At 38.0% G+C, this 72,089-nt stretch overlaps 2 pseudogenes; both read left to right on the top strand.

The window, feature by feature from the left end:
- The first annotated feature begins 7,165 nt into the window (after positions 1 to 7,165).
- On the top strand, positions 7,166 to 8,070 carry LOC101721475 (40S small subunit processome assembly factor 1 pseudogene; annotated as a pseudogene).
- A 23,783-nt stretch (positions 8,071 to 31,853) lies between these two features.
- Positions 31,854 to 57,219, top strand: LOC101721117 (transforming acidic coiled-coil-containing protein 3 pseudogene; annotated as a pseudogene).
- The last annotated feature ends 14,870 nt before the right edge of the window (positions 57,220 to 72,089 follow it).

Below are 72,089 nucleotides of genomic sequence, written 5' to 3'. Positions count from 1 at the left end.
TTTTTAGTTCACTTAAGAATATGGCCTCAATGTGCATCCATTTAGCTATAAATGACTCTAGTTTCTCCTTCTTTATGGCTGAGCAGTACTCCATTTTATAAAAAAACCCCACATCTTCTTTATCCACATTCCAGTTGATGGGCACTTGGGCTGTTTCCAAGCTTTAGCTATTACAAACTGTGCCGCTATAAACATGGGTGCATATATATCTCTGTGGTATGATTCTTTTAATTCTTTTGGGAAAATACCCAGCAAGGGAATAGCTGGGTCAAATGGAACCTCCAGCCCTAGCTCTTTGAGATATCTCCACACTGATTTCCATAGTGGTCACAGGAGACTGTAATCCCAATAACAATGGAGAAGCGTTCCTTTCTCTTCACATCCCGGCCAGCATTTGTTATTGGTTGATTTCTTGATAGCAGCCACTCTTTCTGGGGTGAGGTAGAATCTCAGGGTTGTTTTCATCTGGATCTCTCCAATGACCAGTGATGTTGAACATTTTTTCATATGTTTATTTGCTGCTTTTACTTTTTTGTCTGAGAAATGTCTGTTCATTTCAAATGCCCATTTTTGAATTGGATCTTTGAATTTGGGGGGGTCTGATTTTTTTCAGTTCTTTATATATTCTAGATAGTAGACTTTTGTCTGAGGTACAGCTGCTAAAAATGTTTTCCCACATTGTAGGTTGTCTGTTAGCTCTGTTGGTGGTTTCTCTTGCAGTGCAGAAGTTATTTAATAAGATGAAATCCCAGTTGTTGATTCTTTCTACGAGTTCCTGTGCTACTGAGGTTTTGTTCATAAAGTCTTTTCCTATGCCAATATCTTCAAGAGTTCTGCCTAACTTATCTTCCAGCAAGTTTAGTTTTTCCATCTTAATATTTAGATCTTTAATCCACTTCGATCTTAGTTTTGTGCATGGTGATAGATATGGGTCTAGTTTTAAGCTTTGACAGGTTGAAATCCAGTTTTTCCAACACTATTTATTAAATATGTTATCTTTCTTCCAATGAGGGTGGTTTGATCCTTCGTCAAAGATGAAGTGGCTGATTATGTCAAAGATGAAGCTGCTTCCGTGTCTTCTAATCTATTCCACTGATCCTCAGGTCTGTTTCTTTGCCACTATCATGCTGGGTTTTTATTCCCATTAAGTTTATTGGTACATTTTAGGTATAAAATACAGTTACATTCATCACTGGGACCTTGTACCATTACATGAGTATCTTGGTTCTTACTTTTTTCCCATTCCTCTGCCCTCCCTTCACCCCCTCCACCCTTCCCTATTTGCAAAGACCTTGTTTCCATTTTTTTCCTTTTCTCATATTTTTTCTTTTCCCTTTTTTCCTTTCCCCTATGCCTCCCACTTCCCCTGCTCCTTTAGACCTTTCTTCCTATTGCACAACATCAATTACACATTTTTAAAATTACACTATCAAGATCTAGGAGACATTACCACAGATTTTACAGAATTTAAAAGGATATAGAAAGCATATTTCAAAAATCTGTTTTGAAATAAATTTGACAACTTCTAAAGAGTACCTTGGAAGACACATTAATGAAACTAACACTGGAGGAAATATAAATTTTGAATAGCACCTATTAAAGAAAGTATATTCCTACTTGAAAACCTACCTATATGACAACAGCAGGCTCATATACACTTTAACTGGTAAATTACTTCAAACAATTAAAGCAGAAAAAAGAAGGAACACTTCTCCAGTCATTTTAGGAAATAAACATTGTACTAATCCTAAAACTGTATAAAGATAATAGAAGAAAAAAATATGAACATAGATAGAAATTTGTTTAACAAAACAAACTATTAAAAGTCAGATCTGGCAGGATGTAGAAAGTGATTTTGTCATAGGGATGGCAGTGTTGGTTCAGCATTGGAAGATCCACCCCCAGAAGTCATCATGTTACCAGAGGAAAGGAAAAAGCCATATGATCCTGTCACTAGTTACCATGCTGTTTTTATCACAGTAGCCTTGTAATATAGCTTCAAGTTGGGGATTGTGATACCCCCAGCCATGTCTCTGTTGCCTAGAATTGCTTTTGCTATTCTAAGTGTCTTCTGGTTATGAATGAATTTTTGCATTGTTTTCTCTAGTTCTGTGAAGTATATTGTTGGAATTTCAATCGGCATTGCATTAAATCTATATTGTAGGTTTGGAAGTATGCCCATTTTCACTATATTGGTTCTTCCTACCCAGGAACAAGGGAAGTCTTTCCATTTTCTTATATCCTCCTCGATCTCCTTTTTCAGGGTGCTGTAGTTTTCAGTGTAGAGGTCTTTTGGTTCCTTTGTTAGATTGATTCCTAGATATTTCATTTTTTTGGATGCTATTGTAAAAGGAATTGTTTCCCTAATTTTTCTCTCAGTGAGTCTGCTATTTGTGTATGAGAAGGCTTTTATTTTTTGAGTGTTGACCTTATATCCAGCTACTCTACTTAATCTGTCGATTAAGTCCAGAAGTCTTTTGGAAGAGTTTTTTGGATCTTCTATATAAAGTATCATATCATCAGCAAATAATAACAGTTTAACTTCTTCCTTTCCTATCTTTATTCCTTTTATTTCTTTCTCTTTTCTAATGGCTCTGGCTAATGTTTCCAGAACAATATTGAACAGGAGTGGTGATAGTGGGCATCATGTCTTGTTCCTGATTTTAGTGTGAAGGATTTCAGTTTTTGACCATTTAGTATGATGTTAGCTGCTGGTTTTTCATAGATAGCCTTAATCAGGTTGAGATAAAGACCTTCTAGTCCAATTTTCTGTAGGGTTTTTATCATGAATGGGTGTTGGATTTTGTCAAATGCCTTTTCTGCAACTATTGAGATGATCATATGTTTTTTGTCCTTGACTCTGTTAATATAGTACATTACATTTATTGATTTATGAATATTGAGACATCCTTGCATCCCTGGGATAAATCCGACTTGGTCAGGGTTTATGATCTTCTTGATGATTCTTTGTATTGTGTTTTCCAGTATCTTGTTGAGGATTTTTGCATCTGCGTTCATTAGTGAGATTGGCCTGCAGTTCTCCTTTTGGGTTGGGTCTTTCCCTAGTTTTGGAATCAAAGTAATACTTGCTTCCAGGAATGAATTTGGAAGCCTTGCTTCCCTTTCAATTTCCTTGATGAGTTCAAAGAGTAATAGCATTAGTTCTTCTTTAAATGTCTTGTAGAATTCAGCATTGAAGCCATCAGGACCTGGGCTTTTCTTTGTTGGTAAAAATTTTATTACATTTTCAGTTTCACTCATTGTAATTGGGGTGTTTAGAATTTCTATATCTTCTTCATTTAACTTTGGCAATTCATAGGTATCTAGGAATCTTTCCATTTCTTCTGTGCTTTCCATTTTATTAGAATATAGGTTCTCAAAGTAAGTACTGATGATCCTGTGGATTTCTGCTGGTTCTGTTGTGACTTCCCCTTTTTCATTCTTAATTGCATGGATTTGAGCCTTTTCTTTCCTTTTTTTGATAAGGTTGGCTAAAAGTTTATTCATTTTATTTATTCTTTCAAAAAACCAACTCTTTGATTCATTAATTTTTGTATGGTTCTCTTAGTCTCCATTGCATTGATTTCTGCTCTGATCTTTATACTTTCCTCTCTTGTGTGAGCTTTGGGTTTGTTATTCTCTTTTTTTTCTAGGAGTTTGAGGTTCTGCATTAGGTTATTTATCTGAGTTCTCTCTGTTTTCCTAATATGGGGGTTGACTGCAATGAATATCCCGTGTAGAACTGCTTTCATTCTGTCCCATAGGTTTCTGTATGTTGTACTGGCATTATCATTTACTTGTAGAAACTGTCTAATTTCTTCTTTAATTTCCTCTGTGACCCATTGGTTGTTCAGGAGGGTGTTATTCAATTTCCAGGTGTTTGTGGGATTTTTGCAGTTTCCCATGTTATTGTTCTCCAATTTTATTGCACTATGGTCTGATAATATACAGGGGGTAATTTCAGTTCGTTTACATTGACTTAGACATGTCCTGTGAGCTAGCACGTTTGTCTATTTTGGAGAATGACCCGTGTGCAGCTGAAAAGAATGTGTATTCTGATTTTGTGGGGTGGAACACTCTGTAAATATCTATTAAGTCCATTTGTTCAATAGCTTGGTTCAGTTCTAGAATTTTGTTGTTAATTTTGTGTCTAGATGATAAGTCGATTTGTGATAGTGGGGTATTGAGATCCCCTAGTACAACTGTATTAGTGCTTATTTAGTTTTTCATGTCCATTAATATTTGTTTTGTATAGTTGGAGGCATTAGTATTTGGTGCATATATATTTAGGATTGTCATCTCTTCCTCTTGGATTGTTCCCTTCACAAGGATGTAATGACCATCTTTGTCTCTCTTAATTAGTTTTGGTTTGAAATCTACTTTGTCTGCAAATAAAATTGCTACCCCTGCTTTTTTCTGGGTTCCTGTCATGTGGAGAGCCATTTTCCATCCTTTTACTTTCAGTCTATGAATTTCTTTTTGAGTTAGGTGTGTTTCTTATATACAGCATATTGCTGGATTTTGCTTCTTAATCCATTCTGTCAGTCTACTTCTTTTGATTGGTGAATTGAGGCCATTAACATTGATAGTCATAATTGATAGATATTGATTTATCCTTGTCATGATGTTTTACTGTTGTTGGCTCTTATTTCTTTTTTCCCCTTTCCCTTTAGTTTCTTACCTTGTCTGGTGGCTTCACTGTGTTGAGCCTCATGGAGTTGTGACCTTCGTTGTCTTTTTCTAGGATATTGCTTAGAATTGTTTGGAGTGCTGGTTTGGTGTTCATGAAATTTCTCAGGTGTTCTTTGTCATGGAAGTATCTAATTTCCCCATCTCGTTTGAAAGATAATTTTGCAGGATACAAGAGTATAGGTTTGAAGTTATTTTCTTTTCAGGCTTGAAATACTTCACTCCAGGGTCTCCGTGAATTGAGGGTTTCTGTTGAGAAGTCTGCCATGATTCTGATGGGCTGTCCTTTATAGGTAATTTGTTTCATTTCTCTAAGTGCCTGTAGGATTTTGTTCTTTGTTGGGTTTCTGGGATCTTGACTATTACATGTCTAGGTGTAGTTTTTTTTTTTTATCGTGGCTAGGTGGAGTTCTATATGCCTCACTTATCTGTATGTCCAATTCTCTACCTCTGTCTGGAAAGTTTTCTACTATTACTTCTGTGAACAGTTTTTTTTAATGTCAATTGTACTTTCTCCTGTTTTTTCGTGGATTCCTATCAGTCTTATGTTATTCTTCTTTGCATCGTCTAGCAGCTGCTGAATTGATTTCTCATGGTCCCTTACTTTTTTTTTTGGTATTAAATTCTTTTATTGGTACATTGTAAGTATACAACACAATTACATTTCTCATTGGGAATTGTACCTTTACATAATGCATCTTGGTTCTTATTTTTTCCCCATTCCTAGCCCTCCCTTCACGCCCACCTCCCTTCCCTATTTACAAAGACTTTATTTCCATTTTTTCCATTTCTCATCATTTTTCCTTTCCCTTCCTTCCTTTCCCCTGCCCCTAACACTACCCCTACCCCTTTGGACCTTTTCTTCCTATTTTACATTATCGATTATTCATTCTAATCATTGGTACATTTTAGGTATACAATATAATGACATTCATCATTGGAAATTTGCACCTTTACATAGTCTCTCTTGGTTCTTATTGTTTCCCCATTCCTCTGCCCTCCCTTCAACCCCTCCATCCCTCCCTATTTACAAACACTTTGTTTCCATCTTTTCATTTTCTCGTATTAATTCCATTCCCTTCTATCCTTTCCCCTAGCCCTCCCACTTCCTTCCCCTTTGCCCCTTTTCTTCTTATTTCACATTACCTATTATACATTTAGTCCTTATTTACACTTTCAGTTTCTCACACCAGAGAAACTATTAGGTATTTATACATGTGTGTCCTATTTATTTCACTTAAGAGTATTGCCTCAAGGTGCATCCACTTAGCTATAAATGTCTCTAATTTCTCATTTTTTATGGCTGAGTGGTACTCCATTTTATAAAAAAAAACACATTTTCTTTATCCAGTCTCCAGTTGATGGGCACTTGGGCTGTTTCCAAGCTTTAGCTATTACAAACTGTGCTGCTATGAACATGGGCGAACATATATCACTGTGGTATGATTCTTTTAATTCTTTGGGGAAGATCCCCAGCAGTGGAATAGCAGGGTCAAATTCCTTACTATTTTTAAGAAATCTCTGTTTTCATGGTCCTTTACCACCATATTATCTTCTATATCTGATATTCTGTCTTCAGATTCTCTTAATCTGCTCTGCATGCTTTCAATGGAGTTTTTAATCTCCTGAATATCTGTTTGAATCTGATTCATGTTTTCCATTTCTTTCTTATGCTGGGCATTCATGGCTTCCAGCATGATTCTGAGCTCATCTTTTTTTTTTTTTTTTTTTTTATCAGTTTCTGTTGTAGAGCCTCTAATCATGTCTTTCACTCTGCTCACCATCTCTGTAATTATCTGGGAGATTATTTCTGCTTTGATTTTTTCTAGAGCCTCAGCCTCATTCATTTGTTTTGTTACTTCCTGTGCTATCAGTTCAGGGTGTCCCAGGTAGTTGATTATCAGACTTTTCCACCTCATTTCCCCCAGAATTTGCCTTTTGGGAGGTGGAAGTCTGAGTTTGTGACTTGCTTAAATGTCTTCTCATTTTTGTTTCTGGTACTGTCCTTGTTTTACTTCCTGGGTTGATATTTTGTAGTTGCTTATTGTAAATATCTTTGTTGATGTATTTCGAACCCTTATGGAATGATTGCTTCTCAGACGTGTCTTCCTGATATAGCTGCTCTTTAGGTTTTGAGTCTCTAATGGCTCTGAGGCTATCTCATTTTCTTTATACCAGGAAGGACAACTGATTAGATTAATCACAACACCTTAGCCCAAGTGATACAATCAGCACCACCATAGCATCAAATACACCTTAGAGAATGTCAATTTGTGGTAGTTATTAATCTATCACCTTTACAAATGAAGGGCCTGTGAGGAAGCCTGACCTCACCCAGGGCAGCGGCACCTACAGCCGCCGCTCCGGACCCCATGTGCCGCCATCTTAACTAGGACGGAAGCCCTGCAGGGCTCTGTAGCGCCCGCGCACATGCGGAGCCAGAAACAGAAGTACAGAGATGTGGGCCGGAGCTGGTGTCAGTACTCTCCCTATGGCGCCAGAGAGGGTGCCAGGGCCAGGTTGTGAGGCACCTGAGGGCACTGAGAAGCTCTTGGATATCCTGTTGCAGACTCTCTATGATGTGGGAGAGAAAGAAGATGAAACAGAACAGAAGAGAATCGGAAAGAAGAGAGACAGTAGGAAGAGAGATGGGGTTACAGTGGCTGTGTCAGCAGAGAGAACCCTGGCTGGTTCTCTCACAAGAGGCCAGAAGAAGAGTGCTTCCAGCTTTTTCAGGGAACTCAGAGAAGCGCTGAACTGTGCTCCTGTGGTCACCTCCCATGATTCCCCTTCAGAAGCAGAAGTCTCTGCTGCTACATGATCACGCTCTCCCCTGCAAAACAACAGGGAGCAAGTGGAAGTGGTAGAATTTTACAGTAGAAATAAAAAAAGAAAACTGAAGCCAGATCAAGATGAATACACGAAGACTAAAACTTGTATCCAAGAGAAAGACACAAGTATTCAAGAATTTAACCTAGAAAAGGCTCGGTTGGAAGTGCACCGGTTTGGGATCACAGGCTATGGGAAAGAAAAAGAAAGAGTCCTGGAACGGGAACGAGCCATCATGCTGGGTGTTGAGGCTCCCAAAAATAGTTATGTGAATTACAAGGTTTTGCGGAGCAAATCAAAGAAAAAAAGGCATCAAAGGAAGAAGAGACGAGAGTGGCCCAGGGTGCAGATATTTTCCAGAAAAAGAAGCGGAGAGGACAGGAAGATAGGAAATCCAAAAAGAAGAAGTCGGCTCCCAGTATTTTGTCAAGCGGACAGGTTGGACAGGTTGGAAAATTCAAAACTAGGACCTTGATTCTGAGCCCATTTGATATCAAGAAAATAAATTCTTCCAGAGTGGCTAAATGAAGTACTTTGTCAGATAAAAAGAGGAATGGCACTGGACCTGGCCAGTTCCAGACTCTCACTGCCTCTCCAGTTGAGGAAGACCAAATGAGGCTCGAAGAGCTGCACTGCTCGCTGAGTGAGCAGGCCTCACTCCCAATTCCCATGCACTGGTGCTGGGCAAGTTTGCTTGTCATACCATTTTTCATAATTTTACTGTCTTATAAATGCTAGTAATTAACATTAAATTACTTTTTAATATTTTTAATGACTTAATGTTATTGGATCATGAAAGAACTAAGAATATGATTTGTTATTTTTTTGAAAAGCAGTTTTAATTTTCAGCCTATTAGTATAAAATGTACTTTTTCTTAACTTGTATAAATAAACACAGCTTTTATAGTATATTTGGCTGCTCTACAAAAAAAAAAAAAAATGAAGGGCCTCCTTCAGTGTATATCTCTCCTGTCACAATAGACAACGTGGGCAGCAGTGTGCAGTTATAAGTCAGTGAGTCTCAGTAAGCTAGTCCCAGACCAGTAAGATTCAGGCAGATTTCTGGGTGCAAGTCCCAAGTTGAGCTCCCTGTCCTCCTTCAGGGTTCTACTGCAGGTTTCAGCTGCCTTTCCCCTGAAGAAAGTCCAGGTTCCAATGGGAGCTGATGATCCCTCCAACTTACCAATCACGGTGGTCTGGTTTGCCTTTATTGCAGAGATTCCCTTCACTTTTCCAGTGGGCTTGTTTTCATCAGGGAGCCTGAGAGAGGCCCTCTCTCTGTTGTTCACTTCTGTAGCCTAGGACAATGGTTTTTATGACCCCCTGTGCCTCTGCAGTGTGTAACTAAGTAGCTGCACAGCCAAAAGGCCAGAGGCGGCTGCAGGGGGAGGGGGGGCGTGGGGGCGGGGCCCGTCGTTGGCGGCTCCTGCACAGCCAAGCTGTTGGCTGGTGGACGTGCCCGTGGGGGTCCTCCTTACCTTGTCTTGGTCGCAAGCTGGTGGAGCAAGACGGAAGAAGCAAGTCTCAGTCAGCCTGCAACCCCTCGGCCCCACTCGGCCCCACTCGGCCCCACTAGGCCAAGCTGTTGGCTGGTGGGTGTGCCCGGGCGGGGGGGTCCTCCTCACCCTGTCTTGGTCGCAAGCCTGTCTTGGTCACAAGCCTGTCTTGGTTGCAAGCTCTTTATTTAGTTTTGATTCATCATCTTATTTACTTTTCTCATTGCTGAGAGAAAACACTGAACAACTAAAGTTAAGGAGGAAAGGTTTATTTTGGCTCACAGTTTGTAGAAGTTTCAGTCCATAATTGGCTGGCTCGAAGGCAGGGTAACATGACAGAGGGGCATCACACAGGAGAAAAAACAATTCATAGCATGGAAGGTGGAAGGCAGGAGGCAGCAAAAGCAGGAAGCAGCATACAATGGCAGCACCCCTCTTTCTGTCCCTTATATCCTATCCAGGCTACACTTTCTTAGGGCAGGTAGCCCTCACACCCAGGGTGGGCCTTCCTGTTATCCACACCTAGAACTATGTTAAACCAATCAGTAGACTAATTTAGTAATCACCAACCTTAATCCTAGCATCAAAAACTCTATATCCAACTACCTCTGAAAACCCCCACCTATGACTGCATGAGGCTTTGGGGTGACATTTAGATACGAGATACAACATTCATGAATGTCAGGATTTAAGTGTTTTAAGGCTTTGTGAGATCAGAAGAAATAGAGAAAATAGGAAGCCAGGTTGCCTTAAGCACATACATAACAATTAATTTTTTTTTGTTTTTGTTTTTGTTTTTGGTACCAGAGATTGAACTCGGGACCTTGCACTTGTGAGGGAGGTGGCGGAATCACTAAGCTAAATCCCCAGCCCTGCAAGTAATTAATTTTTCATAGATATGAGGAAACCTACAGAGAACATTAGAAAATATTATTGTACATGAAATGTATTAATATTAGTATTGCTAAGTATTTGATAATGAAGCAAGTAATTTTAATTTGATCTAAACTTCAGCTTTTAATTGAATTTATAAGAACATGGGAAAAATTAATGGACATTTTCTGACAATTGCAAAATTGTATTTTGGCTCAGAGTCTACTCTTCTTTCTAAATGTGGAAAATCTGGCTCTGGATAAAGACATAGCAAAGAAAAATCATGTTATAATACCAAAGACAGAAGATACATGTCTCTGATTTCAAGTAAACACAGATTGTTATTTTTTGTCAGAAAGCTATTTCTTCGGACATAATCCTATCTTACAGTGACTACCAGGTCAGCTCTAATTATTAGATGGTTGGTTGAATCAACTGCATGACTTTTTCCTCTGCAAAAAACCAAAAATATAATCGAGAATAATTTTTCAAAGACTTTCAAAGTATAGTAGTATGGTTGCTGAGGCCAGAGATTAATCTTCTTGGTTAATAGACTCAGAAGAGCCTGGCAAGAATTTTTTTTAAGTAATGGGAGGGACCCTGTGCCTTTTGACTAGGGCTGCCTAAGACTTATGCATTCAAAGGTGTCACTTCCTACAAGAAATATAAAGGATCATCAGTTTTCTTTTCTTACAAAAGGTACCATAAGCAATCATATTTGTATCCCAGTAACCTCAGTGTATAACCTAAACTGTCACTGTTTTGCATCCTCAGGTGAAATGCTTTATCATCTTACTCTGTCATTCAGTAGAACAATTCAGGGTAGAACACACTATTTGGTGGTAGATCATATGAATCATATTCTGCAGAAGAGGGGTGCCTCAAAATGAAGTATAATTTTGCTTCCCCCTGCAGAGGTGATAGATTTCTTCTGCTCATCTTTTTTCTTACAAAAAAAACAAGATTTGGTTGTTTTCATCCAATTTTCAAATCATGTCAAGCTGAAAGTTTTACTTTTTCAAAAACTATTAAACCACATTTTCTCAAATAAGAGAAAAACCAGTTCAACAGTCATCTACTTCAATGACTTTTCCCTAATTACCTTTATATACTTGATTTCCCTTTTGTGTTCTATGGCATTTTATGTGCAATTTGTAAAATATCATCAGGCTTATTTTTATTCTTTGCTTTTACTCATATCTATCTCAGATGCCTTTCTAAATAATAAACTTATGAAGAACAGGAATTCTTTTATGTTTTACCTCTTCTATGGCATCTGGAAAACTGCTAGGTATACTGCTTAATAGAAATGATGAGAATAATATGTTTATAAGTGTTCATGGGTAGCATGTATAACTGCAAAGGACACTTGAATAACCTTTTGACATCTAACATAAAGCATGCAAGTCCTTTTGGTATATTTTCTTGGTAGAGATATTATGTAGGAGCTCTGTGATTTGTATACGTTAGTATTTTTATTATGCAAATCATAGGTTGGAAATGATAGATTGACACAAGGAGATAAGAATTCATTTTTTTTAACTTTGAAAAATGCTAGCAAGGAGGGTTTCAAACCTTAGAAATATATCTTAAAAGGACAATGTCCAAAATATTATAAATAAATTATCTCTAACCAAAGAAGTTATGATCAAGCTAGGTCCAGACTTTTTAGGTAATTAGTGATGGTGTCTGCTGATATAAGTGCACAGCTGTAACAATTGTTCAGGTTCATGGTGGTTGGTAGTACAGTGTAGAGAGGATATAGAGATACATAGCTGCTATGTTAAGTCCAAGAATGAAAGGAATTTTGGAAGATATGGTCAGCTGCCAATTATCTATGTATAGAAAATTCACAACACATGCTTTATTTTAAATTCTAACATTGACTAGCTTTCTCCTGTTATCCTGTCTCTTACCTTTTCCAACTGCTTATTTTGTAGTCTTGGGAAATGTCTACATAATTGACTATTTAGATTCAACAAAATATAAACAGGAAGGAAAGTTTTTGAAGGAAATAACTATGTAGAATGAGAAACAAAACACATAGCTATAATATAGTAAATAACAGGCTGTAGGTGTAGTACAGATAGAACATTGAGGCCTGAGGAAATCACTCCTCTCCACCCACTTGAGTTTGGGCAACATCCCAGGGCCGATGCTCCTACCAATGTTGCATGTAACTTAATCAAAGTGAACTCTGGAACAAATATACATGTTGAAATCTCCTAACTCAGGATGCCTCAGCACTCTGTTAATCATTCCTGTCAGTCTTACCTAAAGACCAAATGAGAAGCACCTGGCCTGGGGTACACCTCCCTAGAAATCCAAAGGCCCAATTTTAGCTGTGTGCTTTTTGCTTTCTTGTCATCCTGGCACCACTTTTCTGCTTGTGCCACATTTTTGTTTTTTGCTGGAACAGATCTTCCCTGAGCATGTTTTCCTGTCAACATCATCAGTGAATATAGCTGCTTTTCATTCACCATTGGTTGTATGCTTTCAATTCTTTGTTTGCTGTACATAAGAGCCTGAAATCTATTGGATCTATCCCATAGCAACAGGTGGATGTGCTCATGTGCTCATGTAGAACTGTTTGTGCACTGTGAAAATGACTCTCCCAACATAGGTTAACAACTTCAGCACCAGTCTTCAGTTCTCAATGGGGTGACTAAATTGGAAACTTTTTGCAAAGAATATTCATTGCTGTTCAATGTTACTATACACATTAGACAGAAATTGGACTCCATCGGACATTATATATTTTCAGTCTGTTTAATAATAATTGCTCAACACTGTGTAGTAAAAAGGGTTTTAGAATCAACAGAGCAATACTGATAGATTAAACATTTATTAAAATATATATTGGTGATTTCTCTATTCTGGACCTTATATAGTATTCACTCAAAGTAGAGAAAAAGATAGCCTCATGGGAATTTGGCATGGAATGGCTAAAGAGAATGATACTGACTATAATCTTGCTATATACATGTTCTGATCTTTGCTAAAGTATATTAATAATGGAATGCTTTTATTTTTTTATTTTTTGGATTTTGAAACTTTAATAAATGTAAAAAATGAATGCAAAAAGAACACAGTGTTGAAAACAGTATGAATGTGAATCTTACTAGATGTCCAAATCTGGTATAATGAAAATATTGCTCATACTACTTTACATTTTTGCAAACTCAATCACTTTGGTTCAATATATCTACTATGAACTATTGGCAAAAAATTCTTCAGATTCACATTTTTTGGCTACATTTTTCTGACAGATATAGATTACTTCCAATTTAAGAGAAAAAAACACATGTTGTTTGTACATGATCAAGTATATTTTAAAGATTCATGTACTGCTTCAAGTAGCAACCTCTAGTTTTCATAAAAGGTGACATTTTCACTGAAAAATGTTTTCACATAACTGATCATTTGTTTTCATTTTCAGAAAATGCATAAAGGATCATCCCAAAGTTCAAGATGATCCATTTACTTTTAAACAAAATTCCTCTAAAAGAAATTAGCTTCAGAAACCTTAAATCTACTCCAAGACATTTTTCTCAAAACGAAATTAACAGGGGACTGGGGATTTAGCTCAGTGGTGCTGGTGCCTGCCTCAAAAGCACGAGGTCCCAAGTTCGATCCCTGGTCCCTGTACCCCCCAAAAAATGAAATTAACAAAGTGACCCCCTCCTTAATAAAACCATACAGACTTCAGTGCTGGAAGGCCAGACAGTCAGCGTTTGTGTCCTACTGACGGATGACTTCTGTTTCAAAAGAGCCTTTCCATCCATTTAAAACAAATCAAAAACATTTAAATTGAAAAATACAAAAAAAATTGTAAGTCAAAATTACTAAGCCCACAAAACTGGAGTATGTCAAGTGATTCAGGCTCAGTGGAGGATCTGACTATGGAGGGACTTGAGGACTGAGAAATGTTACTGAACTTTGTCTCCCTGTGGCACTGAAATAAATGGAGAACCCTTCCCTGCAGCATCTCAGACATTAAAAAATAATTTTTAAAGAGGATACAAGGCTTGGATTGGTTTTCAAGTACATTGCACTTGGTTTGAGACTCAATACTTTCAAATTAGGTCCAACGTAGTCTGTATTAAATGAATAAATTGTGCTTACCACTATCATCAAATGTTTAGAAACACCACGTGGTCAGTGCCGAGACATACATGCTCTTCTTTTTACATGGAATCACAGATAGCAAGTTCCATAGGGCTGTGGAAAAAATAGTCCTCTCTACTCTGGATTCACAGAGAAATAATTTTGGCTCACTGAGACTAAAATACATGGCAGACAGTTATTCACTCTTAGATGATTAGAGATTTTGGATAAAACATCACAAACTGAGGTTGTCATTCCATGATCACAGTGCAGGATTATGACTTCTCATTGCTTTTTGCTCTCAAGATTGTCTACACAAAGTTGCACTGGCAGAAACAAAGCATGATATGCTCCTTGGTGACATACACATGTGTGTGGCTGCATGGGTATGCACTGTGCCACCACAGCAAGTGTGACCATGAGCTGCCACAAGGTGACCTCCTTGGGGTGCTACCTTCCCATACTCACTGTTGTTCCTGTTTTGTTTTTTTACAGATACCTATTTTTAAAATCTTTTAAATTGGCCTGGGATTTAGCTCAGTGGTTTCGTCACCTGCCTCGCAAGTGCAAGGACCCGAGTTCAATCCCTGGTACAAAAAAAAAAAAAATCTTTTGAAAAAATATTCCTATTATCCCATACTCCATCTTTGTAAAGGACCATCAACCTATTTCCTATGGGCACTGATACAACACTGATAGTTGGTAATTAAGTTTTAGTTCAAGGCTTTAAAATATGACAACTTGTTTTTAATAGCAAGAATGTGATCTAATAATTGGGAAACTTCCCCTGGTGGGTGCCCACACACAGCCTGGGACAGGGTGCTCCGGAGTACACGGACGCTGCACGTTTCTTCCTGGTAAGACTTCAAGGTAAGCAGTGTCTCCACTTTGCTATTGTAGACATTTATAAGTGTACATTTCTTCCAGGAGCCACATATACAGTCAGCTCAATCTAAATAGAATATTTAAGAGAAAGATCATTTTTGTCACAACCCATTATCCCAGAGTTTCTTTCCAAATCTGGTTTTTTATTCTGTGGGTTTGAAACCTCAGTCACTATGGTGCTTCTCAGGAACACCTATAGCTAACTTTAGTTTCCCACCGTGACACCTCCTGAGAAAAATATACATAGAAACCAAGAATACACATAGAGAGAATTCAGGGATGTATACTGATACACACCATTAATTGAGTAATGAGTGTCGCCAGGAAGGCTATGGTGATCCTCAGCCCAAGGCCGCTTCTGGAGCAATCAAATGCCCACCAAAGACCCCAAACAGGGAAACCAAGGTCAAGGACAGCTGAACATTATTGGCAAAATCCAATTAGCACTGGTGTGGTATATATAGCACATGGCGCTGGCCCACTCTCTCTCTCAAACTTGTGGGACTCTCCCTGGTGACCATTGATGTAGCAGCCAGAGAGCAGAGCAGCAAGAGGAGTTGGGATGGCAGCAGAGAATGAAGGAGGGAAGGGGAGGAAGGGAAGAGAAGAAAGGAGTGAAAGGGGAGGAAGGGGAAGTGGGGGAGGAAGGGGAAGTGGGGGAGGAAGCAATGTGTCCTTGGATGGCCCCAAGGGCAGTCATAATAATGAAATGTTTTTAAAAGGGGGACGTTAGTTGGGTATGATGGTACCTTACTGTAATCTCAGCTACTCAGGAGGCTGAGGCAGGAGGATGGCAAATTTAAGGCTAAGCAAATAAATTTAGTGAGACCCTGTCAGAAAATAAAAATAAAAAGGGCTGAAGTTACAGCTTCATGATAGAGTATCTCTGGGTTCCATCCCTACTAACACAGAAATGCTTAAAAAGTTAAGAAAGTTGAAGTAATCTGACTGAAAATATGTTGGGAGCTAGACAAGTTATAATTTTACCTTTTTAGAACTGATTCTTTTTCCTTACATTTGTCAACTCTTTGTACTTATCTTTTCTCTACAACTTAAGTGTAGGCACATTAATGATTGAAGCCATAGTTCACTGGCGTATCTTTTGCATTCCCCATAGCCTTTACAAAGTGGTCTGCACATATTAGGTACTACATAAATGTTGTTTTTTGGAATGAGTAACCTGATAAATGTTTTCTTCATGTGCATTGGTACCTAATTCATTAAAGTCAGTTGTCTTTTCTTAGTGAAATCAGGAGAGAAGGGCTCCAGAGCATGGGAGGATGCCTTCAGTATGAAGGGTTTTTTTTCCCCAATATCTATCATCCAAACCATTTTCTCTTTTACTTTTATTTCATATCCTATGGATATAAATTTTATATATATGAAAAGTGTGTATGATTTTAATATTTTTCTTCTGAAGCTTCTTTTTTATTTCTTTTATTATGTTTGTACTTTATCATAAAATTGAAAATTTTAGGTCTCAAAAAAATATACTCCAATTTCTTTTTATCCTTTCCAAATGTAGTGACCAAATTCTGTATACTTTACTACCATAGGATAGCAATTTTACTTTAAAATAGTATTAAATATTTGTTTGTATTTTCTTTTTGATAACTCTTATTTTAGCAGCAGCCTGTGACTGTGTGGAATGTGTAAATTAATGAATGAATGGATGGATCTTGAGTTTGACTTGTAGTAGAAGAAAGGATTTCTTTACTGTTTCTGTTAGCTACTTGAAGACAAAGAGTATGGCAGTCGTCTCCATTCTCCAGAACAGTGCCTGAAACATAATAGATGATCAATGAATATTTTAGAAGGAATGAATGTAAATGAAGGCAATATGACCAAATAGCCAAACTGACCTCCAAACCTATCAAGTTATTTGCACCTCAGGGTCTTTGCACTTCTTCTTTCCTTTGCTTTCAGTGTTCTAGATGCCCATATGATAAAGTTCATCATTTTATTCAGGTATATGTTAAAATGTCACTTCTTTAAGTATGTTTCACTTCTATAGTCTTTTCAAATATTCTACCTACAATAACCCTACCCCAGTTGCTTTTATTCCATTTCACTTTTTATTCATAGCATATATCACTCTGTATTATTCTACAGTATGTGTTTTGATGTTGCCTCTCTTCCCCCTCCCCCACTATGCAGCCACAATAAATGTGAGGTCTATAAATTCTGGGATCATATCAGTTCAAGGTCTCTTCAGGAAATAGATATCATAGATAGATCAAATAAAAACACTTTGAAGAAAGATCACTTACAGAAACTTACAGAAGTTTGGGCTGAGTTAGAAGAATAAATAAGGTATTTTGAAACTAGACCTGAAAGGGCAAGAGGAAGAAAGAAACTGACTAAAACTCAGTGGAAACTGTATCTAAGGAACAGAGACTGCTTAGGAAAAAAGATAATTTTAGAAAGACCTGCCTGTTGACAGGAGGGGGGTGGGGGGGGAGAGAGAGAGAGAGAGAAAGAGAATGCACTGGAAATAAAAAGGAGCAGTGGAAGAAAATCTCTCTCTTCATTCTAAACTCTAAAAAATGCCCACTCTTGTTAGGAGACATTTCATCAAATAGAAGCTAGCTAGCAAGGAGCTTAGGTGAACCAGTTCTTAGAGCTCTGTCTCTTGGGAGCAGAGTAGACAGAGAAGTGAAAAATGAATCTTATGAGGAAAACAGAACAAAAGCACAGTTGTATTGTTTGGTTCATGGCTGAATCTTTCCTGTCCAAAATACTTAGCATATTTCACATACTGGCGCTAAAGATTAAACCCAGGGCCTTGTAAATGTTAGGAAAGTGCTGTACCACTAAGCTACACCCCAACCCAATACATATTTTTGACTAAAATAGTAATGGTAGTTGCGGGTTTGAAATAAAAGAACTGTGACCTTGATCCAGAATATTATCATATAGAGACTCTGGTCTTATTTGGGGGGTGGGTAGTGGTTGTGCAAGGGTTGTGTTTGGAAAACTTCATAGAAAACTACATTGCAAGGATGGATATTTAGTGTCTTTTCTTTATTTTAATATAGTAGTCACTTATTTGTAATTTATGAGTTAAATCTCAATATTCAAAGATTCTGGGAGAAATTTTCCAGCAAGAAATTTTGATAACTACATGATTATATTTCCCAAGATAGAAGGTAATAAAAGGTAGCTACTGAGTTGCTTTATTATTATACAAAATAAGTGAAAAGAATTTGGTGATATTTCTGATGAATTAGCTTAAAGTCCAACATTAATTATGAGGATTCATGAACATGAACACCATAGACAAGGCACATGTCTATAGCTATGATCTCAGCTGTAAATCAACTGTATACCTAAAATTCTTTCAGTGTTTATTGGAAAAACTATTCTATTGTCAGTGTGGATGATGAGCTAGAGAAGATTATCATTAACTGGTAAAGAGAAATCAGGAGAAGGAGGGAATAATAAAGGGGAGGTAATGATTTTCGTTTGGACATATGGAGTCTGAGGTAGCACTTGAATACCCAAAGGGCAGTTGGAAGACCCAGATCTGAATCTCAGGAAAGAAGACTGAAAGTTATTAGCACAGAGGTGGTGATTGAAATCATGAGAGGATAAAAATGTCTGAGGGATAACTTGCATCATGAGAAGAAGTAAAAACTTTTTGTGTCTACTACCCTCATCATCTCTGAGCAAACCAGAAACCAGCCTTCAGTGTAAGTGTGGGTTTGGGATTACAGGCTCCACAGGCTGCAGAGCATGGAGCTCAAAGTGATATGCAAAGCAGTGTCAAAGGATGAAATTGCCACAGTAAAAGACTTAAAAAACCCTAAGTAAAATGTCCATCTAAAGGGGTTAGGCAGAGAGAAATCTGGGTAAGAGACAATGATTATGACAAACTGTAAATGGTGTGTGCAGGGAAGTTTCTTGATTGCTGAGGCATAGCCACCAAGGCTCTTCACATGATATCTGCACCTAAAGTGGTGGGTAGCAGGGAGTCATGAAGGGTGCTGAGCTGACCTTGAGCGATCATTAAATGATGCAGAAAGATAGGGTAGTGAAGTAAGATAAGCACTGGTGGGAGATTTTGCCACAGTACCATAGAGAAGTGATGAAGTAGAAAAAAGATCAGAAACAAAAAATTCCGGGTTATTCTTTCAAGGCGCTTACCTGTAAAGGGAAAGAGAGAGGAGTTAGGAAACAGAAGAGAGTGCAGGTTCAAGGGAAGATTTTTGATTTGCTTTTTCTGTTGTTTGTTTATTTTTTTTATTTTGAGACAGGGTCTCTCTATGTATTCCAGGCTGGCCTTGAACCAATTATACTCCACCTACCTCATCCTCCCAAATGCTGGGATTGTAGGTGCGCACCACCATACCTGGGTTTACATTGCTTAATTTTAAGAGGAGGGATTCTTGAGCATATGCCTAGCCTTAGAGAAACATATTGAAAATAAGAGAGAGAAGTGGTTAAGGGGAGAGGGGAGATAAAATAGTAAATAAGCAAAGTCTTAAGCTTAATAGGGAGTTTGGTCAAGATTGAAGCTGAGAAGTGAGATCTTTACTTTAGACAGTGCATTAAAGAAAGTGAGTATAATATTGTAATAAATAGGCTTTTGGGTATTGATACAGAAATTTGAGAGTTGATATTTCAGGTACCTCTAAAGAAAGGCATGGCTGAGATAAAAAGAGTTTGTTGGTGGTGGGATATGAGTTGCTTTGAGAAAGGCGGGAAAAGTTTGGAAGAGAGAGCTACAAGAACTGGAAGGGCTCTTACAAACTTTACTTCTGTGTTTTTCAAATTCTCTTTTTTCAGTCAGCAGAATCATTTCTCCAAAAGAAGCTCTTTTCCAGAAGTCTAGAATGTGTAAATCATAAAAATTCAATAGCTTAGCTAGATGAGGTAGAGAGAAGCCCTGACTGAGCCACAAATGTTAGATTTCCCTTGCTCCCCCTCACTCACTTGCTCAACCTTCTCATTGCTCAATGCAGTTCTAGAAGCACCTCTGAGAAATACCTAGAGCTCCTTTGAGCACTTTCAAAACCATCGACAGCCAGGTTCAAAACTCAGTACTGCAAAACAAAACAACAACAACAACAAAACTCAAAAAACCATCAACATCATTTTGTTGATGAGGAAACAAATACAGAGAAATGACTTGCTTCATCCACAGTAAAGTTAGGACTAGAATCCACCTCTTCAAATTTCTAGACAGAACATTTTTTCACCATATTGTGCTATCCCACTGTTTCCTGGCATAAAATTAATTGCTTTTAATAAAGTCTCAATAACCTGGAAGTTTTTCAACATTTACCCTTCCATAATTTCTTCCCGGAGCTCACATATCTTATTTGTTAAAAAAATTAGGAAATCTCACAATTTTAGTTTAAATAAGAAAATGTGGTACTCTTAGAGATCTTTGGAAAGAAATTATGATACACATTCACTATATTAGTATTTACTAAAGACATAAGGGCTTTTCTGCGAAGATCATCAACCAGAACTGGGAAGGAAAAACATCATAACATTAGAAGTTGTCAATGTACTACACTAGTACTTGTTATTCTTTATTGTTATTCCTTGATTTTTCACCCGGAAATCATGTTTCTGTTTTTTCATCATGTGATTGTGTGTAGCTGTAGTTCATTCCTTTTCACTCTTGAATATACCATAACTTGCTTTATATATATATATATATACACATGTGATAAAATTAGTTTTTTTGAAAAAAAAGAAATCATTTTTAAAATCAGCGTAGTAATAGTTTTCTTGGGTTAGGCAAGTATATAGAGTTATGAAGAAACTTCCAAGAAGCTTTAACATTATTAGTAATATTCTAGTGCACTGATTTTTTAAAGTGTGCCCACAAGGCCATCAGCATCAAAATCATCTTGGATCTTGTTAAAAATGCACATTTTTGAAACTTTCTTAAATCTCCTTTGGTTATGGGATAGAACTCCATGTTGTAACTAGTTCTATAAGCTGATTCTGATTTTGCTGAAGTTTGAGAACCACGGTTATAGTATTAATGCTTGATAATTTACACATAGATCTCTCTCTCTCTCTCTCTCGTTACATAATTAAAAAATAAAAGCATCTGAGCCATGACTAACCAGAAATAAAGAGCTAAAGGAATTTTAGGGCTGTTTGATAGCTATTCCTTTTGTGGTTTTGGTCAGAAAGACAAACAGTAGGAAGAAAGGAAAAAATTAAACCATGGAGAAATTCAGGAAGGAGAAGATCAGATAAAAGAGGACCTTTTTTGTAGTATATTATGATAAAAATACAGTCGAAAATATAAAGTACACTTTGAAGCAGTATATATATATGTATATATGAGCCTGTGTGTGTGTGTTTGTGTGTGTGTGTGTGTGTGTGTGTAGATATGTGTCTAGCATGACACCTTGCTTGGAAAGGTTAATATGCCCCATTGGTAGAGATAATTACTCCCTCCCTCTACTTACCCCTGCTTCTGAATAATTTAGACCCAGCAAGGAGTAACTTACTCTCACCACAGGAAACAACTGCAATTATTCAAGTAGATCTTGCTGCCTTGGCCAGACATGATAAAATGAAATGCATCTCTGTTATCACTACTTTGACTCCCTTTTTTTGATTTTAGAGCTACAGTTGCCTTTGCAAGCTATCTCTTTTCCCTGCTGTTAGCTTCACATATAATCATATTGAAAGTGAACATACAAAAAAAGGGGAAAAAGCATATTCTTTATTTATTTTGAGAGAAACTAGTTATTAACTGAACATTTATTCTTTAATGGCTTACTAGTGTTCAGACTGCAAAAAGGTAGTCCACTCTGAAAGGTACCACACAGCGTAACAGTTAGAGATGTCATTGTGGCACACAGAGGACACTAACCTGCCAACTGCCTGGGGATACTAAGGAAAGAATCTCTCAAAAGAAATTAATTGTGCAACATACATGCCTTAAAGAAAACCTCTAGCAGACAGAAGATAGCACCAAATGACTTTTTTTTAATTTTATGAAAACATAAAACAAATTTCATATCAAAATAATAAGAAAATAATAGTTAATACAGTATGTATCATTGTCTTCTAAGTAGTTATTCTGGAGTTTTATATATCTTTCAGATTAATTATTTGGAACATGTATGGGGCTATACAGATACCAGAGCAATAGTTTATCCTCTTTGCCAGACTTTTGTTAAAAGAAATTAAATGCCATAAGAAAATTTCTTGTCATCACCCTTTTTGAGGTCCTTGCTAATGTAACAACTTTCTAAGTGGCTTCTCCTACACTGTCCATTCTGGAATCCTTCATGTTATTGCACACTGACCTTCATTATGTACAATTTGATTGTGTCATTAGTGCCTATATTAGTCATAGTTCTCCAGAGAGACACAAACAATAGGATATGCATATATATATATATATATATATATATATATATGAGGATTTATTAGAGAATTGGCTCACACAATTATGGTGAATGATAAGTTTCATGACAGGTTGTCTGTAGGCAGAAGACTGTCATGTTGATCATGTGGCTCGGTCCAGTATGAAGGGCTCAGAACTAGGGGAGCTGATGATGTCACTCATGGTTCAAGCCTGAAAGCCTGAGGACCCAGAGAGGAAGGTTGCTGGTTTAAATCCTAGAGCACAAAGGCTGGAGCAACTGGACTCTGCTGTCTAAGGCAGTTGGTGAGCATGTATCATCAGCTTTCAGAGGAGATACCAATTAACCTTCTGTATTTGTTCTCTCTGGTGACTGCATGGTGCCTGTGCACAGAGGGCTGGTCTCCCCACCCCCTAGTCCACTCAGACCCACATGCTAACTTTCTCTGCAAACACCCTCAAAGACACACCCAAAATAATGCTTTATTGGGATGCTAGGCATTCCTTAATTCAGTCAAGTTGATATAAAACTTAGCCAACACAGTTGCTGCTATAGTTTGGATCCAGAATATTACCCAAAGACCATATGTTAAAACCTTGGGGGCCAGGGATTTAGCTCAGTGGTTTCGTCGCCTGCTGCGCAAGCGCAAGGACCCAAGTTCGATCCCCGGTACCCCCCCCCCAAAAAAATCCCTTGGTCCTCAGCTTGGTGCTAAGAGGTAAGGCACAGTGAGAAGTTTTACATCATTGGGAGGTTGTCCTTGAAGGGGACTGTAGGACCTCCATCTTCTTTCTCTCTCTTTTGTGTGCTACTGTGAAAAGAATAACTTTGCTCCCTCATGTGCTCTCACCACATTGTGCAACTAGAGGCCCAAAGTAATAGGATCAATCAATCATGGAACAGAACTTCCAAAATCATGAGACAAAATAAATCATTTTTCTTTAAAACCTGCTTATTTCAGATTTTTTTAATAGCAATAGAATGTTGACTAATAGAATAGTCTGCATGTTACATCTTGGTATCTTCTTTGGCAAATTATAATACTAAAACTGACTATGTAATCTATGGTTAATGATTGTGTAGGAGATATACTTTTTTTTTTTTTGGTACTAGGAATTGAACCCTGAGCTTTTGCACTAAGGTTTTTATTTATTTGAGACAGGGTCTCACTAAGTTTCCAGGCTGGACTTAAGCTTGTGATCCTTCACATAGGATCTGATTTACACATTTTTATGCATCATTTACTCCTGGGGTTTTCTGATTATTTAATTATTATTTTCCCCTTCATCTCATCTCTTTACATGCTTTTATCCTACTAAACTGTATTTATCTTTGTTGGTTGCCTCAAATTCTTTTTGGTATGTGAAAAGATAAAAATAAACAGAAGCATAGATAAATACAGTAAGTCATTACTCTCGGAGGCTTCCATTACTCTCCCTAGTGTCACTGAATAAATTCTTAACTTTTCAGTCTAGCTGAAGTCCTCCATGATATGACCTCAGTCCTCTTCTACAGTTTTATTGTCTGCTACCAAAGGATGCACACCCTGTAGTCCATTCGACTGGATCGCCTGTCTTTCTCCAAACTTACCATGAGTTTTCTTGCTTCTATGCTTTTATGTATTCTATTACCTTTACCTGAATCATTTCCTCTCCTTTAAGATGCCTTCTATTAAATTCTATAGATCCACTGCTACTTCTTGCTGAATTCTTCCTTGTTCCCAGTATCTTTTGATTTACCCTCTCAGGACCATTTGTTTTATTGTCTTTACCATATGCTGTCTTGTATTACAGTTATTTATGTATTTATCTTATACCACTACCTCCTTCATGCTTTGAGAAATTACAAGCTTTGTGAAGGCAGTGCCCATGCCCCATTCATCATGGCATCCTCTCTACAGCATGCAGATCAATCTGTTGTATACAGTAGATACTATAAAAATATTGGTTAAACAAATTTAAATGAATAAAAATAATCAATGTAACTGTATTTCTGTTTGGATAAGATATTTCATGTTTTATCATTTGGATAGATATAGAAATGCCTGTGGGATCACTCAGTACAACACATTTCCACTACTGGAAATCTAAACAAAAGAAGTAGGACCTGCTGTTACAGAGTCAATAGTCCTTGCTCTTTTAGGAAAGATATGTGGCTTCTTTTTATTATAAAGGAACGTTAGCCAGCAGGGATTGACCAATTTTCTCTAAAGATCAATAAAAATGTAGTTAAACATTCAGAGAAGAAAATATGGACACAGTAACATAGCAGTGCTAACCTCTAGGCAGAAAATAAGGAAATGACTTGTTTGTTCTTCTGTGGTATAGTTATTTTTAAAAATTGTGTCCTATTGAATTGTCCAAACTGTCTGGAAGTTACAAGCCACCCAGCGTCAGTGTGAAAAATTCCATAATATGCCCTTAGAGATGTAGAACAGGATATAGATGACAAAAATAGATCTGATGAGTGAGTGCAACAGAATTCCTAGTATGACAAAATCAGGAAACTGGAATATATTGAGCTGAAAACCATAACAGGAAAGCAAAAGACAATGATAATGCTTCATTCTTAAAGTGGATAAACATACTAAGATGCCAAAAGTTTAAAGTGGTGCTTATTTTTCTTACTTTACTCTTAATTTTTATATACCAGGTTGTCTTTTAAGTGACACTTTTAGCAACTACATTCTGAAAATACATTGTCAACTAGATTCATCATACACTTCATATTTACCAATTACACAAATAGAAAAAAGAAAAGAAGATGAAAAAAGATGTCATCTGAAGAACAAAAGGAAAAAGGGGGCAAAGACAACTTCCAAATAATTATTTCAGAAATTTTTGTGTAGGATTTAAAAAATGGTGTTCAGCATACTGTTACTGATATATGCTTCACTCTTTGATCCTTAGAACCAAACAATATGAATAATCTGAAGCTTGCCAGTTAAGACTTTTATATTAAAGTCATTCTTTTTTTTTCCCCATAGGCATTGTGAAGCTGCTTTGCTGTACAATAATGGAAACACATTTCCTGCATTTCTTTTAGTTTTGAAATTCAAGTGCAAGCTTTAGACTTTAACTAAAAATTTTCCATCAAATAAAGTGAAACAGTGGTATTTTTTTTGGTCTGTTTTTATTCATGACCTGGGTCACTGAAGAGTGCTAGCTTTGAAATCTTACAAAAATTTCTTTTATCTTTTTATCTTTGGAAGATATCACATGTATCTTTTACATAGTGGAGTAAGGTTGCTTGATTTTAATTCTTTATATGCCATTTGTTATTAATGATCCAAGCAGTAATCAAACTGCTGTTTTGCATGTGAATGATCACTTTTCTATTCAAAAGAATAACCTGCCAAAGCACTATGTTTTTTCTTTGTCTTCATAAGTCATCTACATAGAAGATGCTAAATAGGAAGAGACAATTATGACATGTTGCATGTAATGATATGTTGCATGTTTGAATTGCTATGGGATTACATTCCAACTTTCTTCCACACAGAATTCCCTAGTTCTTCCCACATAGAACCAACTAGGTAGTCTCCTTACCCTACTGTTTCATTAAACTCTGCTCACTCCCCACATCTCTATTAAATATTTCTTCAAATTTATTAAAGGGATAATATCACTCTTCTCAAAGTTTTTCAGTGTCTCCCTGCTATCTAATGAGACTCCTTAGTTTGGCATTCAAGGCCCTCTGTGATTTGGCTCCAATTTATCATTCTTGTTTGTACTTATGCTTCAACCGAACACACATATTTATATGCCCCGCTCTGCCCACAACCCCACATATACACTACTATATGTCTTTTCCCACCACCACTGATTTTGTTCATACCTACCCATACTTGGAGGCAGAAATCTACCCAGATTTTCAGGCTGACTTTAAATGTCCCATGTTTGAATCTTCTTCAATTTATTATAGTTTTTATCTTATTTTCTCTCATAAGGCCTTAATTTCAAGAACCTACTTTATAATATCTATGCAGTGTAGAGGCCTTTCCTATACATGCTATTTGCCAATAACACTTTGTTGCACAATAGAAATAAGCCCTAATGCTCATCACTGGCTCACTAAACCTTTGTATCTTGATTAGATTTAAATGACCACACTCTTCTGGTTAAGGAAACTAGCGTCCTAGCTGTCTTTTCTTAATCTAGGCAGGGGAACCTAGTGCTTTAAGACAATTATGTTTTTCCTCATTGTAATGTTTATCATGTACAGACATAATGTTAAGCTTATTAGCAGAAAACAATAGTTTAGAACAGAAAGCTTGGTCTTTTTTTTTTTTTTTTTTTGGTACCAGGGATCAAACTCGGGTCCCAGAAAGTTTGGTCTTTGAATCAATGTTTAAATTTGGCATAGCATAGAAGGAGAGCAGTCCCCTCAGACAGTTGAAAGAATGACCAACCCATCCATTTAGCCTGTGAAATGTGTGACTCTGTATAAGGCTAAATCTTAGATCATTGATAGCGAACCTTTTAGAGATCGAGTGCTCAAACTGCAGCCCAAAACCCACTTACTTATCACAAAGTGCCAACACTTTTGCTATTAAACCTGAATATCTGATGCTCAGCTGCTGAGGTGACTTGGTTCATGTGCTGACAGGTTCCAAATTTGCCACCACTGACTTAGATACATCAATACATCCATGCTGACAGACTTGAGATAAGAGTCTCTTTAGCTTCAAGGAGAGTTTGCACAATATCCAGAGCTTAAGCCTTAGGTACCACTGATATCTATTTCCCACTGATAAAGGATATTTAGCATTTCTTGACTCATCCTTTAAAAGCAATTGTCCTGGCTAAATATAGAAAAGCTTGAGATCTTCCCTCTCTGTTTACTTGGTGAGTTAATTTGGCAGGCAAGCACCAGATGTCTGATAATGCCACAAGTGTGATTTTTGTAAGCCTGATGTCCAGACATATCACTGTTTGAAGGCCAACTTCTCTTTGGAAAAAAAAGTAAATGTATCCTACACTGTCATCATGCAAACTGTAGCCCAGAAAGGGCTAAAAACCTGTTGAGAAATAAACACATGTGACAAAAAGATTAATTCTTTTGACATTCTGTATAGAAAAATCATGTTCTTCTCTCAAAACAAAACTTTGCAAAATTAGTCATTTTGGGTTCATTAAAAGCCTCTCTGTAGGGGAAAAAGGCAAGTAAATGGTCTGATTTTGTGGGTAGTCTTAAGGTGGGATAGGAAAAAAAAAGGTAGAAAGGAGACAAGGAAACCATAACTAAAAATTGTACTTTGAATAAAACTGCAACTTCCAGCACCCAGCCAAAGTTACCCAAGGTGATCCACATCGGCATTTCTTTGGTTAAATTTAGGCTCCTTCTCTACTAGACCCATCACATCCAAAATTTCTTAGAAATAATCAAAGTCCATAAATTGGTCTAATTGAAAAAGTAAAAAGCAAATATCTGATCCTAAGATAAAAGAGCAGGTTGAGAAAATCCAAAGAATGTTATCTATCTCCACCCCCCCCCAAAAAAAACCAAATCCAAAACAAGAAAACCCTGCTCATATTCTTATTAGGTTTCAGGGTGGGTCTTCTAGAGGTGTTTTCTAGGTTCTCTCTGTCCTAAACAAAGACAAGCAAAAAAAAAAGGTAGCAAGATTTTACATTTACTAAAAGTAGAAAAAAAAATGTGCTCTGCAGAGTGAATCTGGGCCAAGTAAAAGTAGGAAAAGAGATACACTCTAAAGTATGAGAGTAGACTACTATGGAAGAGAGAACAAAGTAGTGGAGAGCTCAATGACAACTGTCCTTTTGTATCTCCTACTCCTCAAGTTGAAGTCAGGTCTAGGCTGTTCTATCAAAAACTTTCTCAATTTCTCATGAGAATAATTGAAGATAGCACTCTCAGATTGTTTCCACATACAGAGATTTGAGAACTGTTGTATGTGTCCTCAGACTTTCAATTAACAGATCAAGTCTACTTCCCTAGCCAGTCTTCCACACCCTAATCTCCTGCCTCAATTCTTGTAGAATGGGCCAGTACTTTTCTGGGGAGGGGAGAGGGCTACTTTTTCTTTGGATTTCCACTTTCAAAAGAAGTATAAATATGCACTGCTCTAGGAAATAATGTGTTTCATTTCCCTGAGCACCTGTACTTCACTCTTGAGTGCATCCTAAATCTCTGCCTAATACATCCTTGCCATGAGTCTTATTGACACTTCCTAAAAATTTTTTTTTGTGATGTGAGTCAGCAAGCCTACAAACATATTCTACAAAAGGTGGGTTAACGTCCTTATTTCAGCTTTCGGAACTTCTCAGACCCAACCCAGTGGCAGTTTGACAGCAACATCTGTCACCTATTGGCTTTAGATATGACACAGCTATTTTGGTTGCCTAACATAGTGTCACCTTCCTTCTTTGCTGCTCCACAAATGTCTTTCCTAAAGCTATGCCAAATTATGTGAGATTTTAAAAACAACTCCTTATATCTAGTGGTTTTGATTGAAGAGCTTCAAACTAGGCATTAAGCAATCCAGCCACATTGGGCATTAGGTGCAAAGGCAATTTGGAGGGGTAAAGGTATAGAAGATTATTCTAGAAACCTGGATAATGATAAGTAGCTTGTAGAATGAACCACCTATTGCTCATTCATTGAAGATCTTCATCTGTGTCTGGTTTTTAATAAACTTGTGAAGTAATTAGCTATTTTACTAAAAGTTTGTCACTTACTGATAAAACAAGCAAACAAATCAGTGCTGTGGACTACCAACTTATTTTTCCCTCAGCATTTTGCTCACATGGATGATTCAAAATTTGGGAATCATGGGCTAAACAAATGCAACTTTTTTTTTTTTTTGGTACCAGGGATCGAACTCGGGTCCTTGCGCTTGCAAGGCAAGTGACGGAACCACTGAGCTAAATCCCCTGGCCAAAATGCAACTTTTTATTGTAGGACTTCTCCAAATCTTTATTCTCTTCCTATGGCCTTGAGCATCCCTAAGAGGAAGCTAGAGTCTGCAGTGTTAGTTGTGTTTGATCATGAGGCCCATCCCTCAGACTGACCCAGTGGTGCCAGCTCTTTCTTCCATTTCATAAATATGGCAGTGGACTGAATAATGGTTAACAACAAAATCTGTCATCAGCAAAGCTTTGAAGAACTGTTCATCTAGTGAACTAGTTTTGCTTTCTTCAGTGGATGGGGCTTTATATATTGCTACATTCTGTTCTTGACTTAATTTGCAACAGTGAAGCTAGGAATACCTTGCATATTTTTTTGTTTTAGGTCCTTCTGAGAAGTTAGTTTACTTATAGATAGATAAATAATACAAAATAAGACTACCCTTATGGAACATTCCTTTTTTTGAGTCTCCTTTCAGAGTCTTCATAAACTAAGATTAAGAAGGGCTAAAATATTGTTTCTGGATAGAAACCTGGGTCTCTCCAAGTTTGGTAGGCATGTTAAACAGCCTTTTGCTCTGGATGTAGTAATATTGGGTCTGATGCAAATGGTTTCTTTCTGGTTTATTCATTCATTAAATAAATAATTATTGCATACTTACAATATGCTTAGGACTCTTTTAGGTGTTTAGGACAGAGTTGTTAAAATTGTTTAAGCTCATGGGGCTTCTATTCTGTCAGAGAAGAAGATAAACAAGCAAATACATTCATAAATAAATGACATGTTTATAGATTAAATGGAAAATGTAGTTTCTTTATACAAAACAAAAAGTATAATTTATAATTTGTTTCCAATCTCAAATAGGTTTGCTCTATAATGAAATTGTTTAGTGATAACATATATCTTTTCTTTATTATATATGTAAATATAAAGACATACTTCAAAAGAAGAGGTGAGAATTAAAATAAGAGGTGAGCCAGTATAAATCATAGGGATTGCAAGAACCCTGAAGTAGGCTCTTTAGCTAATTTTAGGAACAGACAGAATTTTGCTACTGCTGGAACATAGTAAACAAGTGAACAAATTGTATGTTTTATTTAGATTAGTGATCATCAAAGTGTGGTCAGGTACCTAGATAGTGAGAGGCAGGCTAGCAAGCTGTTCCCTTGAGTTCATGAGATAAGACATCCTGTCCCCAGGCACCCAATCCATGCAGGTTCTAGAGTGTTGTCAGATTATGAAAAATTAGGATGCTACAGCTCAACACACTGATTCTCAAAGAATGATTCCTGGGCCGATGACATGAAAATCACCTAGAAATTTGTTGGAAATGCAAATTCTCAACCCTATTCCAGACCTCTGGTATGAAGGACCTGCTTTGTAACAACCCATACAGGAAATTTTTACCCTAGATAGAACTACTTACTGATAAATAACTGGAGATATAGATGTGAAGTAAAAGGGTCTTGAGGTAAGATAGTGTAAAGGCAAAGTGCCAGCCAGTATATTGTAGATAGGTAAGTTAATTAGATACCTTGTAGGCAGTTAAACATGGCCTCCCTTAAGGCCCCAGCCCTCCAGGAGCCAACACAGCAAGGAGCCAACATAGAGAACAATTGAGACACATTCACTGAAGGCCAGCATTGTAAAAGGAGAGAAACTACCACACCCATGTAGGATGAATAGCAGTGATTGATATTCTAAATAGATATCAATCACCCAGCCTTTCCAGAAATATCCCTGACCCTGACCCTTACTGAAAGTTCTTATATGCTTGCTATGAGACTTGCTCCCTCATTGGACCCCCATTTAATCAATATTACCTGGGTGACTGTACTTGTAATCTTATTGGTTGATCATGGTTTTGTCCCACCTCATCCCCACCTTGTAAATTTCCATTGGGTCTTATAGTTTTGTCCCACTTTGTACCCGCCTTACCATATGGCTTTGCTGTATAAAACATCTTTGATTTCTCATAATTTTTCCTTTCCCTTCTTTCCTTTCCCCTGCCCCTAACACTACCCCTACCCCTTTGGACCTTTTCTTCCCATTTTACATTATCGATTATTCATTCGAATCATTGGTACATTTTAGGTATACAATATAATGACATTCATCATTGGAAATTTGCACCTTTACATAGTCTCTCTTGGTTCTTATTTTTCACCCTTGCCCAGCCCTCCCTTCAACCCCTCCATTCCTCCCTATTTACAAAGATTTTGTTCCTATTTTTCCATTTTCTCATATTAATCCCATTCCCTTCTATCCCTTCCCCTAGCCCTCCCACTTCCTTCCCCTTTGCCCCTTTTCTTCCTATTTCACATTACCTATTATACGTTTAGTCCTTATATACACTTTCAGTTTCTCACACCAGAGAAACTATTTGGTATTTACACATGTGTTGTCCTATTTATTTCACTTAAGAGTATCGCCTCAATGTGCATCCACTTAGCTATAAATGCCTCTAATTTCTCATTTTTTATGGCTGAGTAGTACTCCATTTTATAAAAAAAACACATTTTCTTTATCCAGAATGGAAATAAAGTCTTTCTAAATAGGGAAGGGTGGAGGGAATGAAGGGAGGGCTAGGAATGGGGAAAAAATAAGAACCAAGATGCATTATGGAAAGGTACAATTCCCAATGAGAAATGTAATTGTGTTGTATACCTACAATGTACCAATAAAAAAAGTTAACACACACAAAAAAGGCACAGATATCCTTAAAAGTGAAGAAAATCCACATTTCTTCCCATATCCGTTCATGATCTGCTCCAACGTGCTCAAAGTGCTGCAGATGAAACTCAGTTTCTCCAACATGTGAGTCAACCGGACTCACCAGGAATTTTCCTAGAGCCCCTGTGTTCAAAGGGGGCCACATCTTTTCCAAGAGGTCACAGAGACTGCAACACGGATCTAGAAGCAAGTTGGGAAATGGAGTGGACAGAGGAGACTTTTAGCAATGTAAAGACTTCAAGCACTTTTTGGTGGGCTCACACCTTGAGGCTTGGTCCACAGCAAGAATTCCAAAGCAAAGGATTCATTGTCGTCCTTCCTGCAACCCAAATTCAAGAGTCTCAGGCAGTTCCTTGTCCACTTTCAGATCCATTTTTGAGTTGTCTCCCTTCAGCCATTTAGGTACCTTAATTTCTAATTTCTCATACTTCCTCTAAGTGATTCTCTCTCTCAGCTCTTTGAGCAATAAAGAATCTTTTCCTTCTTCATTTTTAAAATGTCCCCCAACCCCCAAAGTTCAGCTTTCTGAGGAAATGTTTGGTTTTATAAACTATGCTTTTTGCTTTCCAAATAAGTGGAATCAAGAGTCTAACTTGATCTACCTACTTCGTACAAAAAGAGCTGTTTGTTTTTGCAGCTTTATTGAGATATAATCCACCTTCTGTAATATAACTCATACATTTAAAGTGTACAATTCAGTGGCATATATATGTGTTTATATTATTTTTTTCCACAATCAATTTTAGATCATTTTCATTATCCAAAAATGAGAACCGGTATCCATTAGCAGTCATTCTTCCATCCCTACTCCCTGATCCCCAACCAGCCAACCCTAGGGAACAATTTATCTACTTTCTGTCCCTTCAGACTTCCTTACCTTAGATATAAATAGAATTATATAATATGTGGCCTTTTATGACTCATTGCTTTCACTTAATATTTTCAAGTTTCATCCATGTTATAGCAATTCTCAGAATTTCCTTCCTTTTTACTGCCAAGTATTATCCCATTGTATGAATGTGTCACATTGTGATCATCCATTCCTCCTTTGACATCTGTTGATGAACATTTAGGTTATTTCCAATTTCAGCCATTATGAATAATGCTGCTATGAACATTTGTTTACACATTTTTGTGTGGATTGTTTTCATTTCTCTCGGGTATATCGCTAAGAGTGGAACCCTATGATTAATCTTAAAAGGAATTGCCAAATTATTTTCCAAAGTGGTAATATTTTACATTCCCACTAGCAATATATGAGGGTTCCAATTTCTCTACATTCTTAATATTATCTTAGTATTATCTGTTTTTTAAAATAGCCATCTTTATGTGTGTGTCCTATGATGTATCATATTAAAACAGTGGTATCATAAAAAAAAAAAAATCAATGAAAAGTGGGGTGGGCAGGCAATCAACTTTCTGGTCCCCCTTCTGTCTCTCTTAGACAGATGCTTTCTTTCCTCAATAAATTTTTCTTACTCTTAAACTCTGTTGTTCCTAGAATTCATTCTTCAATTTTAAAGAACACAAACTCACATTTTGGATATCTAATAGGTTTGGGAATTACATCTCTTCCCCCTATATGAAGTATATACAGTTCTACTGTTACAGCTCAATGCAGGTAGTCCAGGAGAATAGAGCATGCACCCAAAAGTTTCAGAGGCAGAGTATACAGTTTTATTCTTGACGTCAGAGGGTCAGTCTGGGAATTCTCCACAAAGAGACTGACTGAGCAACTCAGCCAGATCTGGGTTATTATACACTTAAGGAAGGGGCAGGTTTACAAGTTTCAATCCTTCATTTATGTATGGGCCTGACAACCTTATTTGTTACAGAATTTCATATATAGCGGGCTCATTGGTAACACAGTATGCTGAGTTATATCTTATTTGAATATGAAGGGAAGGCAGAACAAAGAAAATCCCTGAGATGTCTGAGGGAGCCAGGCCCAGGCAAATGAAAAAATGGAAACAAAGTCTTTGTAAATAGGAAGGGGTGGAGGGGTTGAAGGGAGGGCAGGGGAAGGGGAAAAATAAGAACCAAGAGATATTATGTAAAGGTACAAATCTCCAATGATGAATATCATTATATTGTATACCTAAAATGTACCAATAAAATTAATTTTAAAAAAGTAATGGAGGGAAGTCATCTTTCCCTGTTAGCACGTCCAGTTTTGGCTACAGAGAAGTTTATTTTCCTTTCAACAGAAGTGCTAGAGATTGGTAAGAAAAGAGACAAGTAAAAATCATAATATTAAAAATAAAAACTAGAACTGCAGAATATAAGGCCAGTCAAAATTATTTTTTCTTCTCTAAGAACACAATAAGCTTGAGCAATTCCCTTTCACTTGCAAATGATTCAGCCATTCCCTTTTTACTTGCACACATTCCTCTTTTTCCTATGAATAGATAATCTTTTCACCTGTAAAATGAGCTTTCTCCTCTGAATGGACCATAATCTTTCTCTGGGTGGGGCATACCTCCAAATCAATACCAAGACTATAGATCCACAAATTTCAGATTTCCACTGACAAAAGCACATGAAGAGTCCCACCTCCAAACTGTAGCTTACATGCCTCTTTCTCTTGAGGGCTTGCATTCTATTTCTTTGAGTGTTTACTTTTTAAATTTCTGCCTAATGAAACCTTACTGTGCCTCTTAATGATGTGTCTGGAAAATTCTTTTTCTGTGATGGGAATCACTGAACCTATGAAACTATTCTACGGTTAAGGTGGATTGGGCTCTCTGTTTCATCTTCAGGAACCACCTCAGGCCCTGTCCAATGACATTTTCTCTTAGCAAGCCAGGAACAAGAGCAAAAGTGTTGTCAGAACTGGGACTTGGAAAAATTTATCCACAGACTTTTCAATTTTTTTCTTCACTACTTCCCCTAACCCCTGGTCTTATGAAGTGTAGTTTATTCCTTTTTTCTCACTTTTACTCTCTCTTTTTCTGCAAACCTCTGCAGCCTTAGATATTTTCCTTTTCTTCTATGTTTTCTTTTAGAGGCTTCCAAGCCCCTAAAAGTCAATGCTTACATAGAAAAAGAACTGAAGCCAAGAAGTACTGGCTCCCTCTAACCAGAAATGGGAAGTGGTGTCAAGAGAACCACTCTATGATATATAGCAGCCTCATTAGGTACTCCCTCAGGTCATAAGAGCCCATTTCTGGGTCAGATGAAACTAAAATTTGCTCACTAGGGAGATACATATAAGCATAGACCCATCCAATGTGTCAGGCAAAATTTCTCATAAAATCAGCATGGGAAATTGACTCTTGATGATATAGGAGAAATATAACCTCCAACTTGCTAGATGTCAGATGTATAGAGTTCATGTCCCCTGAAATTGAAGAGTGAATTCCAAAGGACAATGAAGTTTTAAAAGAGGAAAAATTTATTGAGAGATAGCTCCTGAGGGACAAGAGGTGTCCTGAGTTGGTTGCCACCCAGACCCTTTGTCAGGGGTAATTTATACAGCAAAGTCACAATGTGGGTACAACATGGGTCAAAATATAATTGACTTAGGGGATTACAAGTATATCTGCTTAGCTAATATTGATCCAATAGGGAAGCAGGTCATGTAGCAAGGGTACATGGAAAGAACAGTCATTTTGGGGAAGGGATGGGTCTGGATGCTCTGGTCACCCACCTGGGCAACTGATGCTTATCTGGACCTCTTGGAGCAAGTGATGCTAATTCTAGTATAGTTCCAAGTTACTGCTTATCCCTTATGGAGGCATGTATGCCTAGACATTGCAACTTTATCATAAGACCTGGCCTTCTTCAGACGTGCCTCCAGCCACAATTCTGATGTCTTTACTTTTTCTGCTGACCTCTTTGAGAGTGCAGTCCCTCTCTGACTGTATATTAATTTTTATTTAACTTAGTTTCCTATAATATTCCCTCCTCTGAAGAACTATCCCTAGCTGTGGTTAGGGGATAATGTTTCAATGTAGCTGGTTTGAGCTAAGAAGGTTTGGTATAGGGGAGACTGTAGTGAGGAGCCTTCTCCAGAGTGCTAATCTAAGGGGATTTCAGAAGTTATGTTGCAATTTAGCACTTAAGAACTCCCTTTACAAGGTCAATTTAGTGAATCCTGGTAAAAAGAGTCTGGCACATATCTCATTGGTTCCCTCTGCATGATCATATGGAGTTTGGCAGCCTCTAAATGAGCACAAACAAAGTATACCAAGAGATTAAAGCATGTACAACCAAAGCTTGAGTACTATAATGGAAAGGCAAATTGGGAAAAATAGCCACATCCAGACACTGCTCTTAAGGGACTGGAATAGCAATTGTAACAAGCTGCATCCTAGAACTGTTTACTGATGGAAGTTATCTAGAACTCTGATATTTATTTTATTGTTTTAAGATCTTAGTTTACCAGATGTGAATTACTTATCTAAAGACAAGTTTAATTTAGTAGTGTACAAATCCCTCTAGTTTTAGCTGTTAGAAGATGGAGAGGTCTGCAGTTTTGAAAGATGATTTTAGCTAAGGAATTTAAAGATTCTTGCTAAGCTTTTATAGCTTCCACTGTAGCTTTCTAGCATAATTGAGCCATAAGAGTGGTCAGCCTCAAGTGTAACTAGAAAATGAGAGCAAGGGTCAGTGATTGGAGCCCTCTTTCTATATCTAGCCTTTATTACTATGGTATTATTTTTATATATCTTTTATTATACTTTTATGCTAGATGTTTAAGACCAAGTTAAAGTGAGACCTGTGCTAATCAAAATAAACCTTTTGCTATATATCAAGGTAAGTTAGGGCTCATTAAGCATTCTTTTTGTAAATATGTACAGAGACTCTTAGCTCCACTAACAATGTCAACTGCCAGGATGGGCCAGTCTTTCCCAACCACGTGGCTTCTCATGAAAGAATGGGAGGCATTTCCCTCTTTGGTGACCCTACTTTCTGGCACACCATACATTGGTTGAATACTGTCCTCTACAGTCCAACAATCTGCCTGCTCAGGAGGGTAGGAGACTCACCAATGTTGTAATATCTTATAGAAAATGTCCCCTCATTTCCCAGGTCCTTGTTGACCTTGGAGAGCCAGGGTCAAAATATTAGTAATTCTCTTAACCCAGTTATCTTTCTAGCTCTGGTCTCCAAACCTCAGTTGTTGAATTCAACTAAAAATACTTCAATAAAATCAGATGCTGCATTAAGCTTTTCTTCCACCTACCACTATTCCCCCCTTTGAACCTCCCAATTGGTATCCTCATCCAACCACCTGCTATTCTCCCCACCCCACTTCACCTACCTCATTGCAGTACAACCACAAATAATAAACTGTCATAATGTGCACAGAGAATAGACAAAGGAGGCAAGTGTAACTGCAGGGACTGTCACACACAAGTGTTATAAGATTGAACCTGTAGATGCTGTTATAACCAGAAGTAATTCTTTTGGCAAAACATAGGGCCAGAGTCAAAATCACCTATAGTAAATAACAGAAGGAGTAAATATTAGCAATGGTCATATAAAGCCAAAAATTATTCATAGGGAGGGAACACCCTATTAAAAATCTCCATGTAAGCCACAAACTTTGCTCACTTCTCTAGTCTCCAATCTGCAGTAACCTCCCCAAAGGAGGGGAAAAAAAGAGGGGGCCAATTATATATCTACATCTATATCTATATAGATGTAGATATATAAAGAGAGAGAGAGAGAGATAGAGAGAGACACACACACAGAGAGGGAAGGAAGTAGAATACCTCCACCCCCCTCAACTCTCCCAAAGCAGAGCAAGAATCACAAACTGAGAAGAAAACAAATATCAGGTAGGAGAAATCTATGAAAAGTTCATAGAAGGGATGAAGAAAATAGATAAGTTCAAAGAAGAAATGAACCAAAACTTCACAGCAATTAACTCAATATGCCCACAGTGAATTTTGAGGAAATAGGTAAAAAATTGCATGAGCTAACTGAATCAGGTCAAAATTTGAATGGCAGATTCAACAACAGTATACAATCCTCAAAATGATGTTGGATAGAAATATCTGAAATAAAAAATTGAATAATTTTTTGATTGAATAGAATTGAATAATTGAAAAATAATTCATGCATTGCAGAAATGACCAATGAGAAAAGAGTATGGTCTGATATTGAGAACACAACAGGGAATTATGAAAAAGACCTCAAAGAAGACAAAAAGAAAATAAAATAAAAAGAGAAAACTATCCAGTAGTTACTAGATAGCAACAAGAAGATCAATCTAAGTCAGACTTAGAGAAAAACTAGAAGATAGCAGAGATGGATTCACTAACATCCTTATAGAATTCGTGGAAGAAGCACACCCTACCGAGGTCCCGAGTCACGTGGAAGATGCCAAATCACCCCGCTGCAGACAGACAGGTCTTCCCATGCCCTACTGAGGTCCCAAGTCATGCAGAAGATGGCAAATCACCCTGCTGCAGACAGGCAGCCACCTGGTTCCACACTACAAAGACACAGAGGACACCAGACCACCAGACCAAGGTACTGAGACCCGCTGCTCCTGGCCCAGAGGTAGGGGATTCTGAGCCACCATCCCACTGCACCTGGTCTAGAAGAATGGGCTTCCCGGTCACCATCCCTCCTGCTGCTCCCAGCCCAGAGGAAAGGGCTTTTGGGCCACCTTCTGTCCTGCTGCTCCTGGCCCAGAGGAAGGGGCTTCCAGGCCACCATCCCTCCCACAGCTCCCAGCCCAGAGGGAGGGTCTTCTGAGCCATCATCCCACTGCTCCTGGTCCAGAGGAAGGGGCTTTCTGGCCACCATCCCTCCCGCTGCTCCCAGCCCACAGGAAAGGGCTTTGGGGTCACCATCCCTACCGCTGCTCCCACCCCTGTCCCACCTCTACCGGCTCAGAGGAGGTAATCCATGCAGGTGCTAACAGCCTACCACTCCAGTCAAAATGAGAAAACATGTAAATAAGTCTCAAAACCAGACTTCCAGATCACCTACAGCAACCCGAAAGGGAAATGAGAAGGAACACTCTGATACTCAACAACCTGGACCCACTGAACTGGCAACAAAAGGGGATCTGGAAAAAATGAAATCAGAAATAATTTCTCAGATAACAGGAGAAATTGTGCCCCTAGTGCAAGACATGATTAATAAATCTAGAGAGGAGATCAGGAAGATGATGGAATCCCAACATAAGAAACAAATGGAATCCATAAAACAGATGCAAATAGATTTCCAGGAGGTGAAAAACTGCATTGAAAGTCTAAACAGCAGAATGAGCCAATGTGAGGACAAAATTTCAGATATAGAAGATAAGATTGCAATTAGTGACCAGGAAAAGAAAAATTGCTTCAAAATTATAAGGGAATATGAAAAATCAATCCAGCAGCTGATAGAAGATGCAAAGAAGAATAACATAAGATTGATTGTGGTCAATGAAGAAACAGGAGAGAGTGCAGATGACATAAAATATCTCTTCACAGAAATAATGGCAGAAAACTTCCCAGGCAGGGGAAAAGAACTTGACATACAGATAAGTGAGGCATATAGGACTCCAAATAGACTTGATAAAAAAAATCTAAACATAGGCATATCATTGTTAAGATTCCAGAAACTCAACAGAAGAACAAAGTTCTCCAAGCAGTCAGAGAAAAGAAACAAACCGCATACAAAGGAAAGCCCATCAGAATCACAGCAGACTTCTCAACACAAACCATCAAGGAAAGAAGAGCTTGGAGTGACATATTCCAAGCCCTAAAAGAAAACAGCCTCCAACCCAGACTGATGAACCCTGCAAAACTATCTTTCAAAATGGATGGAGAAATAAGATACTTTCATGACAAAGAGCACCTTAGGAACTTCATGAATACCAAACCAGCACTCCAAAGAATTTTACACAATATCTTAGGAACAGATATTGAGGATCACAACCCCAGGAAGCAAAGCAGAATGAACCCATCTGGCATGACAAGAAATTAAACGTAAAGGGGGAGAATCCAACGAAAAGAAAAAGTCAAGGCAATGACAAGTCAATACGTTTCACTTATAACCATCAATGTTAATGGTCTCAATTCACCAATCAAAAGAAATAGACTGGCAGAATGGGTCAAGAAGTAAAATGCAACAATATGCTATGTAAAAGAAACACATTTAATTCAAAAGGAAACTCATAGACTGAAAGTTAAAGGGTGGAAAACAGTACTCTATGTGACAGGAACGCTAAAAAAATCAGGAGTAGCTATCCTTTTTGCAGATCAAGTAGATTTCAAACCAATACTGATTAAGAGAGATGAAGAAGGACACTACATCTGTGTAAAGGGAACAATCCAAGAGGAAGAGATGACAGTCATATATATCTATGCACCAAACACTAGTGTGCCCAACTACATAAAACAAATACTAACAGACATGAAAAGTCATATATGCACTAATACAATTGTAGTGGGGGACCTCAACACCCCACTGCCACAAATAGATAGATGAACTAGACTAAAAATAAGTAATGAAATATTAGAACTCAATCGAACTCTTGAACAAATGAACTTAACAGATGTTTACAGAGTCTTCCACCCCACAAAATCAGAATACACATTCTTCTCAGCTGCACATGGGTCATTCTCCAAAATAGACCACATACTCACACACAGAACATGCTGAAGTAAGTGCAAAGGAATTGCACTTATCCCCTGTATATTATCAGACCATAGTGTGATAAAATTGGAAATCCATAGCAAAAGAAACTCAAAAATTTCATAAACACATGGAAATTGAACAACACACTTCTGAATAACCAATGGGTCACAGAGGAAATTAAAGAAGAAATCAGACAGTTCCTTCAATTAAATGACAATGACAATACAATGTATCAGAATCTATGGGACACAATGAAAGCAGTCTTACAAGGGAAATTCATAGCAGTGTAAATGCATATTAGGAAAACAGAACAATCCCAATTAAACAACCTGATGCTGAACCTCAAGCTTCTAGAAAAAGAAGAGCAGGACAACCCCAAAGCTCATACAAGGGAGGAAATTATAAAGATCAGAGGAGAAATCAATGCAATGGAAACTAAGAGAATGATACAAAAAATCAATGAAGCCAAGAGTTGGTTCTTCAAAAGAATCAACAAAATTGACAAACCTTTAGCCAACTTTGTCAGAAAAAGGAAAGAAAAGGCCTAAATCCATGCAATTAGGAATGAAAAGGGTGAATTACAACAGACCCAGCAGAAATCCAGATGATCAACAATACCTACTTCCAGAACCTCTACGCCAATAAGATGGACAACACAGAAGAAATGGACAGATTCCTAGATACATATGAATTACCAAAGTTGAATGAAGAAGACCTATAAATTCTGAACAACCCAATATCAACCAATGAAATTGAAAATATAATTAAAAACTTATCAACTAAGAAAAGCCCGGGCCCTGATGGCTTCACTGCTGAATTCTACAAGACATTTAGAGAGGAACTGCTGCCACTTCTGTTTAAACTCTTCAGTGAAATTGAAAGGGAAGGAATACTCCCAAATTCATTCCTGGAAGCAAGCATCACCTTGTTCCCCAAAGCAGAGAAAGACCCAACTGAAAAAGAGAACTATAGGCCAATCTTACTAATGAACATAGATGCAAAAATCCTTAATAAGATACTGGCAAACAGAATGCAGAAGATCATCAAGAAGATCATACACCCTGATCAAGTGGGATTCATCCCAGGGATGCAGGGATGGTTCAACATACGCAAATCAATCAATGTAATACACTATATCAATAGAGCCAAGGACAAAAACCATATGATTATCTCCATAGACACAGAAAAAGCATTTGACAAAATCCAACATGCATTTATGATAAAAACCCTAAAAAAATTGGAATAGATGGTCTCTATCTCAAACTGATAGAAGCCATCTATGAAAAAACCAACAGCCAATATCATACTAAATGGTCAAAAACTGAAATCCTTCACACTCAAATCAGGAACAAGACAAAGATGTCCACTATCACCACTCTTGTTCAATATAGTTCTGGAAACATTAGCCATGGCAATTAGACAAGAGAAAGAAATAAAAGGAATAAAGATAGGAAATGAAGAAGTCAAATTGTCATTATTTGCAGATGACAAGATACTCTATATAGAAGACCCCAAGAACTCCACCAAAAGTCTTCTAGACTTAATAACCAAATTCAGTCAAGTAGCTGGTTACAAGGTCAACACACAAAAATCAATAGCTTTCCTCTACACCAATGACAGACTCACTGAGAGAGAATTAGGGCAAATAATTCCTTTCACAGTAGCATCCAAAAAACTGAAATACCTAGGAATCATCCTAATGAAAGAAATCAAAGACCTCTTCTCTGAAAACCATGGCACTCTGAAAAGAGAGATTGAAGATGATATCAGAAAATGGACAGACATCCCCTGCTCCTGGGTAGGAAGGATTAATATAGTGAAAATGACCATACTTCCAAAACTGCTATATAGATTTAATGCAATTCCAATTGAGATCCCAGCAGCATAATTCATAGACCTTGAGAAAACAATCCAAAAATTGATTTGGAACAAGAAAAGACCCAGAATAGCAAAAGCAATTCTAGGTAATGGAGACATGGCAGGGGGTATCACAATCCCCAACCTGCAACTCTACTACAAAGCTACTGTGATAAAATCAGTATGGTACTGGCAAAGAAACAGACTTGAGGACCAGTGGAACAGATTAGAAGATGCAGAAACAACGACAGACACACTCAGCCATCTCATCTTTGACAAAGGAGCCAAACACCCTCACTGGAGGAAAGATAGCCTCTTTAATAAATGGTGCTGGAAAAATTGGGCTTCAACTTGCCAAAGATTAAAACTAGACCTGTATCTCCCACCATGCACTAAACTAAAGTCAAAATGGATTAAAGATCTAAATATTAAAATAGAAACTTTGAACCAGTTGGAGCAGAGTTTAGGTAGAACGCTTGAAGACATCGGTGTAGGAAAAGATTTTATGAACAAAACCTCAGTTGCCCGGGAACTAGCAGAAACAATCAACAAGTGGGATCTCTTATTAAAAAGCTTCTGCACAGCAAGAGAAACCACCAGCTGTGTGAAGAGACAACCCACAATGTGGGAAAAAATCTTCACCTCCTCTTCCTCAGACAAAGGTCTACTATCTCAAATCTATAAAGAACTTCAAAAGATCAGACCTCCCAAATTTAAAGACCCAATCTGAAAATGGGCATCTGAAATGAACAGACATTTCTCAGACAAAGAAGTAGAAATAGCAAATAAATACATGAAGAAATGTTCAACATCACTGTTCATTTGAGAGATGCAAATGAAAACAACACTGAGATTGCACTTCACTCCAGAAAGAATGGCTGCTATCATGAAATCAACCAATAACAAATGCTGGCTGGGGTGTAGGGCAAGAGGAACCCTGCTCCACTGCTGGTGGGAGTGTAGACTGGTTCAACCACTGTGGAAATCAGTACGGAGATACCTCAAAGAACTAGGACTGGAAGTCCCATTTGATTCCGCTATTCCACTGCTGGGGATCTTCCCCAAAGAACTAAAAGAATCATACCACATATATGATATATGTGTGCTCATGTTCATAGCAGCCCAGTTTGTGATAGCCAAAACTTGGAAACAGCCCAAATGCCCATCAACTGGAGACTGGATAAAGAAAATGTGGTTTTTTTAAAAAATGGAGTACCACTCAGCCCTAAAAAAATGAGAAATTAGAGACATTTATAGCTAAGTGGATACACATTGAGGCAATACTCTTAAGTGAAATAAATAGGACACACATGAATAAATACTGAATAGTTTCTCTGGTGTGAGAAAGTGAAAGTGTAAATAAGGACTAAATGCATAATAGGTAATGTGAAATAGGAAGAAAAGGGGCAAAGGGGAAGGAAGTGGGAGGGCTAGGGGAAAGGATAGAAAGGAATGTGATTAATATGAGAAAATGGAAGAATAAGAACAAAGTCTTTATAAATAGGGAGGAATGGAAGGGTGGAAGGGAGGGCTGGGCAAGTGTGAAAAGAACCAAGGGAGACTATGTAAAGATACAAATTTCCAGTGATGAATATCATTATATTGTATACCTAAAATGTACCAATGATTAGAATGAATAATCGATAATGCAAAATAGGAAGAAAAGGTCCAAAGGGGTAGGGGTAGTGTTAGGGGCAGGGGAAAGGAAAGAAGGGAAAGGAAAAATGATGAGAAATGGAAAAAATGGAAATAAAGTCTTTGTAAATAGGGAAGGGTGGAGGGTGTCAAGGGAGGTCTAGGAATGGGGAAAAAATAAAAACCAAGATGCATTATGTAAAGGTACAATTTCCAATGAGAAATGTAATTGTGTTGTATACCTACAATGTACCAATAAAAGAATTTCATCCAAAAAAAAAGAAAAAAAAATAACTCCCAACCTGCTAGATGTCAGATGTACTGAGTTCATGTCACCTGTAAACCTGTAGGATTGCAAGTATAGCTGTTTAACTAATATTGATCCAATAGGGAAGTGAGTTACATAGCAGGGGTACTTGAAAAGGACAGACTTTTTGGAGAAGGGATGGGTCTGGATGCTCTGGTCACCCAGTTAAGCAACTGATGCCTATCTGGACCTCCTGAACCAGGGACTGCTAATTACAGTTTACTTCCAAGTTACTGCTTATCCCTTTGGGAGGTATATAGGCCTGGCCATTGCATCTTTATCTTGAACCCTGTTCTTCTTCAGATGTGCCTGTAGCCACAATTCTATGTCTTTACTTTTCACTGACTTTCTTAAGAGCCCAGTCCCTCATTAACTGTATATTAATTTATGTCTAAGTTAATTGTTTGTAATATTGAGACACCATGGACAGGACTGGCCTTTGGGATGACACTCAGGGAAGCAGTCTCCTTAAATCACATACATCTTTGGGTCCAAAATACTTTAGGCAAATGAGATCCTACAAACTGCTCTTTTAATCTTTTCTCTTTCCCCTAAGAAAACCCTAATCCTCTTCTTGTCCCCTCTCCTCTCCAACTCTAAGACTTTCAACTGTCAGAAAACTCAAATACTTTAACTGTTTTTGATATTAGTTATCAGGGAGAGGCAAGGAGTTGGAGGTTGCAGGTTGATAATTGGGAGATAGGGAATGCAGAAAGTTTTCTCATGGCTCTGGGTACAGCTTCTACCAAGCTTCTACCTTCAAGGAGAGGGAAATAGTCCTCAGATTTGCACATTTTAAGAGCTTACAAAGTCACAATGACCCTTCTTTTAAAGCAAGAGATATCACATAGGGCATCTCTCAGGTACTGGGCAGTCTCTATTACCTTCACTGTGCATGGAGGCCACAATCATTGGGAAAGGTAGAGAAAATAAATGAGACCCTAGAGACACATCTTTGCAAAATGAACCAAGGAACCCATCTACATTGGCCTCACTTACTACCATTAGCTCTTATCAAAGTAAGAAATACACCTCAAATTCTAGGTCTCAATCTTTCTGAAAATGCTTTATGAACATCCTTTTCTCACTGATTTTTGCTTTTGTAGAGATGCTAAAAGATGCCTTGCTAAAAGATGCCACCTTACTGGCTAAATTCCAACAGACTCTTCAGCAGCTAACAAAAGCTCTGCCTAAAGAAAAGAGAAATCCCATATTCTACCCTGCAGATTTAGTACTGGTAAAATCTCTTCTCTCATCATCTCCTTCCCTAGAATCAACTTGGGAGGGGCCATACACTGTGATTCTGTCACCTCTGTCAGCTGTCAAGGTATCAAGTCTAGACTTCTGGATACACTTCACTTGACTGAAGCCCTGGGAAACAGAAACTGTCCCTTAGTGTAAACAACAACCTAAATACTCTTGTAAATCCATAGAATATTTAAAGTTCTTATTCAGAAAGAAAACAAAGTCTCCCGATAAGTAATCTGAGACATTACTCTTAGCTTTTTTACTAATTACTTTCATACCACTTGAAGAAGAATCCATTTTTTTTCTAGTTGTGGGCACAGAAATATGAAGTCATTATGACAAACATCTTGCTGGATGTGTAGCCTGTTCCCCTTGATGAATACCCCCGGACTCTCTTGGTGGGTATCTCCATTTCAGGGAGATGATTATAATAAGCTACAAGACTACATGGATGAGACACAAGAAAGTTCAGTATTTCAAAGTTTAGCCCACCATTATACGGCATCTCTCCTATAAACTCTACCCTTAATGATCCTAGACATAGTTGGATTTGTTTTCTAGAATGCCACTGAAGTATCTCCACAGACTCTAGTAGAACCCCTATTAATTAAGAGTAAGTGTCCTATCATGAGAACCAACAATCATAGATTTCAAGATGGCTACTTTCAGGTATGGGATAATTATATGTGGTTAACTCCCACAATAGAACAACTTAGTAGAAAGGCCCCCTTATGTTGGGAGCAACAACAACAAAAAATTATTACTATTCTCATTGGCCTAACCCTACTAAGTGCTTGGAATGGACATTCCCTGAGCATCATATACACATCATAACCTTACAGGTGGAAGACTGGTTTAATCATCTCAGAATTAGTTTGAAATTAGATGGGAAGCCTTCAATGGCACTCTGGGACTAGATGAGAAACCTCTAATGGCACTCATTGGTCCACTGATTGGAACCAATTTGTGGCCCTGACTACTCCCTGGATAGATAGGGAGATGCATACTGGGATTTGCACTGTTACAAGACAGGAGGGTCAAGAATATTAATCAACTTGTAAACTTACTCCATCTAAGACATTGATGGTCTAGCAGGGTATTTCACTGGTATGATCAGTTGGATATCTTTGTCCCTTCCTTAGGGTGAAAGGATGTCATGCAACACATCAAGGTCTTGACTAATTATACTCAATGGGCCTTAAACAACACCTTGACTAGAATCTCTCTGCTAAAGCAAGAAGACAAATTGATGAGGCAAGCTGTTTGCCAAATTTGGATGGCACTGGATATCTTAACAGCAGCACAAGGAGGTACTTGTACATCTGTAAAAGCTAGATTTTGTATGTACATTCCTGATCCTTCTGCTAATATCTTTTTTAAAATTTAAAATGTATAACTTTATTATCACTCACTAAACACACACATATACAAAAATTAAAATTATTAAAAGAAAAACAATGCAAGGGAAAAAAACTATAATAATATTCAAATATAATAGAACTCAACCAAAGAAAACAGAAAAGTACTTAAACATTTTCCCATATAATTTTAAAAAAATCTCAAGCATTAACAAGACATCAGAAAATGTGATTTGTTTTAGAAAGATTTTCAAAACTAATATTGAACAAATAGCGGTCTGGAGAAAAAATTCTAATTAACTAGTAGACTCCACATACGCCAATTTTTTAAAATTTAAGTTTTAATATAGTCATGTGACATGTGATGGAAATATAATCTGAGAAATATGTTATTAGGCAATTTCATCCATGTGTATCACAAAGTACAACACAGAGTGCCAATTTCTAAGTGCAAACTGAAAAGGGAAACATCAATCATCTGTGATGGCCCCTGGATATTATTCAAATACGCAGTTAAACATGAGATACATGAGGCTACCACTGGCATAGCAGTACACTATTTTACAGTAAACTCTTTTATATAAGTAGGATTATGCTCTAAAGGATGAAAACACAGCACATTAGGACAAGTACCTAAAACAGTAACAGTCATTTATCACACTATCGAATAGTGCGTACTATACATAGTTGGATGTGCTTCTTCTGGAAACATACCCTTCTCGCCTCTGATCTCAGGGACTCTTCCTTCTCAATGCACTGATGAGCTCCAGCCTAGTCTCTATCTACATCTCTACCTATAGTTTTAAACACAATCTATATATGGATTCATTCCAGATTCCAGCCTGTAACTCTGATCTCTCCCCTTCCCCTCCTGCCACCCCTACCCATTTGAACCTTTTCTTCAAATTTCAAACTATCCATTATTTGTTTCACTCATTTTTATCCTGAATTACACTTTCAGTTTCTCACCCTACAGAAACTATTTGGTATTTACACATGTGTGTCCTATTTATTCCACCTAAGAGTATGGCCTCAATATGCATCCATTCAACTATAAATGACTCTAGTTTCTCATTCTTTATGGCTGAATAGTACTCCATTTTATTAAAAAAACACATCTTCTTTATCCAGTCTACAGTTGATGGGATCTTGGGCTGTTTCCAAGTTTTAGCTATTACAAACTCTGTCACTATAAACAAGGGTGCACATATATCACTGTGGTATGATTCTTTTAATTCTTTTGGGAAGATCCCCAGCAGGGGGATAGCTGGGTCAAATGGGACCTCCAGCCCTAGTTCTTTGAGGTATCTCCATAGTGATTTCCACAGTGGTTGCACCAGTCTGCACTCCCACCAACAATGGAGAAGGGTTCTTTTCTCACCACACCCCCACCAGCATTTGTTATTGGTTGATTTTTTCATAGCAGCCATTCTTTCTGGAGTGAGGTGGAATCTCAGTGTCATTTTCATCTGCATCTCTTGAATGACCAGTGATGTTAAACATTTTTTCATGTGTTTATTTGCTGCTTTTACTTCTTTGTCTGAGAAATGTCTGTTCATTTCAGATGCCCATTTTTGAATTGGGTCTTTAAAATTGGGGGTCTGATTTTTTTCAGTTCTTTATATATTCTAGATAGTAGTCCTTTGTCTAAGGTACAACTGCTGAAAATATTTTTCCCACATTGTAGTTTGTCTTTTAGCTCTGTTGGTGGTTTCTCTTGCAGTGCAGAAGCTTTTTAATAAGATGAGATCCCAGTTGTTGATTCTTTGTGATAGCTCCCATGCTACTGAGATTTTGTTCATAAAGTCTTTTCCTATGCCAATGTTTTCAAGAGTTCTATCTATCTTCCACTAAGTTTAGTTTTTTTGTCTTAATAGTTAGATATTTAATCCACTTCAATCTTAGTTTAGTTCATGGTGATAGGTATGGGTCTAGTTTTAATCTCTGGCAGGTTGAAATCCAGTTTTTCCAACACCATTTATTAAATATGCTATCTTTCCTCAAATGAGGGTGGTTGGTTCCTTTGTCAAGATGAGGTGGCTGAGTATATCTGTAGTAGTATCTGTATCTTCTAATCTATTCAACTGATCCTCAGGCCTGTTTCATTGCCAGTACTATGCTGTTTTTATCACAGTATCTTTGTAGTATAGTTTCAAGTTGGGGATTGTGATACCCCCAGCCATGTCTCTGTGGCCTAGAATTGCTTTTGCTATTCTTGGTCTCTTCTGGATCCAAGTGAATTTTTGGGTTTTTTTCTCTAGTTCTGTGAAGTATATTGTTGGAATTTCAATCAGCATTGCATTAAATCTATATAGTAGTTTTTGAAGTATGGTCATTTTCACTATATTGGTTCTTTGTACCCAGGAAGAAGGGATGTCCTTCCATTTTCTTATATCCTCCTCGATCTCCTTTTTCAGGGTGCTGTAGTTTTCAGTGTAGAGGTTTTTGGTTCCTTTGTTAGATTGATTCCTAGATATTTCATTTTTTTGGATGCTATTGTAAAAGGAATTGTTTCCCTAATTTCTCTCTCAGTGAGTCTGCTATTTGTGTATAAGAAGGCTATTGTTTTTTGAGTGTTGACCTTATATCCAGCTACTCTACTAAATCTGTCAATTAAGTCTAAAAGCCTTTTGGCACAGTATTTTGGGTCTTCTAGGTAAAGTATCAAATAATAACAAATAATAACAAATAATAACAGTTTAACTTCTTCCTTTAATATTTTTATTCCTTTTATTTCTTTCTCTTTTCTAATGGCTCTGGCTAATGTTTCCAGAACTATATTGAACAGGAGTGGTGATAGTGGGCATCCTTGTCTTGTTCTTGATTTTAGCATGAAAATTTTCAGTTTTTGACCATTCAGTATGATGTTAGCTGTTGGTTTTTCATAGCCTTAATCAGGTTGAGATAAAGACTTTCTATTGAAATTTTCTGTAGGGTTTTTATCATGAATGGGTGTTGGATTTTGTTGAATGCCTTTTCTGCATCTATTGAGATGATCATATGTTTTTTGTCCTTGACTCTGTTAATATAGTGCATTACATTTATTGATTTATGAATATTGAGACATCCTTGCATCCCTGGGATAAATCCAACTTGGTCAGGGTTTATGATCTTCTTGATGATTCTTTGTATTGTGTTTTTCAGTATCTTGTTGAGGATTTTTGCATCTGTGTTCATTAGTGAGATTGGCCTGTAGTTCTCATTTTGGGTTGGGTCTTTCCCTAGTTTTGGAATCAAAGTAATACTTGCTTCCAGGAATGAATTTGGAAGCCTTGCTTCCCTTTCAATTTCCTTGATGAGTTCAAAGAGTAATAGCATTAGTTCTTCTTTAAATGTCTTGTAGAATTCAGCATTGAAGCCATCAGGACCTGGGCTTTTCTTTGTTGGTAAAAATTTTATTACATTTTCAGTTTCACTCATTGTAATTGGGGTGTTTAGAATTTCTATATCTTCTTCATTTAACTTTGGCAATTCATAGGTATCTAGGAATCTTTCCATTTCTTCTGTGCTTTCCATTTTATTAGAATATAGGTTCTCAAAGTAAGTATTGATGATCGTCTGGATTTCTGCTGGTTCTGTTGTGACTTCCCCTTTTTCATAATTGCATGGATTTGAGCCTTTTCTTTCCTTTTTTTGATAAGGTTGGCTAAAAGTTTATTCATTTTATTTATTCTTTCAAAAAACCAACTCTTTGATTCATTAATTTTTGTATCATTCTCTTAGTCTCCATTGCATTGATTTCTGCTCTGATCTTTATATTTTCCTCTCTTGTGTGAGCTTTGGGTTTGTTATTCTCTTTTTTTTCTAGGAGTTTGAGGTTCTGCATTAGGTTATTTATCTGAGTTCTCTGTTTTCCTAATATGGGGGTTGACTGCAATGAATATCCCGTGTAGAACTGCTTTCATTCTGTCCCGTAGATTTCTGTATGTTGTACTGGCATTATCATTTACTTGTAGAAACTGTCTAATTTCTTCTTTAATTTCCTCTGTGACCCATTGGTTGTTCAGGAGGGTGTTATTCAATTTCCAGGTGTTTGTGGGATTTTTGCAGTTTCCCATGTTATTGTTCTCCAATTTTATTGCACTATGGTCTGATAATATACAGGGGGCAATTTCAATTCTTTTACATTGAGTTAGACATGTCCTATGAACTAGCATGTGGTCTACTTTTGAGAATGACTCGTGTGCAGCTGAAAAGTATGTGTATTCTGATTTTGTGGTGTGGAACACTCTGTAAATATCTATTAAGTCCATTTGTTCAGTAGCTTGGTTCAGTTCTTGAATTTCATTGTTAATTTTTGTCCGGATGTTCTGTCTATTTGTGTTAGTGGGGTATTGATGTCCCTCAGTACAATTGTTTTAGTGCTTATTTGATTTTTCATGTCCATTACTGTTTGCTTTGTATAATTGGGGGCATTCTTATTCGGTGCATATATATTTAGGATTGTCATCTCTTCCTCTTGGACTTTTCCTTTCACAAGGATATAGCAACCATCTTTGTCTCTCTTAATTAGTTTTGGTTTGAAATCTAATTTATCTGCAAATAAGATGGCTACACCTGCTTTTTTCTGGGTTCCTTTTGTATGGAGAACTGTTTTCCTTCATTTTACTTTCAGTCTATGTATTTCTTTTTGAGTTAGATATGTTTCTTGTATACAGCTTATTGTTGGATTTTGCTTTTTAATCCATTCTGTCAGTCTATTTCTTTTGATTGGTGAATTGAGACCATTAACATGGACAGTTATAACTGATAGATTTTTGACTCATCCTTTTCATGATATTTTACTATTGTTGGCTCTTTTATTTCTTATTTTTCCCCTTTTTCCTTCAGTTTTTTACCTTGCCTGGTGGCTTCCCTCTGTTGGGCCGCATGGAGTTGTGACCTTCATTGTCTTTTTCTAGGATATTGGTTAGAATTGTTTGGAGTGGTGTTCATGAAATTTCTCGGGTGTTCTTTGTCATGGAAGTATCTAATTCCCCCTTTCATTTTGAAAGATAAATTTTCAGGATACAACAGTCTAGGTTGGAAGTTATTTTCTTTTAGGTCTCGAAATACTTCACTGCAGGCTTTGATTTGAGGGTTTGTGTTGAGAAGTCTGCCATGATTCTGATGGGCTTTCCTTTGTAGGTGATTTGTTTCTTTTCTCTAACTGCTTGTAGGATTTTGTTCCTCTGTTAGGTTTCTAGGATCTTGGCTATTATATTTCTAGATGTAGAGTTTTTTTGATCTTGGCTAATTGGAGTTCTATATGCCTCACTTATCTCTATTTCCAATTCTCCACCTCTGTCTGGGAAGTTTTCTACTATTACTTCTGTGAACATTTTTTTTTATGTCAATTGTACTTTCTCCTATTTTTTTCGTGGACTCCTATCCATCTTATGTTATTCTTCTTTGCATCATCTAGCAGCGTTTGAATTGATTTCTTATGTTCCCTTACTATTTAAAAATATCTCTGTTTTCATGGTCCTTAACCGCAGTCCTGTCTTCTATATCTGATATTCTATCTTCAGATTCCCTTAATCTGCTCTGCATGCTTTCATTGGAGTTATTAATCTCCTGAATATCTGTTTGAATCTGTTTCATGGATTCCATTTCTTTCTCATTTTGGATGATCATGGTTTCCATTTCTTTCTTATGCTTGGCATTAATGGCTTCCAGTATCTTTTTGGGCTCATTTATTTTTTTTTATCTGTTTCTGTTCTAGATCCTCTAATCATGTCTTTCACTCTGCTCACCATCTCTGCAGATATCTGGGAGATTATTTCTTCTTTGAGTTTTTCTAGAGCCTCATTCATCTGTTTTGTTACTTCCTGTGCTATGAGTTCAGGGTGTCCAGGTGGTATATTATCTGACTTTTCTACCTCATTTCCCTCAGAATTTACCTTTTGTGGGGTGGAAATCTGAGTTTGTGACTTGCTTAAATGTCTCCTCATTTTTGTTTTTGGTACTGTCCTTGGTTTAGTTCCTGGGTTGATACTTTGAAGTTGTTTATTGTAAGTATCTTTGTTTATGTATTTAGAACCCTTATGGAATGATTGCTTCTCAGAGGTGTCTTCCAGGTACAGCTGGTCTTTAGGTTTTGAGTCTCTAATGGCTCTGAGGCTATCTCATTTTCATTATACAAGGAAGGACAACTGATTAGATCAATCACAACACCTTAGCCCAAGTGATACAATCAGCAACACAATAGCATCAAGTACCTTTTACAAAATGTTAATTTATGGTGGTTATTAACCTATCTCCTTCAACTGTGTGAATTAAATCAAGATCAAGGACCAATCTAACATATTTTTATAGTGAATAAACTCTTCAATATAGCAACTTTTACCCTTGAGGATGGGGAGTTAGAAGGACTTGGGGAGGGAGGAATAGCTATATAGAGGGATAGGGGAAGGTTAGCAGTGAGGCCAGAGGGCACAGGTGAAAGAAGGAGAGAGAAGAAAAGAAAAACAAAGAAGAAATATGAATCAGGGCCAGAACAAGAACAAAAAGGAAGATGAAGAACAATGTAGGACAACAAGGGAATTAGGGAGAGAGAGAGAAAGAAAAGAGAAATAGAAAAAAGAGAAAAAGAACAATTTTAAAAGAGTAGCAAAAGAAGAAAAAAAAATCAAAAATAAGAACCAAAAAGTAGTAATTTTGAAAATAAGAAATAAAAAATAAAAATGAAGGGCCTCCTTCAGGGTATGTCTCTGCTGTTACAATAGACAATGTGGGCAGCAGGGTGCAGTCATAAGTCAATGAGTCTCAGTAAGCCAGTCACAGACCTGTGAGATTCAGGCAGATTTCTGGCTGCAAGTCCCAAGTTTATCTCCCTGTCTTCCTGCAGGGCCTCCCTGTCAGTTGCCAGGCAGTACACCCAGGAACAATTCACTTCAACTTCTGAACATTTGGTTTGAAGCACTTATTTGATGAATATTCAATTAAACATTTGGATATAAGATCTTACTAGAAGTTCAGATCTCTGCCATTTATCTTGGAATGTTTCCGAAGACATTTAATCCTTCTGTTAAGCCTACACAATTTTGTACTGGGGTCTCCAATGCAATGATAGATAAGGCCAACACAGAAGGCTTTGCTTTAGAAAATATGATCCTGATGTGACATGTCTTAAGCTGAGCTTCTAGTCTTTCAAACGTTAGGTTATTTTTCCTTTCAAATGGCAAGTTCTCTTGAATGAGTGCATAATAGAGTTGTAGAAATTGAAAGGCAGTGGTAGCTTTGACCTTCCAACACACCTTCTGCAATACAGTCTTTTCCACTCATCAAATCTGAAACAGAATCTACACTGACTTATTCGGATCAAGTCAGTTGTCAATGGAACATTTCTTTCCTCTTTTGATTTTACAGCCAAATTAAAGCAGCTCAGTCCAACACACCCAAGGTGCTTCAGCTGTACCTTCATTTTAGATAGGAATCTGTCCAGTAAATTCACAGCTAGATAAAAATGTCTCCACATCAAAGCCAAAGAACTGAGTAAGACTAAGATCTTTTACTTCAAATATCCTTAGACTTGCAGTCATTCTGAGGCCATTATCGTGTGCAAATCCAATTAGTCTCATGCCACAGACCTTTGGCTGACATATAGCCTACTGTTCCAACAGGGTATTCCACTGGTGTGGCAGTTTCTGGGAGTCAGTTTTTCTCAGTACTTCTATCATCTAGGTAAAGACTGCAGCTTCTTGGCATAACCACCCTCCCTGGGCCTGTTCTCACCTCCCCCCACGATATCAGATACCAGAGGCCTAGGAGATGAAGACACTCAAGGGCAGGAGGGGAGAAGCCCAGGGAGGGAGAACAGTCCTGGGTGGAGGTTTCTGCAGCATAGCCAAGACTACACCGCCCTCCTCCCAGTCTGACCAAAGGGAAGGGCCTTGCTTATGTTTTTAACTGCTCTTCTCATTTCATCTGCAGTAAAATTTTGCCCCCCAAAATGTAATGCAATGTATAGAAGTTGATGTTCTGTACAGTCTTAAAGTAACTACTCTTCTAAGATTAAGGTCTTACTGCAGTAGGGACTTAGAGGAAGAACCTGCAGATGCCAATGGGTAGCTAAAAGCAGGATAAAGATTGGCATCGCTGGTCCCAGGCTGGGAAGGAGGCTCAGTTTCTTTGGCTTCCTTTGGCTTCCTTCAGCACAGGCCCGCAGCCCACCAGTGATGAGCAGAATGAGCTGCAGGTCTTAAATGATGAAAATGTCACCCATGAAAAATGTGCAGAAAACTGTGACTTTCTGTTTTCACCACAACCCCATACCGGAAGAACATCTGTTCTTGGTCTGTCACAGAAGGAAAATGTACCACCCAAGAACCCTGCCAAAGCCACCAAGGTGACTTTTCAGACACCTCTGCAGGATCCACAGACATGCAGGATCTTGAGTCCCAACATGACCAACAAACTTGAGATCCTCCTTGCTCTGGATGACAGCATTGGGATAGAAAAGTTTCACTACACTTGGGTACAGAAAGAGACCCAATAGCTCCCCAAGGTTATGGATACCATGTTGCCCAATGGAATTCTCCAGAAACCAGCTGTGGCTGGTGCTGGCCTTTCTCCATCTCAGCCTCCGAAGACGACAGCTGCAGCAAACCTGGCCCTGTGCACCTTGCTGACCCAAGTTCCCCACGTTCACCCTAGAGCCTGGGAAGACCTGAAAATAAGATGTCTCCAGGACAAATGTCTGGGAGTACTGGCTAGGCCTTGAAGGATAGTGTTAGTTCTCACTCCTCAGCTGAAAGCATGCCCCCCACCACTGAGGTCCTCGAAGATCTTCCAGCACCTCAACACCAAGTGAGTGCTCCTCCTGCAACCCTGGGAGGGAGCCCCTCCAGCTCTGCCCTTGCCCAGGCTGATGTTCCTGGAGGCCCAGGTGCAGATGCACCCCCACGAAGACCTGCCTTGCTCTCAGAATATGGCCCTGGCCAGCCCAGATCCCCATCCAGAGGAACCTGCTAGCCAAAGTGCCATTGGTTCCAGGTGTGAGCCCATAAGGCTAGAGTTTGACTTCTCTAATGGGGCAACCAGCAAAAGGGCAGATCCACCACGGAGACAAGGAAAGAGGACCAAGGAGAGGCAGCCACAGGCTCCCAAGAAGGCAAAAGAGTGAGATAGGGCCAGAGGGGCAGATGTGACCCCTGCAATGGCTTCCCGGGGCTCCTACCACCTCGACTGGGACAAGCTGTGTGACCCAAACTTCAACCCCTTTGGAGGTGGCTCTACATTGGCCAGCAAAGAAGCCCAGACCTCTGAAAGCCCTGGGGCCAGGTTGACAACACCTGCAGAGAACTAACCTCTGAGCCAGCAGCTGTACGCAGCCCCAGAGGATGACAGGCCTGAGCTGCAGATGGCGGCTTATACCCTGAGCACAGAAGGCCAGGTGCAGGAGGGAACCTTGAGCTCCTCAGATGCCTCAGCTCCTACATGTGACCTGGGTTGTGTGCTGCCAGCCCCCTCCCAGCCTGGCCCACAGCCCATCCTGAACCTAGAGGAGGAAAGCTTCATAGACCCTGCCGAGGTTCTAGGCACTGGTGCTGAGGTGGATTATCTAGAGCAGTTTGGGACATCCTGGTTTAAGGAGTCGGCCTGGAGAAAGCAGTCCTTGTACCTGAAGTTTGACCCTCTCCTGAAGGACAGCCCTCTGCGGCTGGTGCCCATGGTCCCAGTGATAGTGTGCAGGGTACAGAGGAGCCTTCCTCAGGGAACCCACCAGAAGCCAAGCTTGTGGAGCTGGATTTCCTGGGTGTGCTGTATGTCCCCGTACCAGGCCTGCCTCTGAGTGTCCTGGAGCCTGGTGGCCTGCCCCCACCCACTGGCCCATCCCCATCGTGGACATGCTACAGTATAGCCAGAGTGACCTGGATGCAGGGGTGAGTGCAGCCCAGGAGAAAAAGGAGCTGAGGTGCCGGTGTGAGGAGCTATGGATCGCTTTGAGGGCATTGTGTACCAGGCGATGGAGGATGCCCAGAAACAGAAGGAGGTCACCAACACTGAGATCCAGAGGGTCCTCAGAGAGAGACCAGCTCACTGTAGACCTGAAATCCATGGAGAAGTCCTTCTCTGACCTATTCAAGCACTTTGAGAAGCAGAAGGAGGTGATTGAAGGCTACCAGAAGAACGAGGAGTCAATGAAGAAATGCGTGGAAGATTATATCACCAGGGTAGAGAAGGAGGGCCAGCGGTACCAGGTGCTGAAGGCTCACGCAGAGGAGATACTCAGGCTGGCGAATGAGGAGATCACCCAGGTCCAGAGCAAGGTCCAGGCAGAGGCACTGGCCTTCCAGGCAAACCTAAGGAAGGAACAGATGCAGGTCCAGTCACTGGAGAAGGTTGTGAAGCAGATGACCAAGGAGAATGAGGAGCTGACCCAGATCTGGGACGACCTCATCTCCAAGATGGAGAAGATCTGACCAGAGCTGTGTCCACAGTGGCCCCTGCTGCTTATCTGCCTACCTGCCTGCCTACCTGTCTAATTTTCGTAGTTTTTATGTCCTTCTCTTCATCTGTTTTTCAATCTGTTTTTTGTTTGTTTGTTTTGGTACTGGGGATCGAACTCCGGTCCTTACACTTGCAAGGCAGGCAGCAGAACCACTGAGCTAAATCCCCAGCCTCTTCATCTGTTTTTAAACTAGATTGTCTTAGGCCAGTGTGATAGTGCACACCTGTGATCCCAGCACTTGGGAGGCTGAGACAGGAGGATCATTATGAGTTCGAGTCCACCCTGGGCTACATAGCAAGATCCTATCTCAAAATAAAAAAATAAATAAAAATAAAAAAATCTAGATTGTCTTTAAAAGGGGACTAAATAAAGTTTCCCTTAAACTCAAAAAAAAAAAAAAGATTGACATCATTGCTTATTACCTCAAAATTTGGATCAGATGTTGCAAATAGTCCTCTTTCACCTGTAAATAGACCACTTCTTTTCACTTAAAGAATAGAATTTCTCCTACGAATGGACTATTAAATTACTGTGAGTGGGTCACTCCCCCCAATGAAGACCAAGACTATAGATAAGCAAATTCCAGATTTCCACCACCAAAAGTATATTCCCAGCTCCAAATTGTAGTGTGCTTCTTTCTCTTGAGGGCCCACATTCTATGTCTTTGAATTTCTGCCTAATAAATCCCTTTATGCCTCTTAAGTGTCCTGAAAATTCTTTTTCTGCTGTGGGGATCAGTGAAACTTTGACTCAATTTTACAGGTAGGGTAGGTTTAGGAACCTCCTAGGACCTTGTCCGGTGACATAACTACTGCAATTTTCATTTCCAAGTCCGCTGCAAGGATGTCTACAAGTATCTACTCATTGCCTTAAATCTATAATCACCTCAGATTTCAGGAAAAACAGAACCTAGTACAGCATTTCCTGATGAAGTCATTCCCCAAGCAGCAGCAATTTCCCCTTGATGGGAACTGAATTGTCCTGAGGAGATAATGACCTCTGCCAGGAGCTCAGAGTTAGTCCTGAGATAATGATCAACAAGACCATGATTTGACTGTACTTATGCTGCTATTGCAGATCGCTAAGTTAGTTAGAAATTACTGTAGGCAGCTAGACAAGGCCGGCCCTCAAGGAAGTGATATGGAGGACAAAGGGTTTGGGAGTTACGTCTATTCCTCCTATATCACTGTCAGCTTTGTAAACTGCAACCTTTGTTTTTATTCTTCTCTCCTATAAAACCCCAAAGTTTTTTTTTTTAATTTTCCTATTTTAATGTGACTGATATATGAGATATTATTGTAGATGGTAAGTTAATTAGATATCTTGTTGGCAGGTAGACAGGGCCTCCCTTAAGACACCAGCCATCCAGGAGCCAACACAGCAAAGAGCCAATGTGGAGAACAATTGAGGCTCATTCACTGGTTAGCACTGTAAAAAGGAAAAGAAGTACTACTTCCCCTAGAGATAGATAGCAGTGATTGATATTCTAAATGGGAAATTCCTTGTATGTGACTTATTTTCCCATTTGATCCCTATTTAATCAGTATTACCTGGGTGACTGTACTTGTAATCTTATTGGTTGGTCATGGTTTTGTCCCACCTCATGCTCACCTTGTAAATTTCCATTGGGTCTTATAGTTTTGTCCCACTTTGTACCCGCCTCACCACATGGCTTTGCTGTATAAAACATCTTTGAAAAGTGGGGTGGGCGGGCAACCCACTTTCCGGTCCCCCTTCTGTCTCTCTTAGACAGAAGCTTTCTTTCTCTCAATAAATTTTTCCTACTGTTAACCTCCATTGTTCGTAAAATTCATTCTTCAACTTTAGAAAATATGAACTCATGTTTTGTATATCTAATAGGTTTGAGAGTTGCATCTCTTCCCCCTAAATCAATATGATACATGGACCTCCAAATAAGGGAAATAATATAACACCCAACCTGCTAGATATCCAAAATGCCGAGTTTGTGTTCTCCAAAATCAAAGAATGAATTCTAGAGGAGGTTAAGAGTAGGAAGAATTTATTGAGAGAAAGATAGCTTCTGTCTAAGAGAGACAGAAGGGGGTCTGGAAAGTTGGTAGCCCACCAACCCGCTTCTCAGGGTTGTTTTACTGAGCAAAGCCACAAGGTGAGGTGGGTTCAAGGTGGGACAAAACTATAGCAAACTAATGAGATTAAAAGTATAGTCACTTAGGTAATATTGATCCAATGGGAAATCACAAGGTGGGTATGAGGTGGGAAAAACCTATGGTCAGCCAATAAAATTACACTAAGTACAGTTTCTTAGGTAATATTGATGAAATGGGGATCAAATGGGAAAGCAAGTCACATAGCAAGCATACATGGAATGAACAAGGATTTTCCAGGAAGAAATGGGCTCAGGAGGTGTTGGTATCCATCCAAGGTGATTGATATCTATTTAGAATATCACTCACTGTTGTCCATCCCTAGGGGAAGTATGTGGGCATAGTTGTTCCTCTTTTTCTTGAAGCCTGGCTTTCAGTGAATGTGCCTCAGGTCACAATTGTCCACTGTGCTGAGGGCCCGGCCCTGCCTAACTGCCTTATAATATTTCTAACTAGCTTAGCTGTCTACAGTAATACAAGTAAATATTAATAAAGAAAAGCACCCTTCTTACTTCTATAAAAAGACCAAAATTTCATAAAAAATAATTAGAGAATAGCAATAGCTAATACACTGTACTATAATCTTATAACGGCCAAAATATTACTCAGAGTACAAGCCATGGACAAAAAAGACTCTGTCTTACAAAAAAGAAACAGGCAATAGCACAAAAGTTTATTTTGAATGAAATAAGAGACACATGTAGCATAAAAGAAACGAGTTAGTATATATTATCAGCCTCTCCAAGACAGATTTTGAACCTCCATCTATCCTCTCTTTGAATCCTTTAAGCTTCTTTATTGCCCTTCAATACTCCTTATCATGTAGGTGGCCAAACTTGGTCTGTTGGGACTGAAAGAGCTATTATAGACAGCTAAATTAGACAGAAATTAATAAGACAGAGAGGGATCTGTCTCTTGAAGTCACATGCAAGCCCCTCTAGAGATAAACAGCAATTTACAATTATACTGTAATTAGCACCACCTAGTCCAGTGAGCCCAGGCATCAGGCACATTAAGTGGGTGACCAGAACATCTGGACCCATTGCTCTCCAAGAATGCCTTTGTTCTATCCACATACCTTTACTACATGACTCATTTCCCTACTGGATCAATATTAGCTAGGCAACTATACTTGTAATCCTATAGTTTGATTGGAGGTTAACCCACTTTATACCCATGCTCTGATTTTGCTGTATAAATTACCCCTGACAAAGAGCCTCGGTGGCCAGCCATTTGGGACCCCTCCTGGAAATCCAGGAGCTGCTATTCTCCTTATTTCCTATAAATCCCTCCTAACTTCCTCTTTTTGTTAGCAACTTCATTTCTTTATGTTGTGAGACCAGGAACTCAGCACATTTGATATCTAACAGGTTGAGAGTAATTTTTCCTGTTACAGATCTAGGGCTTTTGCCCCACAACTCTGATAACATCATAATATTTCAGCAATATTAAACATGAAATCTTCATTTAGACATAAATCTGAATGTAACTAGCTTTTCTTTATATACCTTCTATTGTACATTTATAAAAGAGTGGTATATAATTTGTTTTTAATAAAAAATGTATTTGCTCTATAATGTAATTGTACAATAAGAAAATGTATTACTTTAAATTGATTTTTTAATAAACATACTATTCTCTTTATTTTTTTCATTATAGTGAGCAAATAAAATAAATTGTTCTGATTTAATATCTAGTTCTTTTTTTTCAAAGGTAGCAAGATTTTACATTTATTATAGGTAGGTAAAGAATCATGCTCTGCAGAGTGTGTATAGGTCAATTAAAAGAAGGAAAAGAAGAACACTCTGAAGGGTGAAAGCTGACCATTGTGAAAGAGAGAACACAGTGGCCTAACATTTAGTTCTGACTTGAGTATTTTTTTCATTATTCAAGATACTTTTTGAAAGTCTCTTAGAGAATTAATGAGATTGTAAAGAAAAAAATATGTTTTGTAGGTTAGATGTAATTGTAAAAAATATTTTCTGTTTCCCAAATAACTTCTTTTTAAAGAAAAAGTGAGGATCTTCACAATATTTTTGGATGTTTTAACATAAAATCTATTTTATCTTTGGCTATGCCTAAAATAAATGTCTATGGGATAGAGAAATGTTACTTTACAGTTTTCTGAAGGGGAACTGTTACTTGTAGATAATTTCTCATATATTTTTGAAACTAGAGTGTGTGTTGAGAAGTACTACCCAGCCCCTCAAGTATCTTAAGGGGAGGTATTTTACTAATATGAGCTTCCCCTTTTTCCCTTCTTTGTTTCAAGTAAAATTATGGTTTTAGCAAAGAATACTTTAATAAATATGAGTCAGTTTTTGCTTTAATGGTAATACTGGCTTTGGGCTGCAAGAGAATACATTTCTAAACTATTGTAGTTGCCAAAAAATGTGTTGCAGACCAGTGCACTATGATATAGAAATTCTGTGTGTAAAATTAGGTTTAATTAAGAGCTAGTTAGGGGCTGGAGATTTAGCTCAGTGGTTCTGCTGCCTGCCTTGCAAGTGCAAGGTCTGGAGTTCGATCCCTGGTACAAAAAAAAAAAAAAAAATGAAGAGCTAGTTAGATTTTCAGATAAATTAGTATCTTACTTCCCTAATACAGCATGTTAACAGCAACTTGAGGAGTTACTAGAAAGTGTTTTTACTTTTCTTGCCACTGATTAACAAGGTTTAGGACAAAGATTCATTTCTTTTCTAAGTGGAAAGAGTTTTCATGCCAAGATTAAATGACTCTTGAGGAGGCTAAAGTAGAGTTTTCCTTTTTATCTTGTTTATATCCACCTGCATATATTTAGTTTTGTGTTATCAAACTGTGTAGATACACAAATAGTTATATAGACCCAGTAACAGCCATCTTTCTCTAGCATTTTAAAAGCTGTATCACTAGGGCTTATCACTAGTGGAGTATAAAGCATTTGCATTGGTGTCAACTACTTTTCAGGTTTTTGCTGGTTGATGTGTACTAATGTTACTGCCTTTACTGATATGCAAACTTTCTGACAGTTGGGGCAATATCTTCTCTATTTTACTATGTTTCACAGCTTCTAGAGTATTTTTCAAACAAACAGCTAACTGATTTACCAGGGAACCAATGCCTAAATTTTGTACTTAGATTATCTCACTACTTTTAAGACATAAAGCCCATGGATAGGGCTCAGAAAAATTTTGCTGATTTTATACTCTTTTACAGCAGCTATAGGTTTGTAGTAGAATATAATTTGTAGGTTAGTTTTCTTTCATGTTTGGATTCAGAAAAGAATACAACATGGTGTTGTACATTAAGTTCATATACATCACTAAACTACATTAACTACAGTAGGCCCTATGAAGATAGGATAAACTGTGATAAAAAAGAAAAATTTATTGCAGAATGCTATGGTTTGAGTGTATGTGTCCCTCCAAAATTTTTTATGCTGAAAGTTAGTCACCAATGTGAAAATATGAAGAGCTAGTTCCTTCAGGAGGTGATTAGGTCAGGAAGGTTCTGTCCTAGTGAATGGGAATAAATGCCCTTATAAAAGAGGCTTCATACAGTATTCATCCCTCTTGCCCTTTTGCCTTCCCTAATGTGAGATTACAGTGTCAGGAATCCTGTTTCTAGGATGTATCATCTCGAAAACACAGTGAATCCTCTTCAAACACTGAATCTGCTGGTCTCTTGATCTTGAACTTTCTAGCTTCTAGAACTGTGGGAAAAAATGATTGTTTTTTATAAATTATCCAATCTGTGATATTTTGATACAGTAATAGGAATAAAGTAAATCACAGAAATTTTTGCCTACACAGAGTACAGTGCAAAGAATAATATAATCAATTCCGAGTAACTATCATTCAGTTTCTACAAATATTAACATTCTTTCAATTTTGGTTTATCTCTCCTACCCATTTTTTTGTTTTTGTGGCTGGAATAACTTGAAAGAAATTCATCATATTTCATCTGTAAATAGTTTAGTGTGCATCACTGACAGTTGAAGAGACATAAAACAATTTTGAAAAGAACCAAGAAATAGTTCTCAATATCATGCTAAAATTGTCAAATCTTTTCTTACAATTTTACAACTTTAATACTATTACTTTGCTCATTTCTAATCCAAGCATGTAGGTAGCCTAGGAAAACCAGAAGTTCTTAGTGGAGGACAGGAAATACATATGAAACATGAAGAGTATTTTAGTGCTTCTGCTATGGTCTTTAAATTCTGACAGGAACCATGCTTTGATAAAATACTGCATTATGATTTTAATATGATAGATTACTATAATAATCAAATCAAAATTACACATTTATTTTATTGGAATGTCTGTTTTTGAGCTCTGATATTTTTGGATATCTTAAATTTAGCATGAGACTAGCTAGGCCCATGACACAATATAACTCATCAATCTATTGTAATAAGACATTTTTTCTAAGGATGTTAAAACTTAATGGCTTTAGTTATTTGATGTTATTGTTTTACAAAGTGGCTATGATATTGTTTCCTTTGATTGCCAAGTATACCAGTGGTGTTAAGATGGATGTTTAAATAGCTATTTACTTTGTCAGTTTACAAAACATTGTCCATATATGGTATTCATTGGTTTATAAATGATGGTAAATTATGTTTTGCTATTGTAGTTTGGTTAGGGGAGAAGAGGCACAGTTTCTATCCAACTGCTTTGAGCTGAGAAGTGTTGATTTAGGGGAGACTGCTGGCAGGCCTTCTCCAGAGAGCTAATCTAATGGGCCTCAAATAGAAGTCATGTTATAGTTTAGCAGTAATGAACTTTCTTTACAAGGATGTTCTGGTGGATTCTGGTAAAAGGTGTCTGTCACATCAGTCATTAGTTACATCTGTATGATCACTTGGAGTTTGGCAGCCTCTAGGCAAGAATAAACAAATTTTTAAGAAAATAGAGCATGTAAAATTGAAGTATGAGCACTACAATTAAAAGGCAGGTTGGGAAAAAAGTCATGTTTAGAAACTGTCCTTAAGGGATTGAAATAGCAATTGTAAGCTGCTGGGTCTCAGACCTCTTTACTCATGGAGGTTTTAAAGGAGAATTTCAGGTTAGAAATTTTTAAAAAATTTTATTTTATTGGTACACTTTAGGTATACAATATAATGACATTCATCATTGGAAATTTGCACCATTACATAATCTCTCTTGGTTCATATTTTTCACCCTTGTCCAGCCGTCCCTTCAACCCCTCCATCCCTCCCTATTTACAAAGACTTTGTTTCCATTTTTCCATTTTCTTATATTAACTCCATTCCCTTCTTTCCTTTCCCCTAACCCTCCCACTTCCCCTTCCCCTTTGCCTCTTTTCTTCCTATTTCACATTATCTATCACACCTTTTAGTCCTTACTTACACTTTCAGTTTCTCACACTAGAGAAACTATTTGGTATTTACAATGTGTGTCCTATTTATTTCACTTAAATGTATCCCCTCAATGTGCATCCGTTTAGCAATAAATGTCTCTAATTTCTCATTTTTTATGGCTGAGTATACTCCATTTTATTAACAAACCCACATTTTCTTTATCCAGTCTCCAGTTGATGGGCATCTGGGCTGCTTCCAAGTTTTAGCTATTACAAACTGTGCTGCTATGAACATGGGTGGACATATATCACTGTGGTATGATTCTTTTAATTCTTTGGGAAAGATACCCAACAGGGAAATAGCTGGGTCAAATGGAACTTCCAGTCCAGTTCTTAGAGGTATCTCCATACTGATTTCCACAGTGGTTGCACCAGTCTACACTCCCACCAGCAGTGGAGCAGGGTTCCTCTTTCCCCACAGCCCCACCAGCATTTGTTATTGGTTGATTTCATGATAGCAGCCATTCTTTCTGGAGTGAGGTAGAATCTCAGCAATGTTTTCATTTGCATCTCTTGAATGACTAGTGATGTTGAATATTTTTTCATATGTTTATTGCTATTGCTACTTTTTGTCTGAGAAGTATCTGTTCATTTCAGATGCCCATTTTTGGATTGTGCCTTCAAATTTGGGAGGTCTGATCTTTTTAAGTTCTTTATAGATTCGAGATAGTAGACCTTTGTCTGAGGAAGAGGAGGTGAAGATTTTTTCCCACATTGTGGGTTGTCTCTTCACATTGCTGGTGGTTTCTCTTGCTGTGCAGAAGCTTTTGAATAAGAAGAGATCCCACTTGTTGATAGTTTGTGCTAGTTCATGGGTAACTGAGGTTTTGTTCAAAACATCTTTTCCTACACCAATGACTTCAAGAGTTCCACCTAACCTCTTTTCCAGCTGATTCAGCATTTCTATTTTAATATTTAGATCATTAATCCATTTCTATTTTAGTTTAGTGCCTGGCAAGAGATATAGGTCTAGTTTTAATCTTTGGCAAGTTGAAGCCCAATTTTTCCAGCACCATTTGTTAAAGAGGCTATCTTTCCTCCAGTGAGGGTGTATGGCTCCTATGTCGAAGATGAGATGACTGAATGTGCCTGAAGTTATTTCAGCATCTTCTAATCTGTTCCACTGGTCCTCAAGTTTGTTTGCCAGTACCATGCTGTTTTTATCACAGTAGCTTTGTAGTATAGTTTCAAGTTAGGGATTGTGATACCCCCCTGCCATGTCTCTGTTACCTAGAATTGCTTTTGCTATTTTGGTTCTCATCTTGTTCCAAATGAATTTTTGGACTGTTTTCTCAAGGTCCATGAAGTATGGCGCCGGGATTTCAATTGGGATTGCCTTGAATATATATAGCAGTTTTGGAAGTATGGCCATTTTCACTATATTGATCATTCCTACACAGGAGCAGGGGATGTATTTCCATTTTCTCATATCATCTTCAATCCCTCTTTTCAGAGTGCTATAATTTTCAGAGAAGAGGTCTTTGATTTCTTGCATTAGGTTGATTCCTAGGTATTGCAGTTTTTTGGATGCTTTTGTGAAAGGAATTGTTTGCCTTATTTCTGTCTCAGTGAGTCTATTCTTCTTGTAGAGGAAAGCTATTGATTTTTGTATGTTGACCTTGTATCCAGCTACTCTACTGAATTTGGTTATAAAGTCTAGAAGACTTTTGGTGGAGTTCTTGGGGTCTTCTATATAGAGTATCATGTCATCTGAAAATAATGACAATTTGACTTCTTCATTTCCTATCTTTGTTCCTTTTATTTCTTTCTCTTGTCTAATTGCTGTGGCTAATGTTTCCAAAAACATGTTGAACAGGAAAGGTGTTAGTGAACATCCTTGTCTTGTTCTTGATTTTCATGTGAAGGATTTCAGGTTTTGAGCATTTCTATGGTATTGCCTGTTGGTTTTTCATAGATGGCTTTTATCAGATTGAGGTAGAGACCATCTATTCCAATTTTTTGTAGGGTTTTTATCATAGATGCATGTTGGATTTTGTCAAATGCCTTTTCTGCATCTATTGAGATGATCATATGGCTTTTGTCCTTGGCTCTATTGATATACTGTATTACATTGATTGATTTGTGTATGTTGAACCATCTCTGCATCTCTTGGATGAATCCCACTTGATCAGGGTGTATGATCTTGATGATCTTCTGCATTCTATTTGCCAGTATCTTAGTAAGGAGTTTTGCTTCTATATTCATTAGTGAGATTGGCCTATAGTTCTCTTTTGGTTGGGTCTTTCTCTGCTTTGGGGATCAAGGTGATGCTTGCTTCCAGGAATGAATTTGGGAGTATTGCTTCCTTTTCAATTTCACTGAAGTGTTTAAACAGTAGTGGCAGTAGTTCCTCTCTAAATGTCTTGTAGAATTCAGGAGTGAAGCCATGAAGACCTGGGCTTTCCTTAGTTGGTAAGGTTTTAGTTACGTTTTCAATTTCATTGGTTGATATTGGGTTGTTTAGAATTTTTAGGTCTTCTTTGTTCAACTTTGTTAATTCATATGTATCTAGGAATCTGTCCATTTCTTCTGTGTTGTCCATCTTATTGGCGTATAGGTTCTGGAAGTAGGTATTGATGATCCTCTGGATTTCTGCTGGGTCAGTTGTAATTCACCCTTTTCCTTCCTAATTGCATGGATTTGGGCTTTTTCTTTCCTTTTTCTGATAAGATTGCCTAAGAATTTGTCAATATTGTTTATTCTTTCAAAGAATCAACTCTTGGCTTCATTAATTTTTTGTATCTTTCGTTTAGTCTCCATTGAATTGATTTTTTGCTCTAATCTTTATAATTACCTCCCTTGTATTAGCATTGGGTTTGTCCTGCTCTTCTTTTCCTAGAAGCTTGAGGTTCAGCATCAGGTTGTTTAATTGGACTAGCTCTGTTTTCCTAATATGTGTATTCACTATGATGAATTTTCCTCTTAAGACTGCTTTCATTGTGTCCCATAGATTCTGATATGTTGTATTGTCATTGTCATTTAATTGAAGGAACTATCTGATTTCTTCTTTAATTTCCTCTGTGACCCACTGGTTATTCAGAAGCGTGTTGTTCAATTTCCACGTGTTTATGAAATTTTTCCATTTTCTTTTGCTATGGATCTCCAATTTCATTGGACTATGGTCTGAAAATATACAGGGGATAACTTCAACATGTTCTATGTGTGAGTATGTGGTCTATTTTGGAGAATGACCCATGTGCAGCTGAGAAGAATGTGTATTCTGATTTTGTGGGGTGGAAGACTCTGTAAACATCTGTTAAGTTCATTTGTTCAAGAGTTCGATTGAGTTCTAGTATTTCATTACTTATTTTTAGTCTAGTTGATCTATCTATTTGTGACAGTGGGGTGTTGAGTTCCCCCACCACAATTGTATTGGTGCATATATGACTTTTCATGTCTGTTAGTATTTGTTTTATATAGTTGGGTGCACTAGTGTTTGGTGCTTAGATATTTATGATTGTCATCTCTTCCTCTTGGCTTGTTCCCTTTACAAGGATATAGTGTCCTTCTTCATCTCTCTTAATCAGTGTTGGTTTGAAATCTACTTGATCTGCAAAGACGATAGCTACTCCTGCTTTTTGTTCAGGTTCCTGTTGCATGGAGTATTCTTTTCCACCCTTTGACTTTCAGTCTATGAGTTTCCTTTTGAATTAAGTGTGTTTCTTGTATGCAGCATATTGTTGGATTTTGCTTCTTGACCCATTCTGCCAGTCTATTTCTTCTGATTGGTGAATTGAGACCATTAACATTGATGGTTATAACTGAAATGTATTGACTTGTCATTGCCATTACTTTTTCTTTTTGTTGGGTTCTCCCCTTTACATTTAATTTCTTGTCATGCCAGATTGGTTCATTCTGCTTTGTGTACTGGGGTTGTGATCCTCAATGTCTGTTCCTAGGATATTTTGCAAAATTCTTTGGAGTGCTGGTTTGGTATTCACGAAGTTCCTAAGGTGCTCTTTGCCATGAAAGTATCTTATTTCTCCATCCATTTTGAAAGATAGTTTTGCAGGGTACATCAATCTGGGTTGGAGGCTGTTTTCTTTTAGGGCTTAGAATATGTCACTCCAAGCTCTTCTTGCCTTGATGGTTTGTGTTGAGTAGTCTGCTGTGATTCTGATGGGCTTTCCTTTGTATGTGGTTTGTTTCTTTTCTCTGACTGCTTGTAGAACTTTGTTTTTCTGTTGAGTTTCTGGAATGTTAACAATTATATGCCTATGTGTAGTTTTTTTGATAAAGGCTCTTTGGAGTCCTATATGCCTCACTTATCTGTATGTCAAGCTCTTTTCCCCTGCTTGGGAAGTTTTCTGCCATTATTTCTGTGAAGAGTTTTTTTTATGTCATCTGTACTCTCTCCTGTTTCTGCATTGACTCCAATCAGTCTTATGTTATTTTTCTTTGCATCATCTAGCAGCTGCTGGATTGATTTCTCATGTTCCCTTATAATTTTGAAGCAATTTTTCTTTTCCTGGTCACTAATTGCAATCTTATCTTCTATATCTGAAATTCTGTCCTCACATTGGCTCATTCTGCTGTGGAGACTTTCAATGGAGTTTTTCATGTCCTGGAAATCTATTTGCATCTGTTTTATGGATTCCATTTGTTTCCTATGTTGGGATTCCATCATGTTCCTGAGCTCCTCTCTAGATTTATTAATCATGTCTTGCACTAGGGGCACAGTTTCTCCTGTTATCTGAGAAATTATTTCTGATTTCATTTTTTCCAGATCTCCTTTTGTTGCCAGTTCAGTGGGTCCAGGTTGTTGAGTATCAGAGTGTTGCATCTCATTTCCCTTTGAGGTTGCTGTAGGTGATCTGGAAGTCTGGTTTTGAGACTTATTTACATGTTTTCTTATTTTGACTGGGGGGTGTGGTGTTGATGCCTGCCCAGATTACCTCCTCTGAGCTGTGTGAGGTGGGACAGGGGCCTGGACCAGCAGTAGTTATGTTGACCCAAAAGCCCTTTCCTGTGGGCTGGGAGCAGCAGGATGGATGGTGGCCAGGAAGCCCCTTCCTCTGGACCAGGAGCAGTGGGACAGTGGCTCAGAAGCCCCTCCCTCTGGGCCAAGAGCAGTGGGAGAGATGGTGGCCCAGAAACCCCTTCCTTTGGGCTAGGAGCAGTGGGATAGAACTTGGCCCAAAAGCTCTTTCCTCTGGGCTGGAAGCAGTGGGAGGAATGGTCACTGGGAAGCCCCTTCCTCTGGACCAGGAGCAGTGGGACAGTGGCTCAGAAGCCCCTACCTCTGGGCCGGGAGTGGTTGGACTCAGTACCTTGGTCTGGTGGTCCGGTGTCCTCTGCTTCTTTGTAGTGTGGAACCGGGTGGGTGCCTGTCTGCAGCGGGCTCGATTTAGTTGTTTCTTAAAAAAATACCCAAGGAATACACGTTTAGATTATCAGAATCTCAAATCATGTGTTCAATTGTAGTTAGAATTGTTAAGATCAGTTATTCAATGATACTATCTTAAAATTATATTTTACTCTATGAAATTGTATCTTTGTGGTTCATTTTTGAATGTATTTCAGTCTTTCTGAGAGTTAGTGGCTCCTGAATGTATGAAAACAGTTGCAGTATGGTGATCAACAAGGACCAAAATTGCACTGTAAGTTGTTTTTTCCATAACGTACTAATGAAGTTGAGACTTTGTTTAGTTTGAGGAAGTCGCACTGCCACACAATTAGAATAATTCATATACAGTGATGAATTAGGCCTCTTGCACACTGCAGTTTTTATATGAAGGGGGTCTTCATTACACTGAAAACAACTTGGTAACTCTTGGCTAAAAGTAGCTGGGAAAAGAGGCATGACAAGATCCCAGAACAGGTCTCAGAACCTTGCATGTGGACTTTTTGCTAGAACTGAGCAGGTTTATGACAGGAGGACCTAGACATGACACGCATTACCTTCCTGCCTCAATCCACTCCTCCCTGCCAAATTCATAAGTTGAGGTCTCAACACTGCAAAAAGTGATTTGGAGATGAAATCTCTAGAAGTAATTATGGCTATAAGGGTTCATGAAGGTGGGCCCCCAGGCAAGAATTAGAACCTGCTGTTTGTACCTGAATATTTGTGTTCCTCCAAAATTTATATGATGAAACAGTCACTAAGGTGATAGTAATAGAAGGTGGGGCATTTAGGAGGTAATTAGACCATGAGGACTCCATCCTCCTGAATGTAATTAATACTATTATAAAAAAGGATGTAGAGAACTGCCTTGTCCTGCAATGAGGGCACACAGAAAACACTATGGAACAATTCTTCACCAGATATCAAATGTTCCAGCAGATTGATCTTGAATTTGTCAGCTTCCAGAATTATAAGGAGTAGATTTTTGTTCTTTATAAACAACCCAGTCTAATGCATTTTGCTATAGCTACTTGAATAATCTAAGACAGTGTCTTAATAAGATCAGACACCAGAGATCTTGCTCTCTTTTTAACTCTCTCCTTACACCCACAATCAGAGATCATGTGAATGCACAGTTACATGTCAGCCACCTAGAAGTCCAAAAAAGAGGCTTTAGAATGAAACCTCCCTTACTGGCACCTTGATCTTGAAATTCTTATACTCTGTAACTGTGAAAAATAAATTCCTGTTATGTAGGGCACCCAGCCTGTGGTATTTTTTAAAATGGTAGCCTGAGTAGACTAACATGATGATAATTTTTAAATACCTATGTTTGGAATTGATGAAGATAATGATGATATGAAAGGCTTTCACTGGTGTTGGTGTGTTCTTCCTTCTGTAATGATCCTGTCTTAACAGTTAGTCCTTTTGTACTTCAGAAAATAACTGTGCTTGACTCCTACACATGTAAAAGTGCTTTATAATAAATTTTAGTTTGTAAGAAACAGCTTTATAATTTTGTTTCAGAGCACTAGAAATATTTGCCTTGAAACAGGAAGTATTTCATCAGTCTATATTTTCCTTCTAGCCTATATAGGCAATTAAGTCATTCTTTTTGTTTGTTTTTGTGGGGTTTTTTTGATATAGGATCTCACTATGTAATTCAGGCTGGCCTTGAACTAACCTTGTAGCCCATGCTGGCCTCAAACTTGAGGTGATCCTCCTGGCTCAGTCTCCAAAGTGCTGCAATTACAGATGTGTGCCACCATGCCCATCATCAGTTAAGTTATACTATGGTGGCAGTGCCATAAGCATAGGCTCATAGAAAAGACCATGAAAATTAAGATTTTGCACCTCTTAATTTTAATTTTCCAAGGAAATTAGGATGAATGAAAGAACTATACTATACTATACAACCAAGTGGGAATTGAAAAAATAACAATGTTAGCAAAATAAGGAAAGCTATAGAAAGACCACATGTGTTACAGAGTATGTATAGATGTAGAT

The sequence above is a fragment of the Heterocephalus glaber genome, unplaced genomic scaffold (assembly GCF_053883595.1).
Source record: "Heterocephalus glaber isolate CG9 unplaced genomic scaffold, H.glaber_assembly_v1.0 deba00001613, whole genome shotgun sequence".
In the NCBI taxonomy this organism is placed as follows: domain Eukaryota; kingdom Metazoa; phylum Chordata; class Mammalia; order Rodentia; family Bathyergidae; genus Heterocephalus; species Heterocephalus glaber.
The sequence above is the reverse complement of the archived record's forward strand: the minus strand, read 5'-3'. Positions and strand labels throughout refer to the sequence as shown.